The sequence below is a fragment of the Dreissena polymorpha genome, chromosome 12 (genome assembly GCF_020536995.1).
Source record: "Dreissena polymorpha isolate Duluth1 chromosome 12, UMN_Dpol_1.0, whole genome shotgun sequence".
NCBI classification, from domain to species: Eukaryota; Metazoa; Mollusca; class Bivalvia; order Myida; family Dreissenidae; genus Dreissena; species Dreissena polymorpha.
Window position 1 is genome coordinate 15,413,105 of NC_068366.1, and position 66,942 is coordinate 15,480,046.

At 34.4% G+C, this 66,942-nt stretch overlaps 2 long non-coding RNA genes across 2 annotated transcripts; one reads left to right on the forward strand and one right to left on the reverse strand.

The window, feature by feature from the left end:
- The first annotated feature begins 13,528 nt into the window (after positions 1 to 13,528).
- LOC127852199 (uncharacterized) lies at positions 13,529 to 14,335 on the forward strand. The gene is made up of 3 exons (XR_008036123.1): positions 13,529 to 13,590; positions 13,781 to 13,849; positions 14,180 to 14,335. It is a non-coding gene; the product is annotated as an uncharacterized LOC127852199 (long non-coding RNA).
- Positions 14,336 to 37,434: 23,099 nt separating this feature from the next.
- LOC127852197 (uncharacterized) lies at positions 37,435 to 42,028 on the reverse strand. Its single transcript, XR_008036121.1, has 3 exons — positions 40,206 to 42,028; positions 39,539 to 39,649; positions 37,435 to 38,978 (listed from the first exon to the last, which is right to left on the reverse strand). It is a non-coding gene; the product is annotated as an uncharacterized LOC127852197 (long non-coding RNA).
- Between the last annotated feature and the right edge of the window lie 24,914 nt (positions 42,029 to 66,942).

Below are 66,942 nucleotides of genomic sequence, written 5' to 3' on the forward strand. Positions count from 1 at the left end.
CCAGATTTCATCAAGATAAACATTCTGACCAAATTTCATAAAGATTGGATGAAAACTGTGACCTCTACTGTCTACACAAACAAAATGTTGACGGACACACACACGCACGCACAACGGACGCCCGACATCACACTGTCACATAAGCTCACTATGTCACTTTGTGACAGGTGAGCTAAAAAGTAACTGGGCTCAAACCACTGTCATTTGATGATGTGGTCGCCGATGCCTGTGTGTGACTGTTTGTTTGCTTTTTATTAATTCTATCTAATGCAGTTTATTTAAAAAGAAAATCTATTTATTTTGCAGGATGAAATGTTTTTTTTCATAAGCTATTTTTTCGGTATGACTTAGCTTTGTGTGACATTTTATTATCAGGAAACAGTGTAGATGTACAAATCATGCAGGCAGGGCTATAATTAACAAGCATATTTGCGTTAATACGCAATTAAAATAGCCAACAAGGGACACAATTGTCACAAAACCAGGTTTTCAATTGGAAAAAAAAGTCTGATAAAGGGAGACAACTAAAACTGAACGGATTGTTTATAATAAACCCCCTTTGTTTCAAAATAAATCTATTTTAAGTCGTGGCGACCTTGACCTTGGAGATATTGACGTAATTCTTTCATGTGACACACCATCCAATGATGGTGAACAAGTGTGCCAAATGATTTTAAAATCTCACAATGAATGACATAGTTATGGCCCGGACAAGCTCATTTATGGCCATTTTTGATCTTTGAACTCAGTGTGACCTTGACCTTGGAGATATCAACGTAATTGTTTCGCGCGACACACCATCTAATGATGGTGAACAAATGTGCCAAATGATTTCAAACCTCACAATGAACGACAAAGTTATGGCGCGGACAAGCTTGTTCCACCGGCCCGCCGACATTCGCCAATCTAATAACCAGTTTTTCCTTTGGAAAACCTGGTTAATAAAAACGTTATTAAATTCAGAATAAAGTGTACAAAAACGCAAATACAAATTTAATAATGTTATTCCCGTAAAAAACCTTGCGTCACGAAATGCAATTCTTAAGAACACCGGGCGTATTTTTTAGACTGGTTATTTTCGGTACAAAAATGTATCGGATAGTTTATATGCCGTCCTATGAAGAAAAGAAGGCAGTCTTTCCAGCGATTATCAATCTTTTGGGTATTATTGTAATTATACTTAGACCCATCCGATATCTACTTTCATTGTCAAGGTATTCAACTCAAAACGACCCCATAACGGGGTGCATCGCTTTGAACAGCCATAACTTCATCAATTGTGCAGCGATTTTCACAAACTCGGTCTTATTAAACGCAAAAATGAATGAACTTTGATCAGAAATTCAGTAATTGTTTGTTGTTATGTACAGGTACCTTTTTGAATTCCATTTGTATAAATAATAAAGTAACCTTTGTAAATTTTTATTATATCATATATGTCATTCCCTAAATTACCCAATTGAGTTTAACACCGGGGGTGAAAAACCATATTAAGCTCAAAAGTAGGGGGTGAAAAATTTTGCTAAAACTCTATTGAATTTACAATAAGAAGAAACTGATTTAATAGGGTAGGAAGCATTGTGATGAAAGGAGAAAATGCTAATTTCAGCAATTTCTCCTTTTATTTCAATGATTTCCACAGTCACAAACATTTGCAGAAAGAATTAACTGTTCTGGGTTAAGGGTTTATGTGGTCTGCAGCAAAGCCATCAGAAGAGAATCGTGTCAGAGAAACCTGGCCTGTAGCCAGCAAATCCTTTACTCTTATAGCACTATTAATTGGAAAAAAGAGTACACTATAATTATTTCTAAATCTGCCATCTCAAGGAGATAATTCTGGACTTAATGGTCCGATGTTGCTCATTTTCGACAGGGCTCGAGTTTTCCTTGATATGAAGACACTGTGCAAGTTTGGAAAGAATTGGATGAAAAATTTGGACTTTATTGCATAAACACCATTTTCTCAATTCAAGGGGAGGTAATACTGTACTTCATGGACCAATAATGCTCATTTTTTGTAGGGTTCGTGTCCTCATTGATATAAAGACACTGTGCAAATTTGGAAAGGATCGGACAAAAAATGTGAAAGATTTTTGAAAGTTTTCACAAAATAGGCAAAAACGAATAAACATGCAAAGTTCAACGAGCTCATGCGGCCATGTTTTTTGACGAATCAAATTTCTTTGAACAACTTTTTCAGGGGAGCCTTCAAAGGTCATCCCTGTGAATTTTTTTTGAAAATCTGATGAGCGGTTTCTGACAAGAAGATTTTTTAAGGTTTTTACCATATATGGTCATGGCGGCCATCTTGGTTATGTGATCAAATTTTTTTTAACAATTCTTTTGTCCCATGACCTAGGGATGCTCCACATGAAATTTAGTTGAAATTGGCTCAATGGTTTAGTAGAAGAAGATGTTTACAAATTGTTTACAGACAGACAGACAGACGGACGGACGGACGGACGCCAGACGGTGAGTGATCACAATAGCTCACCCCGAGCTATCGCTCAGGTGAGCTAACAAGGGTAAATAACACTAAACACAGGAGCAATTGTGATGGATTTTAAGCACTGCTTATTCCTTTAATAAGTTTTACCTAACAATTAAATTTCAAATAAATAACTCTTTCAGTTGTTAAGATATGCTCCATACAAAATTAAAGTACAACAATTTAATAATGGTTTGCAAACTCTTTCAGTTTTCTAGATCTGCAGGCCAAAATTCAAAAACAAACATTGACAAAAGGCAATTATTCAAAGGCCATAATGCCAAACTGCTTACTTAACTTTGCCTCGGCATATTAATTGGCCTATATTTTATGCGTATAAACATTTTCTGAAAGTTTGGGGACAATTGTGTTGACCATGGTGGGCTTATGCTAAAGTTATCGAACTTGGTTTCTATTTTATGCTTATCAACATTTTCATCAAGATTGGTGACAATCTGAAAAAACGATTGTGCAGAACGACTTATGGAGTGACAGACTGAGACACCGATACATCGTGCGGAACTATATTCCTCCCTTTGAAGGCATATACAAATTAATTTATATCCATTACAACCAATTCAGAAATTGCTGCCATAACAAACAATGAACTCAATAGCCTTCTATGGCAACCAAATGTTAAATTGGAAATTCAATTGCACAGAAAGCCAAAATAATCAATGTGAATGTACAATTGTGACACAAACAATTACAATGATCGCCCAAGTACAATGCCATCCCTACTAAAACAAGTGTTCCATCAATCAAAACAGTCCCGCAAGATGTCACGTATGGCGCAATAGAGTAATCAAACGATGAATAAGCATATAACATATTGCAATGCAATCAAAACATCAGAAGGCTTCTCATAAAATAGTTTGTATTGATACATTTCAATAATATGAAGAGACAGGCTGATGTGTCCAGTTCAAATAAGTCATCCATGAAATAACATGGTTCAAATAAATCATGCATGAAATAACATAATTGATACCATGAATATCATGAGATGCTGTTTATATCAATTTAATTCCTTTAAATGGGTTTCATTCCATGACAGAGCACAGGGTTTCAGGGAGAATAAATTGTAGTTTTAGTGTACATTATTTTCATTTACTGTATATATTTAACAATATTCATTGTATTCAAATTTTGATAGATATTTATTTAGATATTTTTTATACTTGATGTTAATGTAAGTGTTAAGATATAAATGAACAAGATGTGTTTGTGAAACACAATGTCCCCCTATATGAAGTTTGACCTTGTAGGATGACCTTGACCTTGTGAAGGATGACCTTGACCTTTCACCACTCAAAATGTGCAGCTCCATGAGATACACATGCATGCCAAATATCAAGTTGCTATCTTCAATATTGCAAAAGCATTCATAAAATAAGCGATTTCGGCCACATATATTTGACCTCTGACCTTGAAGGATGACCTTGACCTTTCACCACTCAAAATGTGCAACTCCATGAGATGCACATGCATGCCAAATATCAAGTTGCTATCTTTAATATTGCAAAAGTATTCATAAAATAAGCGATTTTGGTCACATATATTTGACCTCTGACCTTGAAGGATGACCTTGACATTGACCTTTCACCACTCAAAATGTGCAGCTTCATGAGATACACATGCATGCCAAATATGAAGTTGCTATCTTCAATATTGCAAAAGTATTCATAAAATGAGCGATTTTGGCCACATATATTTGACCTCTGACCTTGAAGGATGACCTTGACCTTGACCTTTCACCACTCAAAATATGCAGCTTCATGAGATACACATGCATGCCAAATATGAAGTTGCTATCTTCAATGTAGCAAAAGTTATTGCAAAATGTTAAAGTTGGCGCAAACAGACCAACAGACAGACAGGGCAAAAACAATATGTCCCCCACTACTATAGTGGGGGACATAAAAAAAACAAAAACATTTAAAGTATCGTTGGAAACGATGGGTGCTCTCCGATGATGCGCTTTGTCAATCTATGTGTTAATAACCACCTAAAAAAATCTATTATTAGCCTTGGTGACCTTGACCTTGAACCCAGTGACCTCAAACCTCATCAAAAGGTAGAGGTCCATGCAAGGTACCTACATGCCAAATATGAAAGAGATCAGTAAAGTAGTGAAGGCCCTATGAGAAACTGTAACAAAAGCGTGACAGAAAATCTATTATTAGCCTCAATGACATTGACCTTGAACCCAGTGACCTCAAACCTCATCAAAAGGTAGAGGTCCATGCAAGGTACCTACATGCCAAATATGAAAGAGATCGGTAAAGTATTGAAGGCGCTATGAGAAACGGTAACAAAAGTGTGACGGAAAGAAGGAAGGAAGGAAGGAAGGAAGGACAAACTGGCAACTATATGCTCCGCCGAAATTTTATTTCGGGGAGCATAAAAATAAATCTTATTGTATGTTCTCAGTGAAGTTACATGAAGATTGGGCATGAAATGCGACTTCTACAGTGTTTACAATGTTTTTCTTTTTTTTGACCTAGTGACCTAGTTTTTGACCCAGCATGACCCAGTTTCGAACTTGATCGAGATATCATTGGGACAAATCTTATGACCAAGTTTCATGACGATCGGACATGAAATGTGGCCTCAAGAGTGTTTACAAACCAAATGTGGACGACGGACAGAAGACGGACAAAGACCGGTCACAAAAGCTCACCTGAGCAATCAGGTTCGCTAAAAAAGTTACCGTAAAAAGTTGTGTATAAGGCGCACTTTTTTACCCCAAAATTTCATTTTAAAAACTTGATGCGTGTTATGCACAACTACAGCCATGCCAAGACATTTTTTCCCTGTCAGTTACCCAGTTGCGGTAATTCCTATCATTCTGTTTCCCGGTGTTTAAACTGTAACTATGTTAATAATAGTGTTATATTTACGATCTGAATAAGATGGACAAACATTATAAAGTTAACATAAATATTTTCTATCTTTTTCAGGTACATACAGAGCATTGAAATCAAATAAATTTGAAGAAGAGAATAAAAAACAAGGAAGCCATTTTTATTTAAATGTAATTGTTTTCCCACAATATTATACCCTACTGTACTATAGGGTTACACAATTTATTTGGAGGCTCTTGTCGATTTACAACAGCAAGTAGGCAAGGTCTTTCCAGATATATTTATGATTATTTTTCTTGCTTTTCAAATGTGTTAATAAAATTGATGTTGTGTTTGTTGACACGTTTTCATACGTCTTGTCAAGATTGAGGATGTGGTTATCGAGCAATTTGCGTCACCTGTCAAGTTTTGTGTAGCTGGGCTATTATCAAAACATGTGAACCTGCAAACGGCTTCACACCTCCATTGTTTGTTTATCGCCGGTAATGTCGTAATGGTGTTGAGAAGTTTGAGTCATTAAAGTCTCCTGTCAATTAAAGACACTCGAAAAGAACGCATGATATCAGCAATGTAAAATAAACGCGCGGTTGTGAATAAGTCATGCATGAATAACCACGTGACAATACCAATCGATAATGTCAGTTTCTTAGTTATAACTAATCCATCCGTTATGTGTACTCCTCCACGATCGTGGACAGTTACTTCAGAGACATATGATGAAAACCGTGATGGTATCCTCGTGGATAGTGTGCATTTCATGCATAATTCATTTAAATCGAAACATTTATTTTTACGCATAATATGATTTAAAAAACACACACAAACTAGTTGTATCGTTATCGTCTTTAAAATAATTAATAATTGAAGCAATAAAAGAACACGGAAGATCGGCAATGTAAATATAACGATTTTCAGTTAGCCTGTGGTACGGAATTTTCCCCCCGATTTTTTTGCTTCAAAAACTTTTTTTCCTGATTTTTTAGCTTAAAAAAGTAGATGCGCGTTATACATAAATGCGCGTTATACACAGCGTTTTACGGTACTCATTTGCCCTTTACATACTTTGCAATTTATTTTCACCTTATTATTTTTCTATTTTTACCAAATTCATATTTTACTGGAACATCTCAGTATTGCAAATATCATATTGTCTTAATTTTTATATTTATTATTTACCGTTTGTAATCCTTATTAGTTTTTATTTACCATGCACTCCCTGTGGTCCAGGGTACAAAACCATCATAAAAGTACTCCTCCACACCCCAATTATCTCTCTTATACCCATCCTAGTTGTATTATCCCTGCTGGCAACCCCCCACCCACAACAGCCTACACTTCCAAAACTCCCTCTTTTAACCCCCCAGGGTGGCACTTGTGTTTTACCTATTAATAAATGCATGTAGTGTTGTACATAATGTATATAAGTTACTTTTATGTATAAACATAATTGTTTTCTCATTCTTAACTGTACAGTACATTGTTTTACTTTATAATTTTTATGTGGCCCTATTAAGGTGACAGTTTGGCGACAAATTAGTCATTACCCTTATTATATCAATATTATTATTAACTTTCTTTGAAATATTGTCATAACGCCACTCTGGGGGGGGACGTCTCTTCTTCATAGCCCAATTCTCTTTAAGATCCATACAGACAGGGTCTTATGTTGGAGCATTACGGCTATATTCCCTGTCTGAGAGTGTACAACATTGAATCCACATACAGATATTAACTAAAATACAATACAAATACAATTATAGACAAAACTACAATCCAAAATACAATTATATACCATATTTCCACATAAAGCATATATAAATGCAATTGATATATTACAGAGGGGAGTTATTTAACTAAGTTCTACCTTCACAACTAATTTAAGTTCAATAAAAAAAATTCTCCTTTATTTATGTCTTTTTATACATCAAGATAACTCCAACATTAGATTTAGACTTATCATTTATCCAATTATGTTTGTTAATATAAAGTGGAAATGTTGAACCACTTTGTGATCTGGAAAGTTCCAAAATACTAAGATTTCTGTTAATTTCAAACAAAGTACACACCCATGTAACTTTTCTCTCTAATTTATATAAAATTAAAAGTAATTTCATTTGATAACAACATTTTAAAACACAGATCACAAAGTTGAAAGACTCCAACAACTCCATTGCAGCATATGCTGAACAATGGGTCTAGTTATGATGATGCCACATACAATAGTATGTGTTTCCACCATTCCTAATTATACAAATTGGGCTATTCTCTCTTTCTTTTTTTTAACATAAACAACAACAATAAAATAATATAACATCTTCAAAGTAGTCTATTAGTATAAACAATGTATGTGTGACTTTAAATGCAAATGAAATTTAAGTACTTTAACAGTGATTCATTTTGCCAATTCCCCGTGTCAGACCATGTTTTTTTCTGGGGATGCATCATTCTCAAACATGTGCGTCCTCGGGTTGCATTGTTTAAAAACTCTGATTTTCAACATTGTCAAAGTTGTACATGATACCGAGTTCGATTCGTGGAGATAAGCAAACACATGTCAGGGCTAAACATTAACAGTTGTTCTACTGCCCCTGGCAAGTAAAGTTGGGTCCGGGCAAGTTATTTTATAATCTAGTTGTCCACCCAGGCAAGTGCAAAAAAGAACAAAGTGCATTACATTTAGACTTTAATTAGACTATAATTGCTGTAATCATTTTGTTAAATGTGCAAAAATAAAAAAAGGTTTCGTGGTGTATCAATTTGATCTTTATTAAAAAATATGAGGTTTACAGTTAATGTGATATTTCATGTTTGGGCAAGTGACTTTAGTTACGTTCAGGGCAAGTAGATTTTCTAGGTACTTTAGGTTAATGTTGAGCTCTGCATGTCAACACCATTTTGAAAAGTAGAACGGAAGTCACATTACTTCATTTGGAAAGAAGTACACGTATTTTGATTGGTTGAAATATATCAATTATTCAACCAGTTACGGCATTTTATTAAAACTTCGTTGGACGTTTAATTGGCTGTCCCGGATGGTAAACAAAGAAAAAGCCACCCTAAAAGGTTTTCAAAATTGATCATCAACAATTTAAACTCGCTGTGTAGATATTTATTGATAACGCAGCATCGATGTAAACCACGTGGTTTAAATGTCTGGAAATGCACTAAAGTGTATTAATGCGCTTCAAAAATTCACTTTGAATACTCCATGAAGTGTATTATTTGTATGAGTGTATTAATGCGCATTAAAAAATTTACTTTGACCATGAAGTGTATTATTTGTATGTCTTAAAATACACTAAAGTGTATAAATGCGCTTAAAAATAAACTTAAGCGCACTTATTATCATAATAAACGCACTTTAGTGTATTATTTCGTGGAAAAAATACACTTATATGTATAAACACACTAGTAAAAAGTGTTTTTTTTAACAGAATAAAATGCACTTGTTAAGCAAAAAATACGGTGCCAATAACATGCGCATTTAATGCGCATTTAATGTGCATTAAATGCGCATTTAGTGCACTTTTTCGAGAAGGGGTCCTCTCATGATAGTTAGTAAGTGTACCAAGTTTGAATGCAATAGCATTCATACTTTCTGAGAAAAGTGGACCTAAACGCAAAACTTAACCGGACGCCAACGCCAACGCCGACGCCAAGGTGATGACAATAGCTCATAATTTTTTTTTTTTAAATAGATGAGCTAAAAAGGAAAAAACAAATTGGTCTTCATTTATTTATTTTGTGTTCCTCATAAATAAAGTAAGTTAACATTTCTTCTGTGATCAGCTGGGCATGAATAACTAAGTAAGCAGCATTTTAGCAGTGATATAGGAAAGATTGTTAGTCATATCAGTCCTTTGCAATCTTTCTTTCACACATATTTGAAGGACAAGTGCATGTGTTTGCAGGACGAGTGAAAATTTTAATACACTTGTCCTGCAGGACGAGTGCAATTTATAACTAGAAATGGTGCGGCAGAGGCCGACGCGTATCCCCACACCGCATGTTTGACCCAGGGGCGCCCCAGGGTTGATAATGGGGCCATGCATAGTTGAGATTGACCGTATTGTCAAAAGAGAAGTTCAGTATCAATTAGAAGTGAATCGGTGAAGAAATGAAGAAGTTATTGTAAAAGGCAATTTTGGGTGGGTGTGGCCTATGTGGGCGGGGCGCCCCAGGGTTGGTAATGGGGCCATGCATAGTTGAGATTGACCGTATTGTCATAAGAGAAGTTCAGTATCAATTAGAAGTGAATCGGTGTAGAAATGAAGAAATTATAGTAAAAGGCAATTTTGGGTGGGTGTGGCCTATGTGGGCGGGGCGCCCCAGGGTTGGTAATGGGGCCATGCATAGTTGAGATTGACCGTATTGTCAGATGAGAAGTTCAGTATCAATTAGAAGTGAATCGGTGTAGAAATGAAGAATTTATAGTAAAAGGCAATTTTGGGAGGGTGTGGCCTATGTGGGCGGGGCGCCCCAGGGTTGGTAATGGGGCCATGCATAGTTGAGATTGACCGTATTGTCATAAGAGAGGTTCAGTATCAATTTGAAGTGCATCCGTGTAGAAATGAAGAAATTATAGTAAAAGGCAATTTTGGGTGGGCGTGATCTATGTGGGCGGGGCGCCCCAGGGTTGGTGATGGGGCCATGCATAGTTGAGATTGACCGTATTGTTATAAGAGAAGTTCAGTATCAATTAGAAGTGAATCGATGTAGAAATGAAGAAGTTACAGTAAAAGGCAATTTTGGGTGGGTGTGGCCTATGTGGACAGGGCACCCCAGGGTTGGTAATGGGGCCATGCATAGTTGAGGTTGACCGTATTGTCATAAGAGAGGTTCAGTATCAATTTGAAGTAAATCGGTGTAGAAATGAAGAAATTATAGTAAAAGGCAATTTTGGGTGGGCGTGGTCTATGTGGGCGGGGCGCCCCAGGGTTGGTGATGGGCCATGCATAGTTGAGATTGACCGTATTATCCTAAGAGATGTTCAGTATCAATTTGAAGTAAATCGGTGTAGAAATGAAGAAGTTAATGTAAAATAACATAAAAAAATGAGTGAAAATCTCTGACCCGGCCCCACCCCAACCCCCAAAACTTTTGACCCAGGGGTCAGATCAAAATTCCAAATAGTGCAGGTTCGCACATATGCTCATAGCTACCATGTGTGTAAGTTTCAAGGTTCTAGTACTTATAGTGTAGGAGGAGATAGTGGCCTGGACGGACGGACAGACGGACGGACAGACGGCGGAGATAACCACAATATCCCCACGCTTTTCAAAAAGCGTGGGGATAAATATTTTTGTCCCCTGACAAATGTGCATGTTATATCTTGACAGCTATACATTGAACTTGGTTTAATGCGTCAATGTCAAAGATGCACCATTACAGTTAGTTTTAACCAATTTATTTTAGCTTGATTGAATCAACAGCTTTCGGCTACCCCTAAGTCTTGAGTCGGTTTCCTGGGAAAGAAGACCAGTACTTGGATTCAGTAGAAAGATTTTCAGAATGACCTCTCGTTCACAGGGTGGACACCATATCCACTTAACCATTGCGACCTTAATTAATAAAAAATGTACTGTACAACTTATTTTATACAAATTATACAAATAACATAAATAAAACTTTCATAAACATACTTTATATTGATATAAAACATACTTAAACAGGTTTGTGCTATTTTTCAGGTTCCTGGATATCCTGCCTGGTTCAATGTCATTTATGCCGATGATCAGGCGGTCTATTCTATTCAGCTTGGTGATGATTATCGAGAGGGAGATGTAGTCATCAAGGCATGATATTTATTTTACTAATCTTAAGTATGTGAGCAAAGAAGAAATAAGCTGTTAAATGTTTTAGTTGATGTCCTTTCTGTTCATTGAATTGTTGGGAAATGTTAATAAGTCATCAATGCTGGCCGAAAAGCTTTGGGCGCAGTTTTTTTTACTTTGTTGATAGTAAATGCAACTAGATGTTAGTTATTCTCGTAGATTTTGAGAAAAGTGGCATTAATATTATTTATTAAAGCTTGCCGTAATATAATGTGTAACAGTGTTAAAAAATAAAGCTTGATGAATTACTGTGGTGGATCTGTGTTTGTGTGTCTTTTTTACTACAGTTACCCGACACAATTTACACAAAGAATAAAGTGTCTTAAATAGCAATTACTCAATATAGCAGGGGTTTTTTTTAGAGAAAGGGGAAGACGCTGGACGCTGGGTGAAAGGGGAAAAAAAAGAGTGCGAAAGAGAGATATTAGGGGAAAAAATAATAAAGAGCTGCGCCATGAGCGCATGATACGCCCGTCGTTCGCCAATGAAGTAGTAAGGTAATAAATAACCCTTTGAATCATTTTTTTACTTCAGTTTATTTGTATTTGAATACATGGTTTATTTTATAAGAACATGAGCATGGAGCGCCGTCTCCTTGACATTCAACAAAGTCCCATAACTGTGGAACAACAATTCAGAATTCCGTCAAAAACGAAAGGGGATCAGGGTTTATCAATATTAAGATTGTGTTGAAATTTGAAAAAAATCCATCGAAGGATATTTGAGCTACAGTAGGACATTCAATGAAATCACGAAATTTTGACGAACAAAGTCCCATAACTCTGGAACGACAATTCAGAATTCCGTCAAAAACGAAAGGGGATCAGGGTTTATCAATATTAAGATTGCGTTAAAATTTGAAGAAAATCTGTCAAAGGATATTTGACGTAGCGTACGACATTAACAGACGGACAGACGGACGCGGGGTATACCATAATACGTCCCGTCATAGACGGGCGTATAAAAACTGTTCATTTCAATGTCTATAACTCATCAAAAGAGACTTGTCTCTGTCCTTTTTGTTCTTAAACACATTTAACAGGTATTAAAGTCAAAGTCCATAATAAAGTTGCAGGTGTAGATCTAATAATGGGAAATGTTTTCAACTATATTTTTGTACTGGGGCCGGGGGACGATGTCAATTTTGTGATTTCAATTTCATGATGAATGGGTTGACGATCTTGATTTGCTACAGTATTGGAAGGGAAAGGAGCGGCAGCTGCCGATTGTCTACTTTCACTTTCACAATGTTCGATGTTGATTACCTCGGAATCCTGCTCGGTTTTAACGGTTTTCGGTGATTCTTTCTTAAAAAATGCCTCGATGCGTTCAGTATCTTCCGAGTTCGAATGTTTTATTTTGTTTGTGTAAGAACGCTAATTGTGAGACATTTTTTTCTGTTTTCACGTTTATACCTCGGCTTGCACATAGCCCGGATGAAAATTCGACTGGTTTCCGGTAATTAATTGACGAAACACCCTTCACGCGCAAGACCGGTATCCAGTAAAATAGTCACATGATTATTACGATTAGTCGCCCAGTTTACATGACGTAATTTAAGAGCTATATTTAGAATAACTGGGATTCCCAGATGTTGTGTGTTCGTCTGGAGAGAGAGAGCGCGAATTCGTTGTACATGGTGCAAATTGGATAATTGTCGAATGCCCCAAGGAAAAATAAACATTTCTTTGAGAGAAAATATTATATTTTGGTGAAAAATGATATTTTTGGTGGGGAAATTGTATTTTAAGGGGAAAAATTCTGGTAGGGGAAGACGCCGAATATCGGCGTCACTTTCTTAGTAAAAAAAAACCCTGTATAGAGTGTTTATACATTGAAATTACAGTAATTTTGAGTAATCATTGTATTCCTTTCATTGAGACCTTTACAAGGGTGTCAGACAATTGTATTTTTATTAAAAAAAAAATAAGTTGATATGTATGCACCATAATCTGGCAGACAAAATTAATGTTCGCAAAATGTCAAAGGGCCATAACTCCCTTCAGGTTCGGTCTAATTTAAAACCAGTGGTACCATTGTGTTTGTCTCAATGAGATTTTTTCAATGATATATGACACTTGTATATGTATTACAAATAAAAAATGCCTTTCTGAAGCTACATGCATACCAAAAATCAAGTCGTTATCTTCAATATTGCAAAAGGGGTGATGGAGGTTTCGTCACAATGCAGTTTCGTCACACTGATATTATTGTGACAGGGTGGATTTCACATCAAAATTTTAGTATAGTTGTATGTAACCTGTTTTATGTGGTTACGTCTTTTGTGTAAATGTACGGTATTGTTTCACGAGCTCGCGCGCCAGAACAAATATGTCAAGAGACTAGTGAACATCTGTCAACTTTAAACTTCTTTAAATTATTAGGTATCATTATACAATAGGTATGTACAAATGTGTAAATAAGTAATTACTGATTGTAATGCTGTTGCACATGCTTGTCAACTGTCATAAAGATTTATTTAAGATCAGCAATTTAACGCATTTATGAGATTTGTAATTCTTCTATGGTTCAAGATGGTTTCTATTTAAAATCACGTTTTCCTTTATTAATATGTGTGCACTTTTTAACAGCTTGCAGAGTAACATCACTTGCGGACACGGATTCGGAAGAAGCGCTGCGACGCCAGATTCCATAAATTTGTGAGTAAATGTGTGTTGAAATGTGTATATGTATGTATGTGTTTCACATATGTATTTGTGTTTTGAGATATGTATTTGTATGTCAAGGTCAGTCGGTCTGGTCGCCACAACATTATTTTTTATGGAAAGATATTATATTCTGTAATTAATCTTATGTTGTAATTAGTACTAATGCGTCAAATGATTGTTTCATCATTTGTTAATATATTTATCTATATATTGTTGTTATATTTGCTGTTATAAATACTTTTCATATATATCATATTATTTTACAGCAAGACAGCAATATTTATAATAATGTGTTATATGTTTGTTATTGTTTATTTGCAGGACGTCTATTGATTCCTTCTTCGGATCAGAATGATTGTATTCCTAAATTAATTTATATTTATAAAACACTGAACTGAAAAGAAATAAGTAAAGAAGAACCCACGACTTTGTGTTTTCCATTTAACCAAATAAACATTTGGAGGAAAAGTACATAAAGTTACATTATGAAGGAGGGCAGTGGAGGTTTCGTCACACTGATATATTGTATAGAATAAAATAAGATTGCAATTGAATATCAGGTTGTTTTTTTGTCCCGATTTTATAGCCGAAATTAGGCTATGTTCCCAATCCCAAACAGTATACTTTTTTCCCAAAATGTGGCAAAATATTCCCAATTTCCAAAAAAAAATTTTTTTTTTTTTTTTTTTTTTTTTTTTTTTTAGAAAGAAGTATTATGCGTATTTTTTCTCAATTTCAATTCAATTACATCTAACAAAGCAGGGTTTTTGTTCCACTTTTTGGGAAGATAGCCCATGGCTTTGGAATTGGGAATTTTATCGACACTTTCATGAAATTGGGAAAATAAATTCATTAGCCTTTTTTCCACATGAAAAGTCCACTGATTAGGGAAATACTAAATTTGATATAACTCTTTATAATCATTCAAATTAAAAGAACAAAATCATATAATACTTTGTTAGATGTAATTGAATTGAAATTGAGATAAAATACGCATTAGACTTTTTTTTTTTTTGGAAATTGGGAATTTTTTGCCACATTTTGGGAAAAAAGTATACTTTTTGGGATTGGGAACATAGCCGAATTTCGGCTATAAAATCGGACCAAAAAAAACCCTGCAAAGTATTATATGATTTTGTTCTTTTAATTTGAATGATTATAAAGAGTTATATCAAATTTAGTAGTTCCCTAATCAGTGGACTTTTCATGTGGAAAAAAGGCTAATTGATTTATTTTCCCATTTTCATGAAAATGCCAATAAAATTCCCAATTCCAAAACCATGGGCTATCTTCCCAAAAAGTGGAGAAAAAAAACCTGAATATGATGTTGTTAATAAATATATTGGGATATATGCTTCTTTATGTTATTTTTTAGCGTTCTTGAGTTGAGTTTTGTAACAAATGATGGTTTTAATTGTATATATTATTTAAATGATTTATGTTTGACTTAGGTTAAACAGCGTACTGTTTGTTAGAATGAAGCGTATTTATTTTAGTAATTGTACTACCAGCTAAAACTGTAAAATTTTGTCAGTGTTATTTTATATTTAAATAGAAATATATTCACATGTAACAGGCAATAATTAATGTCCTTTGATTTTAATAAATATGCTTTAAAAAGTAACTTTTTTTGTCTTTACTATTGATTTTACTAGAAAAATGTAACACTCGCATTACACTTTGCATATTATCCCTTTTTCTACCATAATATCAACTTTTTCTGTGCGCGTAATATATGAATAAAACACATATTTGTGGAGCACATGAAAACACGTCCACACCCTATCGACTACCAATCTACGATTATAAGATATTTCAATTATTGATTACTTGATAGTGCAAACATATTAATTAGTGCATCGCAAACAATCAATTAGCAACACACGCCTTTAATTGGCAGTTAAAGAAGTTGGCTTAAATTGGCAGCGTGGATTATACAAACTGTGTGTATTTATACATACAGAGTAAATAGCGTCTGTTAAACAAGAGTATCTAATAGGGGAGTTGTTTCATTGCAACCACAAAATCCAATCATGGCTTCAGAATATACATGCATACATTGCGAACGAAACGTGAATGACGATGATCGCTCAATATCGTGTGATCAATGCGAAAAATGGCAACACCTGTCTTGTGACACTGGTATCAGTCTAAGACAGTATCGCAAAATGATGAAGGGTGCTGTAGTAGAATGGAAATGTAGCGAATGCAGCCGACCAGCAGAAGTCGTACCGGAGGTACAAATGGAAACAGCCGACATGGCAGAGGAGTTTTTTTTTTGTTTCAGCCGCGTGGCAGGTGATACGGCAATTGTACCCAAGAGCGACCGTTAAGGGCTGCGTGTTCCACTGGAACCAACGTGTGTACAGGAAGGTGGTTAATGAGGGTCTCACAACAGCTTATGCGGCAAATGGCGACAAGTTCCTCTTCTTGAGGAAACTCATGTCCTTGCCGTATCTACCGAGCGAACACATCATTCCTGCCTTCAATCAGATGATGCTACAGGCTGAAGAGGTACTAATAATAATTATTACTTACCTCATAATTATTTATGGTATACACATTAATTCAATGGTCTTCTATTGTTAATAACATTATATATTATAAAAAGTTCAGTAATTAAAATGTACTGTACGCATATGTCATAAATTTTGCTTATTCCAGTTTGGCGGTGCTCTTCTGAATGTCGTCAATTACGTTGAGCGCACGTGGATCCGGGGATCCATGTGGAAGCCGGAGAACTGGAGCGTCTATAGACAAACAGTTTGGACTAACAACGATTTTGAAGGTAGCTTTTATTCAAAGAACAATTGATGTTATTCTGTTTTATATATATATATATATTACAGGGCCCTCACACTACTTTGGGGGAAGGGGTCCGCAGCCCTTAGGAGGGGGAATTTTCGCTGCGTTTCCCTTTTTGGGGGATATTTTTACAGGTTTTTTTTTTACTAAGAAAGTGATGCCGATATTCGGCGTCTTCCCCTACCAGAATTTTTCCCCTCAAAATACAATTTCCCCACCAAAAATATCATTTTTCACCAAAATATAATATTTTCTCTCAAAGAAATGTTTATTTTTTCCTTTGGGCATTCGACAATTATCCAATTTACACCATGTACAACGATCTTTCTCTCTCTCCGGACGAACACAAAAAATCTGGGAATCCCAGTTATTCTAAATATAGCTCTTAAATTACGTCATGTAAACTGGGCAACTAATCGTAATAATCATGTGACTATTTTACTGGATACCGGTCTTGCGCAAGAAGGGTGTCTCGTCAATAAATTACCGGAAACCAGTCAAATTTTCATCCGGGCTATGTGCAAGCCAAGATATAAACGTGAAAACAGAAAAAAATGTCTCACAATTGGCGTTCTTACACAAACAAAATAAAACATTCGGACTCGGAAGATACTGAACGCATCGAGGCATTTTTTAAGAAAGAATCATCGAAAACCGTTATAACCCAGCAGGATTCTGAGGTAATCAACATCGAACATTGTGAAAGTGAAAGTAGACAATCGGCAGCTGCCGCTCCTTTCCCTTCCAATACAGGCTTTTTCCGCTCCATTTTGGGAAAACACCACACTGGAATTTTGGGAATTTCGCGTCGTGAAAACCCCAATTTTGGGAAAAGTAATAATCGCAAAATTGGCTCAATTGGGAAAAATTATTGCATGTAAATAGTGTTTCTTATATTTCAAAGAAACCGTTAACTGGTAAATAACGACTATTTTGATAACTTATTATTAAAATTTTACAAAATATTATGAACATGTGTGATAAGTGCAGGTTTTTTAAATCTGAATTTGGGCCTGGCCTTTTTTGAGTTGTAAAAAATCGCGCAAAGCGCCGGATTTTGAGGAAAATGAGGAAAGTCTTAAATAATCATTAACATATTTTACAGTTTTTAAAACAAATTCAAGGCAACAGATAATTAAATTATGCGATACTTTTTTTTCTTTTTTCTACACCGGATCAGGTTAACTTATATATTTAAAGGTTAAAAAAAAAAAAAATTTTTTTTTTTTTTTTTTTGGAATTGGGATTTTTTTTTTATTGGGAAAAAAACAACCAGATTTCCATTGGGAATGGGGCCGAATTTCGGACACGTGGCAAAGGGCGGAAAAAGCCTGCAATACGGTAGCAGATCAAGATCGTCAACCCATTCATCATGAAATTGAAATCACAAAATTGACATCGTCCCCCGGCCCCAGTACAGAAATGTAGTTGAAAACATTTCCCATAATTAGATCTACACCTGCAACTTAATTAAGGACTTTGACTTGAATACATGTTAAATGTGTTTAAGAACAAAAAGGACGGAGACAAGCCTCTTTTGATGAGTTATAGACATTGAAATGAACAGTTTTTATTTTTTCCCCTAATATGTCTCTTTCGCACTCTTTTTTCCCCTTTCACCCAGCGTCCAGCGTCTTCCCCTTTCTCTAAAAAAAACCCCTGTTTTACTTACTCTCTCATTATTTCATTTGTACATGTTTGCACTATATTCATTGCATTTTTCATAATTTAGTATGTTTGAAAAGATTAAATTTAATTGATTTGAGATGTTATAATCATGACCCACATCTTTCTATTAAAAAAAACAAAAAAAACAACAATTTATTTCAGGCTGGCATCGAAGAATCAATACGCGAGCCGGGCGTGCTGACTTCTGGATTCTACATGCTTGTTTTATTAAATCTTTGTTTTATATGCAAATATTTATGCTTGGTGTAATATTGTTTGCAAATAAATGTATGTGGTGCGTAGAGGTAAGTATATTATTGTACCGTTTATTGTGTATATTTGTATTTGATTATGTTTTATATGCAAATATTTAATTTTGGTGTAATATTGCTTGCAAATAAATGTGTGTTGTGTAAAGCACAGGGATCGTTAGGTAAAAAATACTCTATTATACTATATACATATATACAAGGGATACAACTGTCAAATTTCCTGCACAACATCATGGTCTGAACAATAGCAAAAAAATCGCTTCCAAAAGCAATAATTACACCAAAAAAACTGTATAACAACAGCTCAGACATTTATCTATCAGATAATAACTATGTTTATAGCAGTAAAAGTGTTCATAGTTGTGTTTGAAACGAAAGTTTCATGAAAAACAGTAAAATTTTCGAAATGCGACACAGGTGTGCACACCCACTTTGACACATTTTGTTTCATAATTTAATAATTACAAAAAGTTGAGCAAATTTTACCTTGTTTTATTATCCATAGACACTTTATTAATCAAAGTAGACACCTTCCGTAATTGCATGTAACTGCATATATGTAAAACACCGTAAATATTAAATTTGTTTACATTTCTACTATCTTCAAGGATTTGTATGCAATTTGCCAGGTATACAATGTTACGTGGAACGTGAATGGCCGGAGTTATTACTGCAGTGGAATTTCAACCAATCAAATCGCATGTTAGAAATACATTTGAACTATCCAAAATGAAAGTAAAACATTGTCATTGTGAAATTGAAGCAGATTGATATGAATTTCTAGCAAAATATGCTATAAATAGTAATTATGTTCTATTTTACTATGAAAAAAAACTATCCAAGGAATATGTACCAGCAAAAGAGCTTTATAACAAAGGAATACGAAAATTACTTCAAGAATTCTCAGTTTTCAGCTGTGCACACCTGTGTCCAAGTAAGGATTGTTGAGCATTTTGAATGAAACTTTCTTATTTCAATGAAAAGCTTGTAATTATTGCCAAGTGTATTATTTTCTGAAAGATAAATGTCTTGGCTGTTGTAATACAGTTTAATTGGTGTATTTATTGCGTTTGAAAGCAAATTTTTCGCTATTGTTTACACCATGGTTGTGTGCAGGAATTTTCACAGTTGTATCCCTTGTATATATATATGTATATATGTAGTATAATAGAATATTTTTACTTCACGGTCCCTATGGTGTAAAGGTAAGTATATATATTTTTATATGTTATTTAATTGCATGTGTATACTAACTAAACACTTCAATTAATCGAATTTAACAGAAAAGAAAAAAAACATGTTGATTGATAACAGAAGAAAGGTGTCAATCAAAGGTGCTAAAGTTTCCAGGTATTGTTCACACCTATATATTACCATTGTGACGAACCCTATATCCGTTTTCTTCAGTAAATTCAGTGAGACGAAACTGCAGTGTGACCAGGGGTGGCGAAATCAAATGTCCGAGTTGCCCGAGTCGTACATTTGCTTGTCTGGGCAACTGATTTTTTTCAATTAAGTTGTCCGTGGACAACACGTTTTTTAAGTCGGGTCCAGGTATACAAAAAAATACATTGTATTAAAGCAGCGATTTTCCTCCTTCTTTATAAAGTACCGGTAAACGGTACTTTCCCAATCGAACGAAAATTCCCAAATTCCCAAAACGGTACTTTCCCAATCGAGCGAAAATTCCCAAATTCCCAATCGGCATCTGGAAAAATCCCAATCAGCGTCCGAATTTTTTCTCAAAACGATAGAAAGTTTCGTAAAAAAACCAACTTTCGGCGAGCGAACAAAGAAAATCGTATAGTTGTGTGTAACCACGCGCTCGATTAATTTCGGGTTTTATTATTCAGCGCATTCAATCAATAGAGTTGTTACTGTTTCCGGTTCTTTTGCCAGGCAGCCAGCGTACTGTTTTACGTCGGTTTGTAACCTTATCGTAGTTTGAAATGAGTCATAATAGCAAATATTATGCCAAAAAAACAATCGGAACCATCAATCACAGGACACATTGACAGCAATAATGATGCTGTGCAGGGAGGGATGCAAGCAACTGAGTGATGATTAAACATCAAAGATTGTTGAAATTTCACAAAAATGAAAGAGAGAGACATTGCTTTAAAAGAGATTAAAACAACTAGTAATTGATTTGGTGTGTTCTTTATAATATTTTGTTATTTATATAAACTTTATAACTTAATGGTCATTAAGGCATGCCTGCAAATGATTATTTAAATGGGTATGTTCAATTAAGTATGAACTGTATGATGTATTCAATAAGACCCAAACTTCACGACGCGATTTTCCCAATTTCAGGATTTCACGACTCGATTTTCCCCAATTTTGAGGTTTTCACGACTCAATTTTTCCCAATCGGACCGGTACGGGTACTTTTCCCAATTGGACAAGGAAAATCGCTGTAAAGCCGTAATTAAGTTTTACAAAACCGGATGTTGACATGCGATTACATTGTCAGTGCTATTTGCGGAGCAATCAAGCTAAAATACGGGCACTCTACTGCGCAGTGCTCTCCCTTATTCTATAAGAGACCAGGAGCATGCCGCATTTTAAGCATTCGGCGCGACTGTTAGGGGAGGCGGAAAACTACAACGGGCGAGGCATGGTCAGGGGTGATAACCCCAAAAAAGGGTTAGGGTAAGGGTTAGGATTAGGGGTCGGGTTAGGGTTGGGTTTAGGCTAACCCAAACCCTAACCCGACCCCTAACACTAACACAAACCCTCTAACCCCCCCTTGCGCAATACCATACCATGCTTCGCCTGGTGTTAGACAGTGTAAGACTGGTTTCTTTATTTTAACAATCTGACGGAAATTAAAAGTATCAAATTAAGATAATCAAAACACGGTCTACCGTAAAAATGGAACATTTAGTTTTTTTTTAAATCTTCAACAACGGAGCAGAAACCCGAAGCTTTGAGCAGTCCACCTCCCAAAAAAACTTAGAAAGATTATGATAAAAAAATATGATCTAAGTTAACGCACCAGAACTTTTCAAGAAACTTGGCTCACAAATTTTCAATGGTTACCAGTTGATGATAATCGAATTGCTACCAGTAGCGACGCAGAGCCTCAGTCTGATGAGGTCGACATATTGGACTAGTTTAATTTGTTAAGATTACGATGTACTTATGTTCAACACATGTTTTAATAACACTAGCTTTGCAAGATTAAAAGTTTTAGAAAGTCTTTATATTGTTTATAATATACTGCTATAATGAATGTACTATTGAAATACAACTATAAACAAAACTAGCAAATCATACTCATTTTGGTATATTCTACATTGTTTTACATTAATCAATAAATGCGTTTATAATTTATATAAACATTAAAGGACAAGTGTAGTTCAGCAACTGACAAGTTAAATTTCCTAAATGGTTGTCCGTGGACAAGTATAGTTTTTTGAGATTTCGCCACCCCTGGTGACGAAACCTCCGTAAACCTTGCAAAAGTTATGACCAATGTTAAAGTTTTCGGACGGACGGACAGACAGTTCAAATGCTATATGCCACCCTACCGCGGGCATAAAAACTGGAAAACGAAATGCAAGACGCACTGACAGTACGAATGCTATATGCGACCCTACCGGGTGCATAAAAACGCTACAATCTTACTTGTAAAGCCACGAAAGAACGTCACAAAAAGAACGAGATGTCTCCATTCAAAACCGTCCGGAATCATTTTCAGTCCAAGACCACGTGGCACGTGCTTCCAAAATTAAAAGAATTCCGGATTTCTTGACCAGTATTCGTAACGCGTTCCTCTTACCAGTTTAGCACCAACGTTAATCTCGCAATTATATCTTCAGCATATAGTTTGTATGTATGTTTGCATGATTTTACAGATAATTAAAGATTAAAATTAAAAATCGAGCTTTGCTATCAGAGCCTGAAATTGTGTGCAGCCATATTCAGTCTATTTATAGAATTTCGTCAGTTGGTTAAACCGCGCCTTGTAAGTTGAAAGAACGGTCGAAGTCAAAACGGTCCAAATGACATTTGGAAAGTATAAAGTCAGGGGCCGCTGCAACTTTTCTACAACGCGAACTCTGATTGAAGCGAGCATTCGTGATATGTTCGTTCATGTCCTTTATTTGAGTATACATTCGCATTATATCTACATGTACCTTGTACTTGCAAACAACTTGTGGATTACCGGTATAGTATTATAAGATGAATTTAGCTGTGCAGTTCAATATGTGAATAATTTAAAGTGTTTTGATAAACTTTAACAACTATCAAGAAGCGCCATGATTTAGATAAAACCTTATGCAATTGAATTAACATTATTTCTTTTTTTGGTTTTGTTGTTTTTGTTCCGAACAAAAACTCGTAGGTGAAGTTAATTGGCGGATTTGATAACAGAACAGAACAGAACAGAACAGAATATTTTATTTTAGCTTAAGCATACAGCTCATCGCCATAAACATACATATGCAATAACAGCATGCGAGACAATTATATACAAAACATACATCCTTTTGAGGAAAGATCAATTTAAAAAGAAATGACATACAACATGTTTTAGTGAGAATGTCACATGGATGGGGTTAATACAAAGTGATCATGTAATGATAACACGAAATTTAATAATTGTTACAAATATAACATTATTCTAAGCTTATTGTCTTTGTGGAAGATATATCATTTATACTACACATATAGCACATCTTCTCGTAACTTAAAGCATTTTAAACAAAAAATGGCAAGTTTTCTTAACACTATTTTGTTTGAACAATTAAGTAGTTCGATAAACTTGAACATACTAGGTCGTGATCTGTAATACTTTGGAATTAATGTATTCCTAATATCGGCATAATAAGGACATTTAATAACAAAGTGATATTCATCCTCGATATCATTGAGGTTGCATAAAACACATTTGCGTTGATCACTGACAATGTTCTGGTGTCTACCCGTTTCAATTAATAATTTGTGAGACGACAAACGTAATTTAGCAATAATATTCCTATGTTTTTTATTTTCAACAATATCAAGATACGCAGATCTTTCGAATATTGGTTTCAATTCTTTATATAAAATCATTGAACTAGATGATGTGACACTTGTATTCCAGTTAGTGATATACTGGTCTCGTAATCTGGTTTTAAGTAGCGGTATTAATTGATTAGAGTTCAAAGATTCGGGGAATAGCCATACATCGTTAAAACCGGTTTGGTTTAGAATGTCCCGTACTTTCGATGACCAATTGTTTGTGTTATTTTTGCGTTCAATTTCTAATCTCTGTGATAATAAAATGTGTTTAAGAATACAATTACCCTCTTTTACAGTATATAATTTCAAAAAGTATTTCACGATCCTGACATATCTGTCTAAATACAAGGGGAATCGACCAACTTCGGCATATAGCGATAATGAGTTTGTTAACATCTTAACATTCAATATTCTTTTACAAAATTTACGATGGACGCGCTCAATGTTTTCCGCTTTCATAAATCCCCATACCTCACAGTTATAGTTTAAAATTGATGATACATATGCGTTAAATAAATTTAACATGATATGTATAGGTACGTTCATGTCTTTTGTGAGAGTGAACAAAGAATGCATCGCTTTTAAAGCTTTGCCATACAATGTATTTGTTGCGGACGCAAAAGATCCACCGCTTGACATGACAATTCCAAGGTAATTAAAATTGTTAACAATTTCTATTTCTTGACCTTTATATGTCCATTTTAATGTTTTACTAATTGTGCCACCTTTTCGGAATACCATGACCTTTGTTTTTTCAATGTTTACCGTTAAATTCCACTTATCGCAGTAGGTTTCTAAATTGTTTAATGATTCTTGAAGACCCTCCGGTGTTTCAGAAAATAAAGCCGCGTCGTCAGCGAATAATAATAGATATATCGATATTTGATCTAGTGTAATTCCGGCGTTTATTCCATTTTGCAAACCGAATTCGATGTCGTTAATAAAGAGAGAAAACAATATGGGCGAGGTTATCTCCCCCTGAAATAAGCCGACGTTACTATTAAATACGTCTGATAATTTACCCATGTGTTTAACCTGTAATTTCACTTCATCGTACATGGATCGAATAAGTGTTAATAGTTTACCGTCGATGCCCACATTAATCATCTTACTCCATCATTGGCCGCGATTGATGACGTCATATGCTTTCCGGTAGTCAATATAACAACAGTATAGCTTACCTTTATTCTGAAACTGTTTTTCTATAAGTGCATTAAGAATAAATATTGCATCGACCGTGCTACAGTTTGGTTTAAAGCCGAATTGTGCATCCGTTAGAATGTCATTCGTTTCTGCCCATTGTTTAAGCCGTTCATTTAATATGCTTGTAAACAATTTCGCAAAACAACTTATTAAAGTAATTCCCCGATAGTTATTTGGATCTGATATGTCCCCACGTTTATGAATTGGTATTATAATACCAGATGACCAGCTGCGCGGAAAACGCTTTTTATCAAGTATGTAGTTAAACAATATTTCTAACGGCCTGACGATTACATCGATAACGCATACTGGTAGAATGAGCATACGACTTTTTACTTGAGAATCAAGATGCTGAAGAGTTGATTTAGGAGGACACTTAACGTAACATGATTACAGTCCCGTATTCACAAAGTGCGACTTAATTATTCAGTAACTGTTATGCACACTCAAACCAATATAGAGGTGTTTATGTTCTCATTGAACAAAATGGACCGACTTTGGAAATGTTTCGTTTTGCGATCTCGCATATCACCTTTAGTCGTTTGCGTAGGTTTGGAATAATATACATTTGAGCCGTGCTCTGTGAAAATGGGGCTTTATACATGTGCGTTAAGTGTTGTCACTGTGCAGAGAGACATGGTGCCGTGTATAATATCTTTCAGACATCTTTTCAAGTTAAACAAATATTTACATCTTTCAATCAAAAGTGATTCATCCCATTCCCAACGTTTTGGTTGCTGCATTTTTCAGCCGGTTTATTGTATTTTTTTATTTGCTCTCGCTCTAACAATTTCACGCATGATCCTGTTATGAGTATAATATATGCATATTTGCACGCTTTATAAGCTGTGCGTTTTGTGCGTATATTTTGCACATCTCGAGCGATCCGTTTAATTTTGTTACAGTATTGACTACCGTCAATGATAACTGATAGTGAATTGAATACTTGTACAATTACACGTTAATGGATGTAAACACAACGGCAAGTGTTGCTTTTTTTCAAATAACTTTTAAAACAAGTTTTCTCACGAATTTCAATTAGTGCATAAAAAAACAGCGTGTATGCTGTATATGACAATGTGAAATACATCAGAATTACCATATTTAATAAGCCTGTATTCTTTGTAAAAAATTCGAAGTGTTCAGCATTCATGTACACGGTTATTCTGCACGCAACGTGAAATGTTGGCACCGTTTTCAGACGTATCCATGGATGTAAATCTTAAGATATCGACACAAACTGCTAGAGTAACTGTCTTTTATGCTTTAAAGGTTTATGCAAATGTATTTCAATAACTTGAAATACTTGCAAAAATATAGTACTTAATGAAGTGTGAACATTCTGTCCAGCCCGTGTGTAAACCCCTGTGAACCCCATTGATCCTGCATCCTGCTTGTGATCTTATCAGAACTTTAGCCACTTTTTGTCTGAAATTCTGCTAATTGCATACTGAGAATCAAGGTAAAATGTTCTCCTTTTAAATCAAATAGTACATACATGTAATGCCGCATCCATAAGAATTTTATTTATGACAATAGTTTCCCCAGGACGTTAGATGGAACACAGCATATCCAATTTTTAAACCGACAGACTGGAGCTTAGTAAAAGCCATGGAACATCAGTGTTTTTGTTGAGTGCAAGTTCGTTGATTAACCTGATGGTCTCGTTCTTGGAACACTTGGCATTATTCATATGCGTACAAATCCCTTTCCAGATTAGCTTGTGTTCTACACACAGGCTAATCAGGGACCACACTTTCCGTGTTTATGGAATACTTTTTCGATTAAAGAAATTCTTTTCTAAACTAAAATCAAGTTTCTGCAAAGATTCTCGTCCCTGATTAGCATGTGCAGACAGCACATGTTACTTTAGACGATGCATTAGGCGCATGTTCGTGTTTTGTAGTTGTATTTATTCTTAAACTATTTCTTAAAAGTTGCATTTGAGCAATGTTGCAATTTTCATACAGTCCGGTGTGTTCAGCATATAATAACCCGATTAAAACGAATTCGACTTTGCAATGAGTGCTTTTAGGAAATAAAAGTGAAGCAATTTTTTTAAGGACGGTTTCAATGTAATTTCATCCAAGAAGAGACGTTGTTACAAGGTACTGTTTGTTTTTGTGACAATCATTCTCTCTTACTGAAAATTAAATATAATTGTTTCTGGAAATAAATATCAATGCATGGTCAGTTGTCATTAATTTAACAATGCCACTTATGGAGAAGAACGTTTGTTGAGAATTTTGAGACAGTATTTCTCAAATTATTTTGCGGGCATGTTCACAGAAGGCTAAATCAGCTACACTGCAATAATAGGGCAATGCAATTTTTGATATTACGATGTATTGTTATTATATTGTTTACAAAATATAATTGCTTCTTTGCACGCAAGAGTAAATTTCTTCACAATTTCATGAGAAATATTGGAAAGTTACGGCATGGGAGACAACACTTTCCGCGTAACATGAAGCAAAATTCTTCTAAGCGAAAATCCAGTTTCAGGCGGAAAAAGTGTTATTGACTACTGTAAAATCATTAAAGTTCGTGTGGTACTAATTTTCGTGGATTTCGTGGTTCCGCCGAACCACGAATTCAAGTACCAACGATTTTTGATACATTTAAATCCGAAATCGGTCTTTTTTGAATGGCATTTCCGCCATTTTCTTTTGTTGTCGGTTGTCCGAGATATTTGTTTTTTGTAATAGTAACTTCACTTCAGAAGGTCACATTACACTTTTATCTCGACTAATTAAAATATTTCAAAATTGTAAATGTTGTTGTTATTTTCCTCGAATTTGTTGTAAATTAAATATGTTTGAACTAAGATGTTTATGATTACTTAGTATGATAAGAACTACGATGTTAATGATTAATCAGTATATAAAATATCAATTTGTTCGCCATCCAGTGCATTAATAAAACACTAAAGTCGTGCGAGTTTTTCTTTTTTATTCATCATTGTAAATATACGTTTTATTCATCATGGTTAATAAACGTAACGCGCAATTTTTGCCCTGGTTTCGTCACAGTAAGAAGCGGACTCCCCACGCTTCCGTTTACGTCCAATGACCATTTCTTCTACTGCATCGTTAGCGGCCTGTGTTAATAAAGCTTCAGTCGTAGACAGAGCCTTTGCAGGGTCGGGCAATCCTGCCATAGTAGGAGAACGTGTCGGTACTGTTCCCGTTTTCAACCATTTTGAAAGAGACATTGTTTGAACGCAAGTAAATGCGATATGTTGTTTTATTGATAAGTGTTTGGTTGATAATGCTTTTATAATCAAGCACGGTATATAAACTGTACATCAACGACTATCCTCTTTTACGGGACATTTATCACATATGTCAATTAATGCCAATTAAACTTAAAAGAGACATTACAGTTTTCACACCTGTATTTTGGGGACCTTATTACTCAATTGTTACGACTAGGGGACCTATTGCGCTGTGATTTACAAATATTGTTAAAACAACATTGATGGCAATTAGCGAGTGGGGACCCACAAGTGCGCCGCTTTATCGCTATTATCGACAATTATCGGAAACACTTTCACGCTTCAGTGCACATTAACCTCGAGTCTTGTTGTCAACACAGATAAGCAGATTATGCTTCGTTATTACTCTGGTTGTTTTATTAAAACTTTAATAATTATGACGGTAAGTTATTTTTTATTTGAAATCCACGAAATTACGTGTCAACGAATTAGTTGTTTTTTTATATTTGAAATCCACGAAATTACGTGTCAACGAATAAGTTGTTTTTTATTAAACCACGAAATTTCATACCGACGAATTTCTATACGTTTACAGAGTTTACAGAAACGTTTTTCGAGGTCAAAGGCGGTGAACGTGCGGTCAGCCTATTTTGATCTTCACGTTACAGTAAGTGTACCATTTTGCTTTTTTAAATGCCTTTCTGTTTAAAGAAAAATACAATCAATGTGTTATTTAAGCGCACAAATCTCTATTAATCAAGTTGTATAATTTGATATAGAACGGTCAAATTAATAGCTTGTGCTTTTCTCTTAATAACGTGATAATTGGATTATTTACAGTATCTTTTGAGGATAAAAACGTCGATTTTATTATATGGGATTTTTTCTTTCATTTATTTAAACACTTTTCGCAATTATGTGCAATGAATGTGATTTTTGTGTTAACAATATTATAATTATTCATCATAATGCCAAATATATGAGTCGCGTTCTGAGAAAACTGGGCATAATGCATGTGCACAGGCTAATAAGGGACGACACTTTTGTGACATTTTCCGTTTAAATGAAGTTTAAATGAAGTGTCGTCCCTGATTAGCCTGTGCGGACTGCACAGGCTAATCTGGGTCGACACTTTACGCAAATGCATTATGCCCAGCTTTGTCACAACGCGACTCATACGGATTTCGTTGCCCTATCATCGCAGTGAAGCTAATTGAAACCCCTGTAAACACGTCCATAATAATTAAAATAATATTGTCGCAAACGTTATCAAGAAATAGTGTTCACTGTAAGTGGCTATATTAATATAATGATAATGACCATAATTATTCGCAAACGTGCAGCGATATCAGACACTTGAAGAAAGGATGGTATCTTCCGCTTGTATGGCATTTCGTTTGAATGACGACTCTTCTTAGCAATAATCCACTTTATGTGGAAACTATCGTCCCAGATTAGCCTGTGCCGGCTGAGGACAGAAGAGGTTTTGCTTATGTTTCTTTATGCAATGCAAAACTATAAGCCTCGCTCTTCGAAAACCTGGCTTAATGCGTATGCGTAAAGTTTCGTCCTTGATTCGCCTGTGCAGTCCGCACAAGGACGACGATTTCCGCCTACACGGGATATTCCTTTAAAAACGATTTCCATTAAACGAAATATTCATTAAAAGCGAAAGGTCTCGTCAAAGATAAGCCAGTGCTGAGAATTCCTCTTCAAATAATAAACTACCCCCTGCAAGAATGAATCAAAACAAGACAGAAATATTGCTGAACTATATTGAACACATTAAATGTATTTACATGTTGAAGAACACATAGCTTACATACTTACACCACTCTTAATTCGGGCAACGGTTGATGTCTTGAAAACATCTGATACAAATATCAACAAAAGATGTAACACTGAACCGGATAACCACGATTGGTGATTCTTGATGCATTCAATTAATATTGTTAAAAGAAATTCATTTGATATGATCTAAAAGAATAAGCTTCTTACAAAAGCTGCAAAATATTTCTAAACGTGCCAACTGAGCCGCGGAATGCGAAAACGAACTTTATGCCATATGCGACAAGCGTAGCTCCAGACCAGACTGCGGATTCTGGCAGTACGATCTGGAGTAGCTCCTTACACTTTACGCGCATGCATGAAGTCCTGTTTTCCCACAGCACAGTAAATATGTTTCATTAACTGGTTTAATTAAATACATAATTCCATTTGCCCCATAATTTACGTTTGAAAGCAATGTCAATCATTGCTTCTATGCAAGCATACAATACCAAGCAGTTATTTGATTACATGTCTTTTAACTTATTTTATCGGGAATAAAACACTGTTTAAATGTCTTTCAGCAAACTTCAGCATTGAAGAACGAGATTAACATTAAATTAACAACGAATATCTTAAAACTCTTACATGTCCCGTATAATCTCACTTAAGAAGAAATTTGTATGTGATTTATAGGTACCTTTTTGTCTTTCATACAAGTAAATAACATATATACATATATACAAGAAAACGGTATATGTTAGACGCTGGAATTACACGGTACCACGGGACCTTTATGACACTAACAATTACTTTGGTTAAATGATTGATTTAACATATCAGTATTGTTGTCAAAAACATATCCGTATTAAATTGTATATTATATCAATATTATATTATATCAATTAATAAATAAACCATTATTTTTTCAGATTAGCATTTTGGAAAGTTTTTACAATAAAAGAATTTATAAATAAATACATACAGTTTTCATATTTGCCACTATTAATTAAGTTCAATACAATTAAGACATTGATTTCTCCTTTTATCACAAAACTTAATACGGTCAGTCATCTAAACAAGAAGTATTTAATATTCAGTATTGGAGGCTAGAAGCTTTATTGTAAGCTTAATTGCTGAACTAAATGTTTTTGTTTTTGTTGATGTTATTGTTTAAAAAGTGTTTAGGGACACGAATATGAGCCGTAATTGTATTATATAAGTAAACAGATATTTAAAAACTCATAGCTTGCCGTAAAAATATCTATCGAAAATTAACTGGTGTCGACAATAATCGGGAGCGAAGGTAAAATATCATAACAGAAGTTCTTCGCAAATCCTTGCATTGAACTAATGGTTCAATGAATGATTCGTGTAAAGATTCACTTAAGCGTAAATTATGAAAAACGAGGAAATTGCTTGAACAAATCCATATATATCGATCAATCAATCTCGGACCACAGAACGTGGACTTATTTTGTTATTTTGAATGACCGGTTTGCAACATATTTACGTGATTTATTTGACGTAGTTAATATGAAAACGTACTCGTTGACTCTTGAATCGTCAAGCAGCATAGATTTTTCAAAATAAAGTAAACATAAAGGCTTTCAAAAGATTGGAGATCCATCGTCATTTGCTCGTTTTACACAAAGATGTAACAAGTTTGCATTTTTGTTAATTTGAAATGAAACGAAACATTAATTGGTTATGTAAATTATACAGCCCAAAACACAGACCTTCGTAAACCTTGCATAACATGTGAATTTTGAAGAAATTGCATTTTTTAGGGTCTCTTGAGGGTTTCGACTATGTCAATAATAAACAAAGTGATCCGGATCACAACACTAATTTTACGTGTTAATACATTTTCGTTCTGATCCGTGGCTACAGAAAAACGAACGTATTGGTTTATTTCACAATAACGCATGATTATTGTAAAATTGATTGCCTTAAATATCTTGCAATTTGTGTTTTTTGTAAGAAAGAATGTTGGTTTGTTATTTCTAAATTGATAAATGTATTAAAGTTAAAATTATTTAAGTCCAGTACAATGAACGGTCATGAGCAGGAATGCGTCCTATTTTTAAACATAACCTTTCTATGAAATGCTTTGTTTTTCAAGTGTTACCAAACATTTAAATGACTTCAACATTTATTCTGAATTTGGCAATCTTTAACTTTGATGAGGATTTAATGCGCTAATGCTAATTTTTTGAAGAACAGAAATGTTAACTGTTTAATGTTAAGTAATGTTGTTTTTGTTTGCCGTTTTCGTTATGTTGAATTTTGTTGGAAATACCATTATAAACAAAGTAACTAATTTTGTATATTATAACGATATTTATAAACACTTCATTTTGTAAAGCATTGTAAAATTTTATAACTAACTATAAGTCAACGTAATAAACATGCTTGTATCACTTTATACAGTATTAGTTTTATTTGACGAATTTAAACAATCATCAATCTGAGAACACACATATTTTTCATTTGAACAGTTGTATTGTTCAAATCATACGATATACCGCAGCATATTCATCTGGATTCATTTACACCGTCTACTTGTTTATCTGTGTTTTCAGCGTCTGTAGATAGTCTTCAGAGGCAAAGAAAGCACCGAAGCAGCTGCGGCACTTATACGGACATCCCCCAGAACTGAATCTAGTCGTTTCCGGCATCTCCAAAAGATTGCTCCTGCCGGAAGTCCATGTATGATCGCTTCTGTGTTTCTTATTACGATGGAAATTTCGTTCCCGCGTTTTCCAGAACACCGGAAGTGATTTGTCATTAATTTTTTTCCGAAAGAGAGTTGAATACTGTGGGCTACCGGACGGTGGTGCGGATTTAGCTCTTAACGAAGTCATATCTGTTACTGCGTTATGATGATAATCGGTTTCAGTTCCAAGTTTACAGCACTCGATCGCATTAGCATTCACAGTGCCTAATTCATATTTTTTATAATCGTATGAAGGATTCATGAAACATTTATTATGATTTGATTCTTTGTATGGCTTAAGCGATAAAACCTTAAGTGAATTTTCCAAGAAACGGACATCTGTCGAAGATGCATTTCTGTGCGTGTATAATGCAGCAGTCTTTGGTCTAAATTGATTGATTCTCCGACGTTCTGGGCTAATTCTACTGCTGGAAACCACTGGACATGATGCTTTAATGCATCTGCAGTCTGAAATAGCATCAGTAGTTTTGATCGGCAAAACGCTAGATATCGGGCAAATTTTAATTCCACACACAATTTCTCTTTGCATCATTTGTTTGTCTTTCTCGTAGTGCCGTCGTCCCAAAATAGCTGACGTCTCGTAGTGCCGTCGTCCCAAAATAGCTGACGCAGTTTTGGCCCTATCTTCTAACCGCGCTGTCAGGTCTTTGAAATAACGAAGCGTTGATTGGCCTGTATGATGTTTGCCATTTGGGCTTGGTGCGATGCTCTGGCCAGGGTTGACTGGGAACATTATGATATTGCAGAAAATATAGTGAATTTGATTGTTTCGATGATAACTGCAAACAACGATAAATTGACGTCACTCGACGCGAAATGTATTATACATAATCAACCTAGTGAAACATTCAATCTATGTCTGTCTAGGACATTAACGTAATTCCCACCGGAATTGGCAAAACAATTAATTTATCCAATATTCAACACATGTATTTCCATTCAAATTATGCCATTGAACTTTAACGGTTGATTGTCGTTTCGTGCCTATACCAGTTCGTGCCACTAATATTTGTGTTGTTTATTTTTCAAGGTAAGTTTCGTAAGAAATTAATAGGTTTGCAAATTTTCTCGCATGGTAATGGTATATTAAATTCAACTCATCAGACAAATTCGAGAACACAATGACACTTACCAAGTTTTCTGAACGCCGCGTAATGTCTGCAATTTCGTAAGCTGAAGATTTCCATATCCACAGGTGTTTTTATGTCAAATGTTAGTGTTTTTCAATAGATGGTATATTTATCTACAAAACAGCGAAGTAGCGTTCACTTTTAATCTTTTTTGATGATGTTATTTTGTAAATACTTTCTCGCGTTCTTTTCGAACGTTCATTGGCAGCCATTTTGATTGTTGGTTGTATACTTCCGAAATTATGTGTTTTAATGACTCTCATAAATGTTTTTAGTGCAGAAATTGTCATTTTAAGTATCGATTTCTCGGATTTATTTTTTATAATTTGTTAACTTATTTGCGTTTAAATTTGATTGTTTGTTGCTTACTTGCGAACTATTTTTCATGTGTACGCTAGTGGATATGTAATCAGGTTACCTTATCTACATCAATGAAATTTAACTGTTGTTTGTTTTTGTTTGTTTTGTTAATATTTTCTAAACGGGTTCAGCTTCGTATGTTAAACGCAATATGAACTTATTTATTAATTTGGGAATAAAATCGAATATGTATTAATTAAAATCAAATTTGAAGTGTCTATCGCGTGAATTGTCTCCTGGGGATGAAGTGTGTTTGGGTTGCTATTAACGCTATTAACGCTTCCGGCGAAAACTCATATTATAGCGATTGCGCAATAAAAAACACCACGTTTTCGTAATTTAATCAAAAACTGGATTTTTCCCAGATATGACGAATACGACAACAAGTAGATCGCATTCTGGTCCATAAACATGTAAAATTTCAGCACAAGTGTTGGGCCAGTTTTCAACACCCTCAAATCGCAGTGATACGCCGGAGCTTAACGAAACTTAGCCCCCATTATCATTCGTTCAATTGAACGTCATCAATGATGACGTCCAATACATCACTCATTCCATACTAGAGTTGCGACACCTTAAGGGTTTCGCGGGATGGAATGAGTGGGAACTAAAAAAATGTGGGTTCGAAAATTTTGGGTAAGAAAATGTGGGAACACAAATTTTGGGTACTAAACAAATGTGGGTACGAACATTTTGGTTACGAAAAAAAATGTGGGTACGAAAATTGTGGGTACAATGGGTCAATGTTAAGGTTTTAGCATGGCGGACGCCGGACGGCGAAAAGACACGATACGACACGATGAGCTGGCTATGACAATACCTCAGGTATTCTCCGAAAACAGCCGAGCGCATATGCATAAGTCAGTGAGTAATACTCAACAAGACTATTGTCAAGCAAATTTATCCCCTACCGGCTCCACCATTGTCAGAATTTATTTTATTTTTTTATTTATTGCCATAGAAACCAGAATTTTTGACGTAGGAACAAAATGAAATCACGTGCATAATGTCCTTATTGCCATCTATCCATGTTTCAAGTTTCATGAAAAAATATTAAGAACTTTTAAAGTTATCGCAGGATTCAGAAAAGTGTGACAGACTGACTGACTGACTGACTGACGGACACACAGAGCACAAACCATAAATCCCCTCCGGTGAAACCGGTAGTGGACTAATAAAAGCTAGGCATGGCGTATAAAATCAGAACCACTGGGTCGAATCTGCTGAAACTTGGCCACATTATAGATTATAGTCCAAACAAGCTACAGAATGAGCGTTTTTGGACCTGACAGCGTAAAACATTAACCAATAATGGACAGCACAAAATGGGTCATTTTGTACAAAAAATGTAAACTTTGAGTGGCATTTAATGACCTTTAGACATCAGAAAGTTGCAAATTTTTAATATTCTCCACACTTCGACTTGTTTTTTTTTACAAATTTAGAAGCATTTATGCTTGGGATGTATATAAACCCTGTTATTCAGTGTCAAATTTGGCAAAAAATCACAATACAATCCCAAAAATGGCTAAGCAGCAATGCCCCTTTAACATTATTCCTTATATTTAATTGTATTGTTTAAAAAGATAACTGTGTATATTTAATCATAATGGCTCTGTATATCACACATGATAGGGCACTGCTGGGGCTTGAACCCAGAACTCATCTCACATTGTAAGATGCGTTTTTCAATTAAACTACAATGTCTGTATCTTGTGAAGTGGAGCCAACATACACCCACATACCGGTAAGTGAAAAAATCATTCTGTCCATATATTTGTACTGGGCGTTAGTGAAAGTCTTTTTCCAGGTTTTCCCTGATTTCCAGTTTGGCTGGAAACCATGTTTAACTATGATAAAATGTTCTTTAGATGCCATGTGTATTAATATATAGGTCTATTTTTCTGAGATATTAATGAAAATGCCTTTGGGTATGTGGCGAATATTTAAAAAATCTGCAACTTGATATATGGTGCTAACACGGTAAAATTGTATGAGCCCAAATTATAATAGATGAATGCGTATTATGCTTCTCTGCTTATACTATGACGACATGTTCATACAATGTCATTTTTATTAATATACATGTATATGCCAAATTTAATGAAAAAGACTTGAAAATGTGTGTCGCAAGATACCAAGTACGAAAAAAATCAGCATTTTTATGTAGGGTCATCACACGGTAAAATTATTTGTGCCCAAAATAATAATAGATGAATGCATATTAGGCTTCAATGTTGCTTATACTATGACTACTGGTTCATACGATGCCATTTTTATAAATATCTATGCCAAATTTAATGAAATAGACATGAAAATGTGTGTCGCCAGGTACCAAGTAAGAAAAAAATCAGCATTTTTATCTAGGGTCTTCACACGGTTAAATTATTTGTGCACAAATAATAATAGATGAATGCATATTAGGCTTCAATGTTGCTTATACTATGACTACTGGTTCATACGATGCCATTTTTATAAATATCTATGCCAAATTTAATGAAATAGACTTGAAAATGTGTGTCGCCAGGTTCCAAATAAGAAAAAAATCAGCATTTTTATATAGGGTCTTCACACAGTAAAATTATTTGTGCCCAAGTAATAATAGATGAATGCATATTAGGCTTCAATGTTGCTTATACTATGACTACTGGTTCATACGATGCCAATTTTATAAATATCTATGCCAAATTTAATGCAATAGAATTGAAAATGTGATTCGCCAGGTACCAAGTAAGAAAAAAATCCGCATTTTTATGTAGGGTCTTCACACAGTAAAATTATTTGTGCCCAAATAAGAATAGATGAATGCATATTAGGCTTCAATGTTGCTTATACTATGGCCCGGGTGTACTTTGTCCAGGGTTTTCCATGGAAATCCATGGAAAATATGAGGCTGGAGTATTCGGACTAATTTCCAGCCTTTTCCAGCGTCAATATTTTAAAAAAAGGGTGGAAAATTGTCCATGGTATGTGGAAATAGCCTGGAATAGTTTCCATGGTTTTCCAGGCTCCCTGGAATAATTACCATGGAACAATTTCCAGGGTTTTCCAGCCAGCATGGAAAAAATACCGTCCGAATACTCCATGTAATCTGGAAAACCATGGAAAACCATGGATTTATTTCCAGGGTTTTCCAGATTACATGGAGTATTCGGACGGTATTTTTTCCATGCTGGCTGGAAAACCCTGGAAAATGTTCCAGGGTTTTTCCATGTTCAATATTCCATGGATGCCTGGTATAACATGGAAAATTGTCCAGCGTTTACCATGGTCACTGAATAGAAAAAGAAATTTCTGGTCTAAAAACAATATTCATGTATTAAATGAATACAATACTCACAGCTTAAGTAAATCATAATTTAAGGTTAGATTAAAACAAAACAAAAAATCAACATAATGCCTTAGTTTCTTCGATGTATTATTTTGTTCACAATTCATCAAAATATAACATCAGATTACAAATTGTGTTACATTTATTTAACAAATTATTCAGATCAAACAAGTGTTGTTTAATACATGCTTACAAAGCCTCTAGGTCCATAATCATAAATCAGGCCCTTACATAACAGAACAAGCGCTCCTTTAAAAGTTAAAAAGTATAATGCAACCTTCACAACATGTATTCAAAGTAACAAAATACAAGCAAGTCAAGTAATATACAGTAACAATTCACGAACCCTGTACAAACGATATACAAGAAACAAAATGAAAAATTTAAGTTATTTTTAGCTGCTTCATGTATGTCACAATATATGTAGCTGAACATGAGCACAAGGATAATATTTTTATGTCCCCCACTATAGTAGTGGGGGACATATTGTTTTTGCCCTGTCTGTTGGTTAGTCTGTTGGTTGGTTGGTCTGTTGGTTGGTTGGTTGGTTTGCACCAACTTTAACATTTTGAAATAACTTTTGCTATATTGAAGATAGCAACTTGATATTTGGCATGCATGTGTATCTCATGGAGCTGCACATTTTGAGTGGTGAAAGGTCAAGGTCATCCTTCAAGGTCAGAGGTCAAATATATGTGGCCAAAATCGCTCATTTTATGAATACTTTTGCAATATTGAAGATAGCAACTTGATATTTGGCTTGCATGTGTATCTCATGGAGCTGCACATTTTGAGTGGTGAAAGGTCAAGGTCATACTTCAAGGTCAGAGGTCAAATATATGTGGCCCAAATCGCTTATTTTATGAATACTTTTGCAATATTAAAGATAGCAACTTGATATTTGGCATGCATGTGTAACTTATAGAGCTGCACATTTTGAGTGGTGAAAGGTCAAGGTCATCCTTCAAGGTCAGAGGTCAAATATATGTGGCCCAAATCGCTTATTTTATGAAAACTTTTGCAATATTGAAGATAGCAACTTGATATTTGGCATGCATGTGTAACTTATGGAGCTGCACATTTTGAGTGGTGAAAGGTCAAGGTCAAGGTCATCCTTCCAAGTCAAATATATGGGTCAAAATTGCTCATGTAATGCAACTTCTGCAATATTGAAGCTAGCAATTTTATATTTGACATGCATGTGTATCTCATGGAGCTGCACATTTTGAGTAGTGAAGGGTCAAGGTCAAGGTCATCCTTCAAGGTCAAACGTCATATAGGGGGACATTGTGTTTCACAAACACATCTTGTTCTCAGCTACTTTCACTTTAATGCAATTTAGGTGCTTAATTTCATTAAAATACTTTTATATAATTTTATTGTTCAAAGAAATTCAGAACATAATAGATGTACATGTATTACTTTCCAAGTGACAATTTAAAATATAATTGCAAATCTAAAACTTGTGTAGGCAGCTTAGTAAATTATAAGTACCCAGGTGGGATAAAATTACAGTTTTTAAAAACTTTTTTGTTAATTAGCTGGGCTTCAGTAGGTCGTGGATCTTTTATAGAACTTGTACTGCTGTTATACTGTAGGGCTCCTGCATGATCTCTGAAAGAAAAACAAAGCAAACAATATTACAAGAAAGTCATAAGTTTTTTACATTCATCTGTAAAAGTAAATGTGCAGCAATCATATGATTGAATATCTATACTTTAATGCTCATTCATATTTTTATCTATTTTAGATATTTCATATCACTGCTCAATTCTGTACATCTGGCTTTTTGTATTCGAGCGAACATTTACGATCCTAAGTAGTTTGCAAGCGGGCTTTAATCTACTTGCAAACAGGAAAACTGAGACTTTAAAGTGAATAAATTGGTGATTTAACTTATATTTTTATAATGACTCTCTTTTATTTTGAAATTTATATTGTTGTTTTCTTAAATGCCCCAAAACGGGGTACACTAGCATGTTTCTGGAAACTCAAACATATATAGGAATTTTATATTCAGATATTGCTATATGAAAGTTATGCTAATTTGCTAATTCATATAAAAATAACCTGTAATTGAAACTAGACCAAAATATTGGATACCAAAAAGACAAATACTTTCAGGTGGTTAACACTAAATTACTTATATGAGCCCGGGGCATAACAATATTTACCATGAATTTGTGGCCATGTTAGTCCTCTTGGTAAATGCGCCAAAAGAGCCGCTTTGCTGTCTTGGGTTATTTCCCTGCCAAACTCTGCAGTATCTTCCATCAACTGGTCAGCTACAGTTAAAGCACATAATGAAAATGTATATAGAAAAGAATTCAAGTATTGTTTTAAATATTTAGTAAAATGGTCTTTTAATAATAACTTACAATGAAGTTAATACATCACAAAGCATAGCATAACAAAATTTGTTGGTATGATTAGTACAAATTTATTATTGCTATAATTAGAAAGATGTGTAATTCTATTGGTATGAAAATGCACAGTGAAACCTAAAAAACAATGCTATTGGTTTAATTAATTTATTTATAAACATTAACAGCATTAATGAGCATTGAGTTCTTATCATGCACAGCACATAACTCCCTTAGCCTCAGTTCCCTAGCCATGCATTATAAACTTCCGATACTACATTCAAGCTTATTAATATCTCCACATAGGACTTCCTTTATCAAGCTGCAAACTGCACTTAGTGAAAATGTGTGTGACAGCTGCTTTTAAACTTCTATATTTGCCATACTTTTACCTAAAATGTCACATAAAAAAGGTCTACAATGATGACATAAGAAGAATAAATTTAAAGGAATATTTAAAAATAATGAAAAGACAAACCTTCAGTTGTTGTTCTATTCCTAGACAGACTTCTGAAACACTTGTATGCATCACTTTTTAACAACATTTCATGTCACTTTCCAAATGATATCCATACATTATTATTTTAAGAAATTCTTGTTAATGGAAAAACTCATTAACTCTACTGTTTGTGAAATTACATTAACTTCATTTTAACAACAAGTTTAAGCTGCATTTTTTCTTCAATACGCCTTCTCCAGAAATTCAATCTAACAGGTAAACTTTCTGTATTTGAACTCAGCCAATCAGAAAAGGCTGTGATATTTTATAACCAATAGATTAGCCGCAGACACATCTGACTCACACACAGGCTTTTCAGATAGTTTGTTAATTGCAAACCTGGACTGTAGTTAAATATTAAGTGTGTATACACCTTGAACAGGGTTAAGGAATTTAAACTTGTAGACATTGCTTTGAAAGTTACTACTATTACTTCTACTACTAGTACTACTACTACTACTACTACTTCTGCAAAACTACTACTACTATTACAACAGCCACAACAACAACAACAACTACCTACTACTACTACTACTACTACTACTACTGCTACTACTACTACTACTACTACTGCTACTTCTACTTCTACTACTACTACTACTACTACTACTACTACTACTACTACTACTGCTGCTACTACTGCTACTACTACTACTACTACTACTACTTCAACTACTACTACTGCTTCAACTACTACTACTACTGCTACTGCTGCTGCTACTGCTGCTGCTGCTACTACTCCTGCTGCTGCTGCTGCTGCTACTACTACTACTGCTACTGCTGCTGCTGCTACTATTACAACTCCTGCTGCAGCGACTACTACTACTACTGCTGCTGCTGTTGCTGTTACTACTACTACTACTTCTACCACTACTACTGCTGCTACTTCTACTTCTACTACTACTACTACTACTACTACTACTACTACTACTACTACTACTACTACTACTACTACTACTACTAGTACTTCAACTACTACTGCTACTACTACTGCTACTACTACTGATGCTGCTACTGCTACTACTGCTGCTGCTGCTACTTCTACTACTACTACTGCTGCTGCTGCTAATGCTACTTCCTTAACTACTACTTCTACTGCTGCTACTAGTATTGTTATTATTATTTATACTACTATTGCTACCATTACTGCTACTATTCCTGTAAATGCTAAAACAACAACACAATAGTAACTGCTACTGTCACTTAAATTTGCACCAATAGTATAATTATCAGTAGTTTAACTGCTTGTACAACTTATACAACAACCACTTTTACTTCTACTCCTACAACATATTCTACTGCCAGCACCAGCATTACTACTTCTACTACTACTACTACTACTATAACTACTACTATTTCTGCCCAAACTATGCACATTGTTTTATGTTTTATTCATATGTTGTGTAAATTGTTGAACTCTGATTTACTTTGAATAAAATGTGTTGCATTTTTATAAGTTATTTTCTCCTCTTATAAAGTCTAAGTTTTTTCCAGAGTTAGCTGAAAATGTTAGAGTCTTTTCCATGCTTAAAAAATTCTATGTTCTACTTTCCATGCTATCTGGAAATATTTTCCAGGGTTATCCAGCCTAAATCCAGCGTTTTCCATTCCTTTTCCATGCTTTTCCATCCAAGGCTGGAAAATGCTTGGAAAAAAAGTCCACGTTTCATGGACATTTCTAGAACAAAACCCTGGAAAACCCTGGAAACTGTTTCAAATTCCAGGGATTACCATGGAATTCCATGTTATACCATGGATTTCCAGCCTAAGTTCCATGATTACCCTGGACAATGTACACCCGGGGACTAATGGTTCATACGATACCATTTTTATAAATATCTATGCCAAATTTAATGAAATAGACTTGAAAATGTGATTCGCCAGGTACCAAGTAAGAAAAAAATCCGCATTTTTATGTAGGGTCTTCACACGGTAAAATTATTTGTTCCCAAATAATAATAGATGAATACATATTAGGCTTCAATGTTGCTTATACTATGACGATATGTTCATACAATGCCATTTTTAAAAATATCTATGCCAAATTTAATGAAATAGAATTAAAAATGTGTGTCGCCAGGTACCAAGTAAGAAAAAAATCAGCATTTTTATGTAGGGTCTTCACATGGTAAAATTATTTGTGCCAAAAATAATAACAGATGAATGCATATTAGGCTTCAATGTTGCTTATACTATGACTACTGGTTCATACAATGCCATTTTTAAAAATATCTATGCCAAATTTAATGAAATAGACTTGAAAATGTGTGTCGCCAGGTACCAAGTAAGAAAAAATCAGCATTTTTATGTAGGGTCTTCACACGGTAAAATTATTTGTGCCCAAATAATAATAGATGAATGCATATTAGGCTTCAATGTTGCTTATACTATGACTACTGGTTCATACGATGCCAGTTTTATAAATATCTATGCCAAATTTAATGAAATAGACTTGAAAATGTGTGTCGCCAGGTACCAAATAAGAAAAAAATCAGCATTTTTATGTAGGATCTTCACACGGTAAAATTGTTTGTGCCCAAATAATAATACATGTAGATGAATGCATATTAGGCTTCAATGTTGCTTATACTATGACTACTGGTTCATACGATGCCATTTTTTAAAATATCTATGCCAAATTTAATGAAAAAGACTTGAAAATGTGTGTCGCCAGGTACCAGGTGAGAAAAAAATCAGCATTTTTATGTAGGGTCTTCACACAGTAAAATTATTTGTGCCCAATTAATAATAGATGAATGCATATTAGGCTTCAATGTTGCTTATACTATGACTACTGGTTCATACGATGCCAATTTTATAAATATCTATGCCAAATTTAATGAAATAGACTTGAAAATGTGTGTCGCCAGGTACCAAGTAAGAAAAAAATCAGCATTTTTATGTAGGGTCTTCACACAGTAAAATTATTTGTGCCCAAATAATAATAGATAAATGCATATAAGGCTTCAATGCAGGGTTGGCATATTGACCGGTCAATTGAGTATTGACAGGGCCAGCGGTCAATACCTGGTTAAAACCGGTCAATACTGGTCATTACTGGTCGATTGAAAATTGTAGCATTTAAACATTACAAAGGAGCCATTTTATATAAAATCAATAATTATTCTGTAATTGATAAACTTTTTTCTGAGTTATTTATTTTTAAAAAATCTTTAAAGCTGTAAAAAGTTACTTCTTAATTATTTATGGTTACAGCCTCAAATACATAAGGACTAAGGCAATATCTTTATCTCAGTGTATCACATCTGTTACTAATTAGCCGGATTTTACATAAATTCCAGGTTGATAAACACAACAAGGTAAAGGTACCTTGTAGTCGGTGAGATATAATAATAATACAGTTAGTAAGGCTCGTACCCTGGGTACGGTAAATATACTAAAACGTACGCGGAAATTTTAACACTAAATCGGTTGTTGTCGGCTATTTTGTAAAAATTAATTATGTTTACATTTATGTAAATTTTCTGTTAAATGGCATTTATATTATCAAAACTCATTGTTAAAATCAATAATGTGATTTAATTTTAAATCTTAAATTGTTTAAAGTCGCGTCATTGTATGACGTCGTCAAGTATAATATTTTCCGCGACATCGCACGTTCACTTTTTACCGTCATAGATTTTTTAAAAGAAACATTATTTGGTTACCAAGGTCCGTTAAATGGGGAACACCATATTCGGTATTTATATTATGTTTTAACAATTAATTAATGCTGTGTAATAAATATTGTTTAAGATATTTCTATATTTATTGAAAATGTTTCAAAATGTTATTTGTGAAACATCTTATTCTAATGAGTGTATGCTATTATATTATACTTTGAAAAGCATATCTGTTGTACTATAATCTTATTATTCATTTATTACTGTTAATTTCATTTATTGTAGAGAATCGTCAATGTTACATCTAGTCGCCAATGCTTGTTGTCAGTGTTAGTCTTAAATGCTTGTGATCATTGTCGTCGATGTTAGTCGTCAATCCTTATCGTCATTATACATGAAGGAAATAAAAGCAGAAACAGAGACGTATTCTTGATTACTTGCTTATTCCTACGGCGTCCTCTCAACACTCATACTAAAAAGCATGTTGATGCAGATTTTTTAAAAGAGAAGTTTGTTTAAGGTAAACAATATTGTTTTACGTTAATCGGTAGCATGTTTAACGACATCGGATTTTTGGCGGATATACAACTCGGATACAATCTAATATTTGCGGGTATGTTTAAGTTTATTTACCGTACCCAGGGTACATGTAAGTAAAAATAAGAGTACCCGGGGTACATGTACCGGTAAGTAGTACCCGAGCCGAGAATGATCAATCGAGCCTTAGTAAGTGAGTGATGGTGTATGGGATAACATGCACTGAGGGTGTATATTTTTCACGAACAAGTCAATTGAAGGTGTTAGAGATGCATTGATCCATAAGATTTAAAAGGGTAATTAACCACGGGCTTATTAAAATTAAAATGATGACATTACATTGTACCGGCTGTTTATTGTTGTATACTGTAAGCTTGCAATATTTTAAATAATGTAAACAACTTACCTTGTATTAAGTTGGCACATTGTTGTCAGGTGTAGAAACTTTTTATACTTATTTCTGTTTAGTTGCACTGGCTGAACCAAAAGAATTATGTAGTCGTTTCTAAATAATCACGAAACAACCTACTAATGCATATATGCTTGCCAGTTACTGAGTTTCTGCATTTCCATTCATTATCGGCCTTGGCAAACAGCGTAGAATCAGAGACGCCGTGTGATGTCTGCTATTTCGTTACACTGAAGATTTTCATATCCGCGGGTGTTTTTATGTCAAATGTTATGGTTTTTCAATAGATCGTATACTTATCTACAAAACAGCGAATGAGCATTCACTTTACATCATTTCTGATGATCTTATTTTGTAAATAATTTCTGAGCGTTAGTTCCTACGTTGCTATGTCGTCAGCCATTTTGACGGTTGTTTTGTTTACTTTCGGTTTCCACTACAAACGAAATTAATTGATTTGCTGCTTGCGTTTTTTTATTGATTAAATAATAAATTATTAAACCCTAATAATGTAATTGTCTGAATATCATTTATATTCAAGACATTATCGGATAAATAGAATACCATTCTAATACCAGTGTGTACTTACATTTATCTCGGAAAGCCTAGCCGTGTAAACCTTTCTTTAACTCGTCGCACTCAATACGTTGAATAACACATAGATTTATGTCATGTTCATTAAAAAACCACAATGTGCACAAAAGACATGCATGTGTACTACCGATTGATATTCAAACACAATTATTACGCCTTTGTTTATCGATTAAACGCCTAACTGAATTAATAACGCGTAACGTCAGTTTCTTTGTTTCGTAGCAAGATGGAAGCTAGCCTAAGCGCTTTTCATGACGTCACGCGCGCGTGCCCTTTCCCATAAAAATATTTAAACGCAAAATACTCGAAAACTAGTTTTTTCCTAGGTATAACGCCTACGCCAACAGGTAGATCGCATTCTTGTCCATATACATGTCAAATTTCAGCAAAAGTAACCGACTAGTTTTCAAGCGCCACAAATCGCGACTATATGCGCCAGCTTAACGAAACTTAGCCCCCTTTATCATTCGTTCGAATGAACGTCATCAATGATGACGTCCAATACATCACTCATTCCATACTAGAGTTGCGACACCTTAAGGGTTTCGCGGGATGGAATGAGTGGGGAGATCAAATCAAATTGAAAGCCGATTATTTCGACAAAAATTTGGGTACGAAAAAATATGTGGGCAGTGGGTACGAAAAAAAAATAATTTGGGTACGAAAACAAATTTGAGTACGAAAAAAAAAGGGTACGAACAAAATAAAGGTACGAAAAACTATTTGGGTACGAAAAAAATGGGTACGAATAAAAAATTAGGTACGAACAAATTTGTGTACGAAAAAAATTTGAGTACGACATATGGGTACGAAAAAATTTGGGTATGAACAAATTTGTGTACGAAGAAATAATGGGTACGAACATAATATGGGCAGGAAAAAAAACTAATTTGGTTACGAAAACAAATTAGAGTACAAAAAAATAAAGGAAACAAAAAAAAATAGGGTACGAAAACTATTTGGGTACGAAAAAATGTGTACAAATAAAAATTTGGGTACGAAACAAATTTGGGTACTAAAAAAATGGGTACGATTTTTTTATTTGGGTACGAAAAAAATGGGTATGAAAAAAAAATTGGGTACGAACAAATTTGGGTACGAAAAAGATTGGTACGAAAAAAAAATGGGTACGAACAAATTTGGGTACGAAAAACATTTCGGTACGAAAAAAATGGGTACGAAAAAAAAATTGGGTACGAAAACAATTAGGAAAAAAAAACATTTGGGTACGAAAAAAATGGGTACGAAAAAAAAAATTGTTACGCAAAAAATTTGGTACGAACAAAAATTTAGGTACGAAAAAAATGGGTACGAAAAAAATTGGGCACGAAAAAAAAGGGGTACGAAAAAAATTGGGTACGTAAAATTTGGGTACGAAAAACATTTGGGTACGAAAATAATGGGCACGAATTATTTTTTAGGTACGAACAAATTTGGGTACGAAAAACATTTGGGTACGACAAAAATGATTACGAAAATCGAAAAATTGGGGTATGAAAAATCTAATTTGAATTGTCTAGCCCGTCAATTGTCTCCTGGGGGTGAATTGTCTTGGGGTTGCTATTAAGGCTACATGTACTTCCGGCCAAGCCACATGTTTATAGCGATTGCGCAATAAAAAACACCACTTTTTCGTGATTTAATCAAAAACTAGATTTTTCCCAGTAATAGCGAATACGCCAACAGGTAGATCGCGTTATATGTACAGTTAATGGAAAATTTCATAGGGCCATACATTGTAACTCTGTGAAAAATCATCTGACCAGAACCGGCTGATAATATGCATGTCTCCTCTTGGTAGTGAAGCTTCCCATTAAGTTCAATTGAATTCCAGTCATTAGTTGCTGAGAAATAGCCCGGACAAAAATTGTGCATGGACGGACAGACGAAGCGGCGACTATATGCTCCCCCCTTAAAAAATTTGGGGAGAGCATAATAAAAAAGTTGTGGCAATTTAAAGGTGGTACGCAAACTTTAAAATAGATTTATCAATTATATGCTTATTCTTAGTGAAAAAAAGGCCATAATTGTTACAAAATGCTTGATACAGTTATCTGCTTTTGTTTATACATTGGGGTCATGTTGGTTAAGAAGCAAAATACATGTATGAAAGCAATATGTCAATGGACATAGGAAATATATTCGAGGTGGTACGCAAACATTCCAATGCGCGCACCTACGCCGGGGTGAGTAGGATAGCTACACTATATATATTTCATATATAATAGTCGAGCTCAAAAGTAAATATACTATAAACAACAAGCTTACCTCAATCACAATTTTAATGCAATGCAGTTAAACAATAAAGTTACAATGATATGCCAGGGATTGAAACTAACTTTTTACTATTGTGGGCAACCATCTTTAGTATTTTGGTTGCCCAGATAAAGAATAACGAGCCCAGAAATATGAACATGTGAATATTATTATATTTTTTTAATAAAATAATAGATAATTATATACATTTGCTGACAATACACATGTTCAATGCATGATGTATTATTATGAGCCTGAATTGAATCATGTCCTATTCCTATATAATGAATGTTATTTAACTAGTATTGATCCATGGTGATCAATTGTTTTTCAATTTTTATTGCACTGAATTGTTTTAAGATTAAAAAAAAAACAAGTTTACCAACTTTTGAAATTGAGTTGCCCAGGCCAAAATCTACTTGCCCCGGGCTCATGGGAAACCACTTATTTCCATCCCTGTATGCTCTTCATTTTCTGTTCTTCCATCCCATTCTCAAAATTAATTTTAAAGCACAATATTTTTTAATAACATTTGTATGAATTACTAACCATTATCACCCAAAACACAATTTTACAACGCTGTAATCGTGTCGTAGAGATTTAGTTTACTATTATCAGTGTTCTCTTTAAATACCGGCAGCCAGCGATTCTGCCGGTTACATTTACTCTTACATTTACATGACTGCTTCTTTTCCCAAATATATCAAGTAAATGTCATAAATGCTTTTCTTTTACTGCATAGTTGCCGGCCATATAACTGGTACTCAATTTTCTGGAAAACACTGAATTATGCATGAAAAACACACAATACTTAAAATCTTAGATTCGTTTTTAAAATAAATTGACACTTCCAGCTTGTCGCCATTAAAGTCCAAAGATTCAAATAATTTTCCACGAGGTACGTCAACAATTGCGTAATCAAATGAATGAAAAAAAAAAGTAAAGAAAGCCGAACTTTACATAAATTCCAGGTTGATAAACACAACAAGGTAAAGGTACCTTGTAGTCGGTGAGATATAATAATAATACAGTTAGTAAGGCTCGTACCCTGGGTACGGTAAATATACTAAAACGTACCCGGGAATTTTAACACTAAATCGGTTGTTGTCGGGTATTTTGTAAAAATTAATTATGTTTACATTTATGTCAATTTTCTGTTCAATGGCATTTATATTATCAAAACTCATTGTTAAAATCAATGATGTGATTTAATTTTAAATCTTAAATTGTTTAAAGTCGCGTCATTGTATGACGTCGTCAAGTATAATATTTTCCGCGACATCGCACGCTCACTTTTTACCGTCATAGATTTTTTTTAAAGAAACATTTTTTGGTTTGCAAGGTCCGTTAAATGGGGAACACCATATTCGGTATTTATATTATGTTTTAACAATTAATTCATGCTGTGTAATAAATATTGAATAAGATATTTCGATATTGATTGAAAATGTTTCATATGTTATTTATGAAACCTCTTATTCTAATGAGTGTATGCTATTATATTATACTTTGAAAAGCATATCTGTTGTACTATAATCTTATTATTCAAATTAAATCGTTAATTTAACAATGCTTGTCGTCAGTGTTAGTCGTAAATGCTTGTGATCATTGTCGTCAATGTTAGTCGTCAATCCTTATCGTCATTATACATGAAGGAAATAAAAGCAGAAACAGAGACGTATTCTTGATTACTTGCTTATTCCTACGACGTCCTCTCAACACTCAAACTAAAAAGCATGTTGATGCAGATTTTTTAAAAGAGAAGGTTGTTTAAGGTCAACAATATTGTTTTACGTTATCGGTAGCATGTTTAACGACATCGGATTTTTGGCGGATGTACAACTAGGATACAATCTAATATTTGCGGGTATGTTTAAGTTTATTTACCGTACCCAGGGAACATGTAAGTAAAGTTAAGAGTACCCGGGGTACATGTACCGGTAAGTAGTACCCGAGCCGAGAATGACCAATCGAGCCTTCGTAAGTGATTGATGGTGTATGGGATAACATGCACTGAGGGTGTATATTTTTCATGAACAAGTCAATTGAAGGTGTTAGAGATGCATTGATCCATAACATTAAAAAGGGTAATTAACCAAGGGCTTATTAAAATTAAAACGATGATATTACATTGTACCAGCTGTTTATTGTTGAGTACTGTAAGCTTGCAATATTTTAAATAATGTAAACAACTTACCTTGTATTAAGTTGGCACATTGTTGTCAGATGTAGAAACTTTTTATACTTATTTCTGTTAAGTTGCACTGGCTGAACCAAAAGAATTATGTAGTCGTTTCTGAATAATCACGAAACAACCTACTAATGCATATGTGCTTGCCAGTAACTGAGTTTGTGCATTTCCATTCATTATATTATCGGCCTTGGCAAACAGCGTAGACCCAGATGAGACGCCGTGCGATGTCTGCTATTTCGTTACGCTGAAGATTTCCATATCCACGGGTGTTTTTGTGTCAAATGTTATGGTTTTTCAATAGATCGTATACTTATCTACAAAACAGCGAATTAGCGTTCACTTTACATCATCTATGTTATTTTGTTAATACTTTCTCGCGTTCTTTTCGAACTTGTATTGACAGCCATTGGTCGACGCCGTCTGCTATTTCCAACGATGAAGATTTCCATATCCACTGGCGTTTTTTTATGTCAAATGCTAGTGTTTTCCAATTGATCGTATACCTATCTACAAAACGGATAAGTAGCGTTCACTTTACATCGTTTGTGATGATGTTATTTTGTAAATACTTTTAAGCGTTCTTTCTGTCGAAGTCGGCCATTTTGACGTGTGTGAAAAAATACCGACATTCCCGCAATTACCAAAATCCCCAGGAATCCCCGAGATCCCACGAAATCCCCATTAATATTGATTATTTATCGAAAAACTGCGTATTTTAATATAGATTGTTGCGAAATACACTGAAATAACTAATGAAACATTGTTTTTATGAAAGTTTGATTTCGGATATTTCGGTAGGGTATCAGTATATCCACATAACGCATTTTGTAATTCCGGTTATGTAAAACTTGCGAAATTTTTTCGTGATTTCATCAAAAACTAGATTTTTCCCAGGTATAACGCCTACGCCAACAGGTAGATCGCATTCTTGTCCATATACATGTCAAATTTCAGCAAACGGGCTAAGCCAGTTTTCAAGAAACTCAAATCGCAGTGATTCTCGCCACCTTAACGAAACTTAGCCCCCTTTATCATTCGTTCGAATGAACGTCATCAATGATGACGTCCAATACATCACTCATTCCATACTAGACTTGCGACACCTTAAGGGTTTCGCGGGATGGAATGAGTGGGGAGATCATATACAATTTTCAGCTTTCCGGAAGCAAGGACCCTCTGGACGTGAAACATCAGCTTTCCAACACTAAATGATTCCAGTTCCAAAGCACATATTGCATTAGTTCAATGGGAAGAACATAAAACGTCATATTCACAAATCTCTGAAAAACAAACAGTGCTAAAAAATATTTAAAGTAGTCATTTACTATTTAATTGATTATGTCCTCTGATTGTTGCATTTTTAATTTAAATATGTGTTCCTATATGCATTTATTGTTGTATTGACTTAAAAAACTAAAATGGATGCCAATTCTTAGTTTGCTGTCTAAGTCTACCCTAAAATTATACATGTTTCTTGCATAATTGAATTATCAAAAACTGCATACTTGTAAAGGCATTGTCAGAGTTATTTGGTTAAGTTAGAGACAAAGTAAAGCAAATATATTCATTTTTCTTAAAATGAATCATCCTCTGAAGCCCCCACTGGGATTCAAACCCAGATCTCTTTCCTCTGGGAAGGAAAGTATTCTATCTTGAAATACAAGGGCAAGTAAGAGGACAATTTGCAATTTTAAACCTATAAACATATAAACTTAATTTTTCACATGACCTTAGAAACAACACAGACATCTCTGAATCTGAAATACATTACAGTTACAATTCAGGTTTTTAGTATTGTGCATTGTACATGAATGTTTAAATATTGTATTTATCCTTGGTACACAGAACTGCCTAAAGATGCGTAAAATACCAGTATTCAAATCTGAAAATATCCCATGTGTTTGTTTCACTCTGTAAGTATCCCTATTTTATTTCAATAAAGAAGTTTTTCCTTCTCCTGAAAATTTAACTAAATGTCAGTTATGCTACTTTTTCATTCAGCAAATTACATGTGTCCGTAATGTCAATTTTGAAAATTTGGTAAAAACATTAATTTTACCAAAAAGGTAGACTTAATATTATTTAACAGTTGATGTATGTCACCTTAATAAAAAAAACAAAAATGGGAAAGAAATAAAATGTTTAAAAATGTCAGTTACATGACTTATAACATTAAGTAGACGATATAGCTTTGATACTTTAGGATACGAGTAGACCTTAACACAAATAGGATAAGAGTAGACCTGAACACAAAATTTACCCAAATTTTCAATTTTCTAACTATAAAAGGGGGCATTATTCTGTCAAAAAACAGAACAAAATGGGTACGAAAAAAATGTGTGTACGAAAACAATTGGGTAAGAAAAAATTATGCCATAAATATATGCTAAAATAGCTTGGGGTCTTGACCACCAAAACAGCTTGGATTTTAATTATGCTGAAATAACTCGGGGTCATGACCACCAAACTGGCTTAGAATTAAATTATGCTGAAATAGCTCAGGATCTTGACCACCAACCTGGCTTGGATTTTTATTATGCTGAAAAAGCTCGGGATCTTTACCACCAAACTGGCTTGGATTTGAATTATGCTCATAGTTCGGGTTCTTGACCACCAAACTGGCTTGCATTTTAATTATGCTGAAATAGCTCAGGATCTTGACCATCAAACTGGCCTTGATTTTAATAATACCGAAATAGTTCAGGATCTTGACCACTAAACTGACTTGGATTTTAAATATGCTGAAACAGCTCGAGGTCTCGGCCATGAAACTGGCTAGGATTTTAATTATGCTGAAAAAGCTCGGGGTCTTGATCACCAAACTGGCCTGGATTTTAATTATACCGAATTAGTTCAGGATCTTGACCACTAAACTGACTTGGATTTTTATTATGCTGAAATAGCTCGGGGTCTCCGCCACCAAACTGGCTTGGATTTTAATTATGGTTAGAAAGCTCGGGGTCTTTACCACAAAAATTGACCACCAAACTGGCTTGAATTTTAATTATACCGAAATAGTTCAGGATCTTGACCACTAACCTGACTTGGATTTTAATTATGATGAAATAGCTCAGGGTCTCTGCCACCAAACTGGCTTGGATTTTAATTATGGTGAGAAAGCTCGGGTCTTGACCACAAAAATGGCTTGGATTTTAATTATGCTGAAATAGCTTGGGATCTTTACCACCAAAGTGGGCGGGGCCCTGGGGTGGGTAATGTGAACATGGATGGTCGAGACACTGTGTTGTCATAAGAAATCTTTAGTGTTAATTTGAAGTCAATTGGTGAAAAATGGTGCGGCAGAGGCCGACGCGTATTCCCATGCCGCATGTTTGACCCAGGGGGCGCCCCAGGGTTGGTAATGCGGCCATGCATGGTTGAGATTGACCGTAACTATTGTCTTAAGAGATTTCGAGTGCTTGACAGGTTAATGTAAGCCATCATGGAGACAGGTGGTTTATGTGGGCTGGTGGTAATTTAAAAGATGAAGTTTCAAAAATAATTATAAAAATAAAATTTGGGGGGGGGGGGATTCTGGGGTGGGGCATGGGGGATAGTTTGGGTGCAGTGCATTGTGGTATGTCAGGTTAGTGTTGTATTGTCAAAGTATGAATCAAATGTGATCATAAATAAAGAAGTTATGGCAATTTAAGCAAAATGTTCAATTATCTAAGTATAAAAGGGGCAATAACTCTGTCAAATGCTTGATACAGTTTTCTTCTCTTGTTTATAGATTGGGATCATGTTGGTAAAGAAGTATGCAAAATATGAAAGCAATATGGCAAAGGACATAGAAAATATTTGAGGTGGTATGCAAACTTTAACATAGATTTATCAATAATATGCATATTCTTAGTATAAAAGGTTAATAATTCTGTCAAAATGCTTGATACAGTTGTCTGCTCTTGTTTATAGATTGGGATCATGTTGGTAATGAAGTATGCAAAATATGAAAACAATAAGTCAAAGCAATATGGCAAAGGACATAGAAAATATTTGAGGTGGTATGCAAACTTTAACATAGATTCATCAATAATAGGCATATTCTAAGTATAAAAGGGGCAATAATTCTGTCAAAATGCTTGATACAGTTGTCTGCTCTTGTTTATAGATAAGGGTCATGTTGGTAAAGAAGTACATGTATGCAAAGTATAAAAGTAATTTGTTAAAGGACAAAGAAAATATATGGGGTAGTACACAAACTTTAACATGTGCACGCTAACAGTAACGCCGACGTGATCAGGATAGCTCCATTATATATATTTCATATATATTAGTCAAGCTAAAAATGAGTGAAAATCTCTGACCCGTCTCCACCCATCCCCTTTAACTTTTGACCCAGGGGTCAGATCAAAATTCCAAATAGTGCAGGGTCGCACATAATGCTCATAGCTACCATGTGTTTAAGTTTCAAGGTTCTAGTGCTTATGGTGTAGGAGATAGTGGCTAGGACAGACGGACAGACTGATGGTGGAGATAACCACAATGAACCTGTTAACAGCCAACTAACGCTGCCAACAAAGCACAAGCTTTACGTGTCAGGATGCGGCACTATCTATACAAACTGCATAAGGAATTACAAGACGCTTAGGGTTTGAGGGACACCAAACCTGATTATGAGTCTTCCACACCTTAAGCATCTTAATAACCCTTTGCATGCTGGGAAATTTGTCGTCTGCTAAAATGTTGTCTGCTGAATTTCTAAAATAAGCATTTTCTTCAAAAAAATTTCAAAGAATACTATCAGAATAGCAAACAGTTTGGATCCTGATGAGACGCCATGTTCTGTGGCGTCTCATCTGGATCCAAACTGTTTTCAAAGGCCTTTAAAATTCGGTTCCCGCACTGAAAGGGTTAAATATACTTATTTGCTTGTGTACATGTACCTGATAATAAATTATTATTATTACCTGTTTTGGCATCAACAAGCTTTATCAATAGGCCCTCAAATTTTGCACATAAACGCTACACGATCAACCAATATGCCTTTTCATTTCAAGTCGGAAAGCAATTTAGCCCTTATTCGGCCATAATAGGGTGGAGGAACTATTTAAAATACAACTATTCCAGATACAAAAATATGAATTCATTTATTTAATGCACTTATTTTCTTCTCTTTTGCTACGAAATGACCATAAACCAGCTTTCCAAGTCATATTTTGCACTAGCAGATGATATTTCTTTTTTTACATATGAAAGGTAAAAAGAAATTCAAGCAGCATTTTATAATATAAATTTTAAAATGCACTCAATCATGCACTTCCAAACAATATTATTGTAATTCTGTTATTTATAATCATATTAATAATGCCTCATTTTTCTCAAGTTTATGGTTTACTATCTATTTTTCCCAATTTTATGGTTTATCTTGATTATTTTCTGAATTCAAAAGGCACTGGCTTAAAAAAAAATGTCTATGCATGTAACTGTATATTGAAATCTCTTTATGAGTGATTATAAATGCATGATAAAATTCTAACATGTTATGTAATAGATAAATCTATATTGTTTGTATTTTTTCGTAAACATTATTAGCCACCGTTGTGGTCAAACATATTTTTTTGTTTTATTAATGACGTTGTTTCACAGATTACTGTAACAGAGCTACAGATAAGGTGGGCATTTGTGCAAATATCCAATGTAAAATTGCCGATTACGCATAGAAAAATAAAACCATGCGTTCCGAAACCCCATTGAAATTGCCGATTACGCATATCATATTTTTCCTTTGCATAACGAGTAAATTTGTCCCGGAAATACCCTGGTCCGAAATACCCGGATTCTTTCCGCTTTGTCCAAGCGCTTTCAGTATAACCTTCAGCACAATAATATGTACGGAAAAAAGTGTCTTTGTGACTACGTGTTATTGTTGTGAAAATGTCGAAATCGTGAGGCCTTAAAAATGGAAACATCGTATCCTAGGCACAAAGAAACTCAATTTTAAGATATTTAACCGCAGGCAACACAAAATCAGAAGCGGAAAATATAGTGAAACTAATTCTTGACAATATTATGTCGGAGGCAATCGCTGTCAGTGCTTACATTGTAAGAAAACTGGTGGAAAAAATCGTTGAACTTTTTTTTTAAATCAAGACTGTATATTATGGATACATCTACATAATGACACAAAATCTCTGAAACTAATCAATTAAGAGTGGAACTACAACCAGCTTATTCAGGTAAGCAGGTGAGAATTTAAGACAATGAACATACCCAATTTTAAAACAAAGGTACCAAATTGTCAATTAAAGTACCCGGTAGTGGGTACCGACTTTTTTGTACCCAATTGAATATGAAAATACCCAATTGAACTCAAAAGTAGTGAGTATTAACCCAATTACTCAGAAAAGTTATCTGGAGCTCTGCTGTAACGTACAATCTTTATACGGAATGAAGGAGTTTTTATTTACAAGTACACTTTTTGTATTTTTTTGATAGTCTACTTAATTTTTGTTTTACTGTTAAATAAAATAACGCCGCACGCGTCAGACTAATGTCGTTAAAATCTAGAGTTTAAATGAAATTATGTCACACGATATACATATAAAAATATTTAACTGCATGTCCGACTTGTCGTCATTAAATTCAAGTCGTCATTAAATTCAAGATTTAAAATGAAAATACGTCACAAGATATATGTACTTCATACCATACGAGTTTTTTAGGATATTTTAAGATCTGAATACTGGTATTTTACATGTGTTAAACTTAAACTGTAATGTATCGCAGATTCAGAGATGTATGTTTTGTTGTAAAGGTCATTTAACCCAACATATCTCAGACACAAAGAGTGTCCCAATTTGTGCAAACAATTAAATTAAAACTAAGACATTTATCGATTGTCATTACCTGCTGTATAATTTATTTGTGTACTGACATATATTCAATTGTGGTGAAATCAACCGGGATCACCTTGGTGAGAATCTGGTGGAAAAATCACTGCACTAACCTGAGGCATCAGAGTGTCATGATTGATTGCTCAGTTGTACATATTTTTCTAATTCTGGCTACCATAACTTTAAATGTCGCTTTTTATGATTTTTGACTGGCGCGACTTTATAGTTATGGACCAACCCCATTAGGAAAGTCAACCAGAAAATGCCGAAAGTCGACAGTTAACAAATACCGGTCCAAAACAGCTTTTAAATGCAGTTATTGGCCCATATCAATCACTTGATTGGAAAGATTGACATTTTTCACATTTAACTGATACATTCTTTCACAAAATACTATCTTAAACATTTAAAATTTATCTATTCTGCTCTTACATATCGAGAAAAACAGCGATGTGACAGACTTTCTTGAAATGCGAATCTCCCGAGATTTCACGGTCATATGATGGTATTTCTACTTTTAGTAACATACCATGTGCTCAAGTGTTTTCAAATTCAGAATGACATTTCCCGGTATTTAAGAATATTCTGGCTTGTTTTGTGAACAAATTGTAGTGTAAATACAAACTCAAAGTAAATATTTAAAACTACCCGATTCACACTGAAATCATTTTTATAATCCACCAAACTTGTTGTTAATCACAAATAATAGATTTCAGAAAACGAAAGTAATGTTTACAATTTCAGCAAAAAATGTCAAGGTCGTTCGAAAGTATCCAAATTAAAACTAGTCTTGGACAAAGCGACAATGGCGTCAAAATTGTGAATTTCAGACTGATGAGAGTTATTTTCATCTATTGTAAGATGCAGTTGAAACATTTGAACCTTAAAATATTCCTCGGTGCAGTAATTTATATTCATTCACCAATATATGTAGAAATGTATCCAAGAAAATGAGTATTCTTTGATTATAGCGTGACATAAATTAAATATGTTACGACTCTGGTTGAATTTCGATACGGGGTTGGCTTCATCATACAGGTATGTCAATACTATATCAGTGTCCGACAAATTTCTTATTTTTCAGGGAGCCCACTGGGCTACCAATAAAAATATTTGGTAGCCCATATAATTTTCCTACAAAATGATAAGATGCAGGTTTTCATCTTTATTTTATTTCTTCATTTACATATATACATAATATGTATACATACATATACATAATACAGCAAGTAGTCTGATGTACACAGTCAATATTGTTAATTAATGTTACAGTACAGGCACCTTGTACTTAAATGTAAATGTACCAAAGAAAATCATATACTACATGTAGATATTACATGTATGTGCACATGTATGTGTACTTAAATTCGGACAGCACGTTAAGTTGGAAACGTAAATAAAGCGTTTAGATGATCAATACGACTGACTCGTATGGTGTTAATCAATGCAATAGCTCTTTTTAACAACAAATACCGAGTTTCAAGAAATCAAGAGTATTAAATCATTTATTTACTTGTGTCCGACTTTAAGTTCTGTCCGAATTTACGTATTGCATCCGTATGTTACGACACTAGTGTGCAGTCAGTATACAATACAATAATTGTTTCAATAATGAAGGAACTGATACAGTGTAACGGTAACGATACAGCGTGTTTACATTATATTTTATTAAGAGGAAATGTCAATGCCAAATAATTCGCGAGATACCCCGGTACTTTAGTTGAAATTCACAACGAAACTTTTAATGGAAATTAAATGATCTCAATGATGTACCCGCTACGAAATTTTTATTTACAAATAAATACACCCATGCCAATTTGTGCGCGCTTTTTATCTGGACCAGGGGCCTATACGTTTGTATAGGTCCCTGTCTGGACAAAGAAATTCATTTATTAAATGTAGAATTTTGTAACCTAAAATAACTGTACACAACGTGTGCAAACCGTCGCAGGTGATTTACGCAAGTTGCAATTGAACGGTCCTGATTGGGAGCTTATTTCATCATATCTTTAAATAGAATCATATGCCGAAATTCAATTGACACTTTAGAAAATTTCAAACGTTTGTGTTTATGACTCTCAATGTCTATATTACCCTCCCATAATTTGGTTTAAAAAAAATTAAATTGGGCATATATGGAATTATTGATTAACAGTCGATCAATCCAATTATTAATTGACAATGCAAACTAATTAGCAGGTGTTAAACCGCGTTGTTATTAATATTCATTTTCGGTTTCGTTACCGTTTGAAGAATCCGCTATTGTTTTGATTTATTTAATGTTCGGCATCCTTGGATATTTAACGACATCAAAAACGTAGTCGCTCTTACTCATAGTTGCGGTTAACAAAGAATTCCAAACTGCGAAATGATGTTGCATCATGTGCGCCAACTATTCAACCGGCTCTCATTATATTATTAGCAGACGACAATGTTGATTCTGATTGAATGATTAAAATTCACTCTTACTGTTTACGACATTACCGCAAGTGATCGGTGACTGATAAGATAATTGATTGCACTTTGTTATCGGATTATAAACAAGACACGGTGTAGAAACACATGGTCAGCGTGTTTATTCTACGTATGTCTGTCAATAAAACGGGCTACCGCTCTTATAGATTTATAGTAGCCCGGCGGGCGTCAGCTGGAACATTTCAGTAGCCCGATGAAAAAATTCTGTAGCCCCCCGGGCTCCGGGCAATGGATTTGTCGGACACTGCTATATAAATTGTACGCTGAAGTTTCTTTAGCTAATATTTTTCTTATGTTGACAGACCATTGACATTGCTGGGGTTTGTTGAGATAAATACTTATTATCATCAGGGGCAGGAAGACATTATAGACATTAAACAGCGTATCATTACGTAGACAACAGTTGCACAACTGTATGCGTAAAAGGTAAATCAGTATATTAATAATTATGTTGACAACTAGCTTACGTAGCAACGTCCGAAAATATGAAATATCCGACATCTATTTCAATATTTAAAATTCAAGATATAATGACTACTGAACTGTTTTACTTTAAGGAAAAAACAGTAAAAGTATGTTTTTAATGAAAATGAAACACAACAAACAATATACTTATCATGATAACGGCTAAACGACTTATTATCCCAATATAACACTGTCATTGAATCGCACATTTCAATTTAAAATTATTCCCCTTGAAAGTTAATGCATATTGATATAACGAATTCATCAAACGTTATCAAACATGAGTAATTTGCATTGCATCGGATTCCCACAATATTATGTGGATGTAAATCGGATCCGGTTGTTGTTTATGTGTCAAGCTCATTTTGCCAGTGAGATACTTAAATTACTTGCGTAGTAAAATCGGCTAGATTGAACTTTACCGGTACGGAGTTGTTACCACTATCAAATCTACTGTAAAGTACACAAAGATACTTACATAATTCTGCCGTATCTGTCTGAATAAACATCCGCTGCACAAAATATAGACATTTGTATTAATGATTATTAAACACAATCATATTTTTCTGTGTTTATTGAATTAATGACACTGAGTTTCTTTGTTGCGTTACAAGATGGCGGATCTCTAGCGCTGTTTGTGAAGTGACGTCACAATGTTTATTTGAGCGCGTGCCCGTTCCCACAAAAAAAGTTTAAACACAAAATACTCGAAAACTTGATTTTTGCCAGGTATAACGCCTACGCCAACAGGTAGATCGCATTCTGGTCCATATACATGTCAAATTTCAGCAAACGTGTTCGGGCCAGTTTTCAAGACTCCCAAATCGCGGCTATATGCGCCAGCTTAACGAAACTTAGCCCCCTTAATCATTCGTTCGAATGAACGTCATCAATGATGACGTCCAATACATCACTCATTCCATACCAGAGTTGCGACACCTTAAGGGTTTCGCGGGATGGAATGAGTGGGGAGATCAAATCAAATTGAAAACCTATTATTTCGACCAAAAAATTGGGTACGAAAAACATTGGGTACGAAAAAAAATAAATGGGTAAGAATATACAAATGTGGGTACGAAAACGTTTGGATACGAAAAAAAATTGGGTACGAAAAAAATGGGAACCAAAAAATAATTGGGTATGAAAAAATTTGGGTACGAAAAATTTGGGTAGTAAAAAAATGGGAACGAAAAAAATTTGGGTACGAAAAAAATTGGGTACGAAAAGTTTGGGTTAAAAAAAAAGAGTGGGTACGAAAAAGAGTGGGTACGAAAAAGTTTGGGTACAAAAAAAAGGGTATGAAAAAAAATTTGGGTACGAAAACATGTGGGTACGAAAAAAAATTGGTACGAAAAAATTTGGGTATGAAATAAATGGGTACGAAAAAAAAAATTGGGTACGAACAAATTTGGGTACGAAAAAAATGGGTACGAAAAAAAAATTTGGTAGGAAAAAAATGGGTACAAAAAAAAATTTGGGTACGAAAACATTTGATTACGAAAAATATTTGGGTACGAAAAAAATGGGTACAAAAAAATATGTGGGTACAATGGGTTCATGTTAAGGTTTAGCATGGCGGACGCCGGATGGCGAAAAGACACTTCATGACACAATGAGCTTGCTATGACAAAACCTCAGGTTTGTTCGAAAACAGCCAAGCTCATATGCATAAATCAGTGAGTAATAGTACTTATACTCAATAAAAGCTAGGCACAGCGTATAAAATCAGAACCACTGGGCTGAATCTGCTGAAACTTGGTCGCATTATACATTATGGTCCAAACATGCTACAGAATGAGCGCTTCTGGACCTGACAGCGTAAAACATTAACCGATAATGGACAGCACAAAATGGGTTATTTTGTACAAAAAAAAAGTAAACTTCAAGTGGCATTTGATGACTTTTAGACATCAGAAAGTAACAAATGTTTAATATTCTGCACACTTCGACTTGTTTTTTGTTTTTTTTTACAAATTTAGAAGCATTTATCCTTGGGGTGTATATAAACCCTGTTATTCAATGTCAAAAATAGCTAAGCAGCAATTCCCCTTTAACATTATTCCTTATATTTAATTGTATTGTTTAAAAGATAACTGTGTATATTTAATCATAATGGCTCCGTATTTCACACTTGATAGGCCACTGCTGGGGCTTGAACCCAGAACTCATCTCACATTGTAAGATGCATTTTTCAATTAAACTACAATGACTGTATCGTGTGAAGTGGAGCCAACATACACCCACATAAGTGAAAAAATCATTACGTCGATATATTTGTCCTGGGCGTTTCCCGACATGTCGCATAACTGTTTACAACAAAAGATGTATACATAGATAAATATACATACATGTAAATGGGAAAAAATGAACCATCTATTTTTAATTTTTGCTTCATATATACACATTTCCTAGCCATGATTTATAATTATATCATGTTGAAATCATTTTTAGACAGAATATTACTGAAACTGCAATAAACAATAAGATGGATAGATATAATGTTTACTTTTATCTAGTACAATGAACAAATGTTCTTCCGATGCCATTTTCACTAAGGTATAGGTATTGAATCCTGTTATATATACGACTAAAAATGAACATCTAAACACCAGTATTTTACATGAAGAGTACTCACAAAACCACAACAATAATACTCAATGAATGGGCTGTCCGAAATCCGAAAAATATGTACACTACAATAACAAGAGGTTAATACAAAATATGCACGTTAACATTATTCAAGATATGAAAGCAATATATCAAGGGATATAGGAAATATTTGGGGTGGTACGCACACTTTAACAAAGAGTCAGTGTGCGAATTTCACATTTGAAACCACTAGCCCGTTCGGGCTACCAGATGGAATTTTTCACTAGCCCGAACCAAAGTTTACTAACCCGAACTGTTTATCACAAGTTTTTAAAATAAGTTTATATTTTTGCGGTTCTGGGTAGATTTTATTGCAGGTAGGGTGTAATTGATGAGGATTGCAACTAACAGTTGATCCCAATTAACTGGAAATGTTATTATAATATTTCATTTTCATGACACAATACGATTATAATATTTATGTATGACGATATTCGTCAATCAATACCTTACATGCAGTCAAGATGCAAAGGTTTATATCCAGTCTGTAAATAATTTAGATGTCAATTGTCCCAAATTTGAAATCCGAAACATTTAGCCGAAAGTCTTAGGCCGTATGATAAAGCGAATAGAGGGCAGTGTCTCCTCCCCCTAGCTTACTGTTTTTTTTTATAGTCTTTCTAGGTCCAATTCTGGTGAGTACAATGTGAAAAATTATCAACCAGACCATCCGTAACATCGCATGTGTATTCATCATTCTAGATATTTTTTATCAAGAATGTCGAAAATAAATTAAAATCGACAGATAATACCGTATCCGGAAACACTGTCCAAAAACAATCAATGTAAGTCCTTGCACGTGAAAATAAAATATGCATAACGTTTGACTGCCAAAACTGAAAACCAGTAAAAAGTAACCAAGCAACTACGCTATCAATATATAATTGGTTGACATATTCTATTAAAATATGATATTGCAATGCGTTAATTCGTCAATAGATCATTACAAATCCAAGATGGCGGACATTTAAAACATTTGTAGACTTGTATGGTTTTCTGAAAGTACAGCAAATTGAACAACCTGGGTAGATCCGCATTTTATTTGCACGGTATCAAAAAAAAATTGTCATTCAAACTCTCGTCATGTCAACATAATCGGAAGGGTGAGGAAACGCGATACGAAGCTAAATAAACCCTCTAAGGTATGGTTCAAACGATGGATGAAAATAATATTTTTGAGCATTTTAATTTCAAAAGTTCGAAAAATCAATAGCCCAATCGGGCTAGTACCCATTGAAATTCAGTAGCCCGAAACAAGATCAACTGCTCCGGGCTAGTGCGAATTTCGAACATTGTAGAGTTATCAATAATATGCATATTCTACATGGAAAAAGTGTCATAATTCTTATAAAATGCAAGTGATACAGTTGTCTGCTCTTGTATTTAGGTTGGGGTCATGTTGGTTAAGAAATATGCAAAATATGGAAGCAATATGTCAAGGGACATAGGAAATATTTGGGGTGGTACGCAAACTATAACATTTGCACGCTAACGCCAATGCCGGGGTGAGTAGGATAGCTCCACTTTATATATTTCATATATAATAGTCGAGCTAAAAAGTAAATATACTATATTATTAACAACAAGCTTACCTCAATCACAACTTTAATGCAATGCTTATAACAATAAAGTTACCATGATATTCATTGATTAAAACTAACTTATTACTATGGTTGCCTGCACTGGCAACCATCTTTAGTATTTTGGTTGCCCAGATAAAGAATAACGAGCCCAGAAATATGTACATGTGTATATTATACTTTCTTTAATAAAATAATAGATAATTAAATAATTTGCTGACATTGCACTACTCAATGTTTGATGTTTTATTATGAGCCTGAATTTAATTATTTCCTATTCCTAAATAATGAATGTTATTTAACTAGTATTGATCATGGTGGTCAATTGTTATTCAATTTTTATTGCACTGAATTGTTTTTAAGCTTTAAAAAAAAAACAAGTTGCCCGCCGGACTATCAACTTTGGAAATTGAGTTGCCCAGGCCAAAACTACTTGTCCTGGGCTCACGGGAAACCACTAATTTTCATCCCTGTATACCCTTTCATTTTCTGTTCTTCCATCCTATTCTCAAATGAATTTTAAACCACAATACTTTATAATAACATTTGTATTGAATGCTAACCATATTATGACCCAAAAAACAATTTTCAAACCCGTAATCCAGTCGCAGCGAGTTTTTTTTATTTAGTTTACCATTATCAGTGTTCTCTGTAAGACCGGCAGCGGGCCATTTCGCCGGTTACATTTACCTCTAGACGCCAACTACTTTCCCCAAGTATATCAAGTAAAATGTCACAAATGCTTTAGTTTACTGCATTGTTGCTGGCCATATAACTGGCTACTCATTTTTTTTGGAAAACACTGAATTATGCATGACAAACACACAAAAACTTAAAATCTTAGATTTGTTTTTTAAAATAAATTGACACTTACAGCTTGTCGCCATTAAAATCCCAAGATTCAAATAATGTTCCACGAGATACGTCAACAATTGCTTAATCAAATGAATGAAAAATAAAAGTAAAGAAAGCCGGATTTTACATAAATTCCAGGTTGATAAAACGCAACAAGGTAAAGGTACCTGTAGTCGGTGAGATATAATAATAATACAGTTAGTAAGGCTCGTACCCTGGGTACGGTAAATATACTAAAATGTACCCGGGAATTTTAACACTTAATCGGTTGTTGTCGGCTATTTTGTACAAATATTAATATATGGTCCACATTTATGTCAATTTTCTGTTCAATGGCATTTATATTATCAAAGCTCATTGTTAAAATCATAATGTGATTTAATTTTAAATCTTAAATGTTAAGTCGCATCATTGTATGACGTCGTCAAGTATAATATTTTCCCGCGACGTTGCACATTAACTTTTTACCCGCATAGATTTTTTTAAAGAAACATTATTTGGTTTGCGAGGTCAGGGGTCAGATCAAAATTCCAAATAGTGCAGGGTCGCACATAATGCTCATAGCTACCATGTGTTAAGTTTCATGGTTCTAGTGCTTATGGTGTAAGAGATAGTGGCTAGGACAGACGGACAGACCTGATGGTGGAGATAACAACATGAACCTGTTAACAGCCACTAACGCTGCCAACAAAGCACAAGCTTTACGTGTCAGGATGTGGCACTATCTATACAAACTGCATAAGAAATAACAAGACGCTTAGGGTTGAGGGACACCAAACCTGATATGAGGTCTTCACACCTTAAGCATCTAACCCTTTGCATGCTGGGAAATTGTCGTCTGCTAAATGTCGTCTGCTGATTTCTAAAATTAGCATTTTCTTCGATTTTTTATCAAGAATACTATCAGAATAGCAAACAGTTTGGATCCTGATGAGACCCACGTTGTGTGCGTCTCATCTGGATCCAAACTGTTTCAAAGGCCTTTAAAATTCGGTTACCGCACTGAAAGGGTTAAATATACTTATTTGCTTGTTGTACATGTACCTGATAATAAATTATTATTATTACCTGTTTTGGCATCAAAAAGCTTTATCAATTGGCCCTTAAATTTTGCACATAAACGCTACAAAGCGATCAACCAATATGCCTTTTCATTTCAAGTTGGAAAGCAATTTAGCCCTTATTCGGCCATAATAGGGTGGAGGATCGATTTAAAATACAACTATTCCAGATACAAAATATTAATTCATTTATTTAATGCACTTATTTCTTCATTTTTGCTACGAAATGACCAGTCATATTCTGCACTAGCAGATAATATTTTTTTTTTTTACATATGAAGGAAAAAAAATTCAAGCAGCATTTTATAATATAAATTTAAAAATGCACTAATCAATGCACTTAAAAACATATTATGTGATCTGTGTATTTATAATCATATTAATAATGCCTCATTTTTCTCCATTTTATGGTTTACTATCTAATTTTTCCCAATTTATGGTTTATCTTGCTTATTTTCTGAATTGAAAAGGCACTGGCTTAAAAAAACTGTCTATGCATGTAACTGTATATTGAAATCTCATTATGAGTGATTATAAATGCATGATAAAATTTCTAACATGTTATGTTATAGATAAATCTATATTGTTTGTAATTTTTCCTAAACATTATTACCACCGTTGTGGTCAAACATATTTTTTTGTTTTTATTAATGACGTTGTTTCACAGATTACTGTAACAGAGCTACAAATTAGGTGCGCATTTTGTGTAAATACCCAATGTAAAATTGCCGATTACGCATAAAAAATAAAACCTGCGTTCCGAACCCCAATTGAAATTGTCGATTAGGCATATCATATTTTTCCTTTGCATATTGAGTAATCTGTCCCGGAAATACCCTGGTCCGAAATACCCGGATTCTTTCCGCTTTGGTCCAAGCGCTTTCAGTATACGTGTTATTGTTGTGAAAATGTAGAGTTAATGTTATACTTGTTATGTACAAACTGACTTAAAATAAAATTTGTATTTGTATATTTGTATACCATGTGCTCAAGTGTTTTCAAATTCAGAATGACATTTCCCGGTATTTTAGAATTTCTGGCTTGTGTTGTTAACAAATTGTAGTGTAAATACAAACTCAAAGTAAATATTTAAAACTACCTGATTCACCACTGAAATCAGTTTTATAATCCACCAGACGTATGTTGTTAATCACAAATAATAGATTTCAGAAAACAAAGTAA